Below are 72,089 nucleotides of genomic sequence, written 5' to 3'. Positions count from 1 at the left end.
ATGTAGGGTTATTGTAAGGACTAAGTGAACTAAAATGTATAAAGCACACATTTATTATAAAACATATAAACCTCAATAAAGGTCAACCTTACAGTGCTCTTTGAAGGATGAAGAGAATTGAGATTGGTTGTAGGAACTGCAGGTAAGGAGAAAGCTAAGCCTGCAAAAAGAGAATACATTTTCCTTGGAGTGAACCTGATGATTTGCCTTTCACTGCAATGAAGCAGGAGTGACTTAGGGTGACAGTGGCATGAATAGCTGAAAACAAATTCCCCTCCCCCAAAATATTGCTGCAGTTTATGTCAAAGAGTGTTTTGCCTGTGTTTTCCTCTAGGAGTTTTTAGTATCCAGTCTTCAATCCATTTTGAGTTTATTTCTGTATATGATGTTATTTTTTTGGGGCTCCAAAATCACTGCAGATGGTGACTGCAGCCATGAAATTAAAAGACGCTTACTCCTTGGAAGAAAAGTTATGACTAACCTAGATAGTATATTGAAAAGCAGAGATATTACATTGCTTACAAAGGTCCGTCTAGTCAAGGCTATGGTTTTTCCAGTGGTCATGTATGGATGTGAGAGTTGGACTGTGAAGAAAGCTGAGTGCCAAAGAATTGATGCTTTGGAACTGTGGTGTTGGAGAAGACTCTTGAGAGTCCCTTGGACTGCAAGGAGATCCAACCAGTCCATTCTAAAGGAGATCAGCCCTGGGTGTTCTTTGGAAAGAATGATGCTAAAGCTGAAACTCCAGTATTTTGGCCACCTCATGCGAAGAGTTGACTCATTGGAAAAGACTCTGATGCTGGGAGGGATTGGAGTCAGGAGGAGAAGGGGACAACAGAAGATGAGATGGCTGGATGGCATCACTGACTTGATGGATGTGAGTTTGAGTGAACTCCGGGAGATGGTGATGGACAGGGAGGCCTGGTGTGCTGCAATTCATGGGGTTGCAAAGAGTCAGACACGACTGAGCGACTGAACTAAACTGAACTGAATGATGTTAGATAATGTTCTAATTTCATTGTTTTACATGTAGCTGCTCAGCTTCTATTTTCATTCTTTTATGTAATAGCTGTCTAGTTTTCCCAATGTGACTTATTGAACAGACTGTCTTTTCTCCATTACATATTCTTGCTTTCTTTATTATAGATTAATTGACCATGAGTATGTGGGTTTATTTCTGGTTTTCTATTGTTTTCCATTGATATATGTGTCTGTCTTTGGTGTTTTCATACAAATTTTTAATATATTTTATGTTTAATACACTATTTTTATAATAGGGAAAAATTATAAATCATAACAGGGACAAGAATAGTAGAATAGATCAACATAATGTGGAATAGCAATATATTCCATATGAAGTACTGTATAGCACTTTAAATGAATGAATAAGAGCCATGCATATTAACATAAATATAAAGTTACAAAGAAAGTTATAAAGGATGCATTCAACATGATACCATATATGTAACATTAAAACCATATAAAATATTGCTATATATTAATTTTTTTTAGATTCTGACTCTTCTACTTATGTGTGTGTATGCTAAGTCGCTTCAGTCATGTCTGACCCTGTGACCCTATGAACTGTAGCCCACCAGGTTCCTCTGTCCATGGGATTCTCCAGGCAAAAACACTGGAGTGGGTTGCCATTTTCTTCTCCAGGGGATCTTCCTGACCCAGGGATCAAATCTGTGTCTGTTACATCTCCTGCATTGGCAGGCGTGTTCTTTACCACTAGTCTTGGGCACATTACTAAACTTTTCTGAGTTTCAGTTTCCTCATCAATAAAATGGAAATGACAGTGATACTTATCCTATAGGATGGAGAGATCATATGACTAAACACATAGAAAGTGCTTAGAATAATGTTGGACACATTGTAAGAAATATTTGTATTATTTACTATTATTACTATTGCTGATATATAGAAAAATTTCTACAGAAATAACTCTCACCAACCTATCTCCATTGTGGTGGCCTGCACAAAATATTTCACATCTATAAATAATATTTTATTTCTCAAAAATTTGAACCTACCATGATGAAATCTCAGCGGGGGATACATGGATATTGCAGAGACATATTCTCCCAGCAGTCTATGCTAACACTTGTGACACCCTCCAATGTTGCTAAAGATAGAGGCCAACTCCCAGACTTGCCTGTTTTCTGGGGCTATGCCTTGAGATGACTTTATGTCCCCCTTCTTACTTTCTAGGAAAGTGAGAAGCAATTATTTATGTTTGGCTTAACAGCAAATAAAGAACCAGGGACTATTTTGAGTGACAGATTTCCAGTTTAGTGGAATTAATCTAAACTGGAAAAAAAGTAAGATTCATATGTTAATTATAGGAACAATGGGACATAGATTACCCTATTATTAAAAGAACATTCTCTAAACTCCATCTCTGGGTCTCATTCCTTGGGACAGATGTTGAACTCATGGTGATGTGTAAGACTATTCAGAAGTGGATGTTGTGAGATGGCAAATTGACAGAGAAATGCTATCCTAAATTGGGACTATATCTGAGGAAGTTTATAGTATTCTTGCTATAATGAGAATCCTTTTGGTTAAGAGTATCAGTGCTCCTCTTGGTTGGGCTTGAAACATTGGCTTTTGGAAATCCTTTAAAGAAAAGGTGAACTCATGAGTTGATGGGAGAGATTTGGTCAAATACTAATATTTGAACTGAATCCCTCATCTGCCAAGTTATTAACTGATTCCCCATTCTCCTCAGGGCTGTATAGAACCTGCCTCATTTGTAGAAGAGGATCTTGGGACTAAAGAGATCAAGGCCCTGGGGAATAGGCCAAAAGCTTGGGAAGCGGGAGGTTCACCAGAAACAGACTCCTCACATGTGTGCAGGGCCTGCTCTGAGCCCTGTTTACCCTTCAGTCCTGATCAGTGACCAACACCAGTCACTGATCCAGCCACCATGAAAGGATGACCACGGTCAACAGACATAGGCTTGGTTGGCAGATGGCTCAGCCTCGTGACCATTCCCAAGCCCTTTCCAAGGGGCCCACAGATATCTTGTTGTTGCAATCCTAGGGAAGGACCTGGATCATAGTGGAGAGACAGGTAGTCAGGGCACAACTTAGAGAAGCTTCCTACACAGTCTCCCTACCCATATTAGCATCCCTCTTCTCCAGATGGCATGATTCATTTCTGCTCCTTCCTAGAGTAAAAGTTATTAAAGCAAAAATAAACAAATTAGACTAATTAAATTTAAAAGCTGCTGTGGTTATTTCTAGTTCTAGGCCTTATGAAACTAGAAGCTTCCACTTCTTATCCTGTAGGATTCTGAGTTCTGGAACCCTGCCACTATGCAATTCATAGAGCCTCCCAAGTGGAAGGGACTAGAGATCTCCAGCCTCCTGCCCTCACTGAGCTCCCAGCCAACAACAGGCCAGGCATGTGAGTATGCCAACTTATAAGTGGATCCTCCAGGCCCTAGGAAGCCTCAGTTGATGCCACATGGAACAGATACAAGTCTTCCCCACCAAGCCCTGCCCAAATTGCAGTTTCATGAGTTATGTAAGTGATTGTTGTTTGAAGTCACTGGATTTGTCATAGTTTGTTACACATCTAAGTTTCCTTTCCCTCTAAATGTTTTTCCATGGGTCTATACATTCTTTAATGGCTAATTTTCTGGTTTTAAGAATAGAGCCAATTCTTACTAGTAGTACATACATCATGCCTGATTTCTCCAACAGATTCCTCATTATAGTAAGAGCCTTCTGTGGATCTTTCAAACTAGATAAGTGACTTAACACTGAATAAGACATTTCTTTCTTTTTAAGGTGGATTTAGCATGAGGTTACATGCGTTCCTGGAATTTGTTGAATGAAAACAATACATCTCAGGCTCATTATGCTTTCATTAAATAAGTTGAGTTCTCTCTGAACTAAGTAACATTTTTACTTTATACTTTGTCTAATGCTTAGAAACTTCCAAAGTTCTTTTTTTGTAGTATGTGTCTAGGAAATAGAGAAGACGCAAATATCCACCTCAACTAGAGAGAAATAGGACTTGAATGGAATGGCAGTTGGCGAGTTTAAAAGGGAAGAATGGTTATTCTCCTCTGCTTTTACCTACCTCTTCCAACAAATTCACATAATGCCTTTCCTTTACCTCCATCTCTTGATAAGACGATGAGGAAAAGTATACAAAAGATGAGAGGAGAGGGGAAAGGATATCCCAGAGGGCTTATGTACATTTTTATAGTACTTTAAATTTTCTGAAATGTAGGCTTCCTGTGAAGTAGATAGTGGAACCCTCATTTTGGGGCCTGTGAAAATTAGTGAATTGCATGGTATCATGCACTTCGTGACAGCATATATTGTGGAATCTGAGTATACCTAGGGATTATTTCATTGATCTTAATATCATGCCTTTACAGTGGGGAGGATGACCAAGACCAGCCACCATTAGGGCCCTGAGGAAGATGTCCAAGTATGCAGAGACTGGCCTTCCCAAGTCAACACTCAGCCTGCCTTCTTGGAAGTTCCTTATCTCATACACTGATGTTTCCTCTTCCATCTCCCCCTGAGACCACACTTCCATCTTCTGCCTTAACCCTTCCAGGGTTTAGCAGTGTGGTTTAAAGAGGAGCTCAGAGACCCCCCAACTCTTTCATGGAGAGAGGGGATGGGGTGAGGGAGACAGGACCAGTGCCTGGTCATGAAACACAGTGTATCTTCTTTATGTTCATTTGTTTTGTTGCTTAATGGAAGAGTGGAGAGCTGATTACTCGGAGGTACAGAACTTCCCTTTACCTCTCGTCTGCTCTCAAACCTTCATGATACAAGAAGAACAAAAAGAAAGCTGCTTAACACATGACCATGCCCTTGTCCATACTGCCTTTTCCTTTTATTCACACCAGAAAAGTAGAATTAAATATTTCCTTGTTAAAAAGAAAAAAAAAAATTGGGAACATTGCTCCCTTTTGGAATGTCAGAGCCGAAGTCAGTGTGGAGGCGTGGAGGCCAGCAGTTTCAGATTCTGCTATGCAGTGCCCTCACGCTCTGTGCAAGGGAAGCTACACAGACTTTTCGGCTTAGGTTTTAAAAGCTATGTAGACAGTTTCTGCCACTTCAACCAGTTTCTGCTTCGTCCCTTTGATATATCATGGCTTTGTATGAGATTTTATTGATAACAGGCTATCAGCGCTTTTTAAAAAGCATAAAACACCACCTATCTGCTCCAATCACCTTCTTTTGCAGGGGGCAAAGTTGTTCTGTTTTGCTGACTTTAAAATGTTGACTCTTTAAAAAATTAGTTGCTTTTTCTATAGCTATACAAAGTTCTTAATATTTCTTTGGCAATGGAAGGTAATGGAATTTTATGACTGTATTAAAAAAAAGCTACCTTTGCTCAGAAATTCTCTACCATCCAGCACCCTAATTATTTGACTAAATAAATGGATTGCCCAGGAACCTTGATGCAATGGAAGCAGAGTCAGAACAGAAGCCTCTTAACCAACTTTTTAGTGCCTTGCAGTCCTCCCCTAACTCAAACACTTCATGTTGTGTGATTTATTTGCCAAGAGGAAGTGGGGGCGGGTTGCTAGGATAACAGAAGCTGACTGACCTTGAATTTCACCCTCCCAGTGAGTAAGCCAACTCAGTGGCTTTACCACCTCTGTCATCATTTCTGCTTCACAGCAGGCTCATTGTGAGTAGAAAGCACAGGACTCTCTATTGACTATGCTCCATGCAGAGCCATGTGGGCCACACCGAGACGCCTCAGTCAGCATCCAGCAGCCTGCAGGCCTACAGAAAGTAGACTCACCATGCTGGGAACATCTTCCTTCAAGCCCATCACATCTCCCAAACTTTGAGACAATATATCCCTAAGATGTCAACAAGTGTATTACTTAAAAAATGTGAATGAGTAGAAATATATGCAAAGGCCTTGACTTTGATATCACTTCCAAGTGAGATCTCCCTGCCTTCCCAACCCTAAATGACTCTGAAATGATATAATGCTCTTATCTGTTTTGATCAGGTTGACCCTTTTTATTTACAGTCTTCTGGTTTTTGTTTTGTGGTTGTGCCCTAAAACCACAGAATGGAAAGTTTCTTGAAAACTGGGATCAGATTATATGAATCTGAGGTTTCCAAACTTCAAAATAGGACCTATACATAAAAAATATGCACATAAAGCTTAGACAGTGTATTAGAATCAGGGACTGTCCAGGAAAACGTAGCACTGTAGCAATTGGTAAATATATATAGCAGGATACTGTATGTTTAACAGGCTCCTAAATCCCCAAGGAAGAAAAAAATTAGACCCAGTCTGCACAGACTCCATGACCTAGAGACATAATATGCTGGCCAAGTATATATATATATATATATATATATATATATAATGATGAGTTCATTGATAAGAAGCAGAATAATACGATTTTTCAGTTAATGGAATGATGACATCCTTAACAATGCAATCCAAAAAAAGACACTGTAGAACACTGTGATAAGGACTAGGCATCCTGAGGAATGTGATTCAAGGAGAACGTTCAACCAGATCAGATCAGTCACTCAGTCGTGTCCGACTCTTTGCGACCCCATGAATTTCAGCACACCAGGCCTTCTTGTCCATCACCAACTCCCAGAGTTCACTGAGACTCACGTCCATCGAATCAGTGATGCCATCTAGCCATCTCATCCTCTGTTGTCCCCTTCTCCTCTTGCCCCCAATCCCTCCCAGCATCAGAGTCTTTTCCAATGAGTCAACTCGTCGCATGAGGTGGCCAAAGTACTGGAGTTTCAGCTTTAGCAGCAGTCCTTCCAAAGAAATCCCAGGGCTGATCTCCTTCAAAATGGACTGGTTGGATCTCCTTGCAGTCAAAGGGGCTCTCAAGAGTCTTCTCCAACACCACAGTTCAAAAGCATCAATTCTTTGGCGCTCAGCCTTCTTCACAGTCCAACTCTCACATCCATACATGACCACTGGAAAAACCATAGCCTTGACTAGATGAACCTTTGTTGGCAAAGTAATGTTTCTGCTTTTGAATATGCTATCTAGGTTGGTTATAACTTTTCTTCCAAGGAGTAAGCGTCTTTTAATTTCATGGCTGCAGTCACCATCTGCAGTGATTTTGGAGCCCAGAAGAATAAAATCTGACACTGTTTCCACTGTTTCCCCATCTATTTCCCATGAAGTGATGGGACTGGATGCCATGATCTTCATTTTCTGAATGTTGAGCTTTAAGCCAACTTTTTCTTTCTCCACTTTCACTTTCATCAAGAGGCTTTTTAGTTCCTCTTCACTTTCTGCCATAAGGGTGGTGTCATCTGCATATCTGAGGTTATTGATATTTCTCCAGGCAATCTTGATTCCAGCTTGTGCTTCTTCCAGCCCAGCGTTTCTCATGATGTACTCTGCATATAAGGTAAATAAGCAGGGTGACAATACATAGCCTTGACGTACTCCTTTTCCTATTTGGAACCAGTCTGTTGTTCCATGTCCAGTTCTAACTGTTGCTTCCCGACCTGCATACAAATTTCTCAAGAGGCAGATCAGGTGGTCTGGTATTCCCATCTCTTTCAGAATTTTCCACAGTTTATTGTGATCCACACAGTCAAAGGCTTTGGCATAGTCAATAAAGCAGAAATATATGTTTTTCTGGAACTCTCTTGCTTTCAAACTAAAGCTGAAACACAGTCCCAGACAGAGGGAATAGAGCCAAATGTACAGCCAGAGTGAAGAAGTTGTTTGTTGTCTGGAAAAGGGCTTTGAAATGGAGCAAAGTTTTTGGATAACCATTTAAAATCACCTGGTCAGAATGCTGAGAGCAAGAAAACAGCACTGGCTGTAGTTTTGAGTGATTTGAAGAAGGTTTCTGCTCAAGGCAAGCAGAGGTGGAAATTTGTAGGTTTTAACTCAGGTCTTTGGAGAAGGCAATGGCACCCCACTCCAGTACTCTTGCCTGGAAAATTCCATGGATGGAGGAGCCTGGTAGGCTGCAGTCCATGGGGTCGCTAGGAGTCGGACACGACTGAGTGACTTCACTTTCACTTTTCACTTTCATGCATTGGAGAAGGAAATGGCAACCCACTCCAGTGTTCTTGCCTGGAGACTCCCAGGGATGGGGGAGCCTGGTGGGCTGCCATCTCTGGGGTCGCACAGAGCCGGACATGACTGAAGCGACTTAGCAGCAGCAGCAGCAACTCAGGTCTTGGGTTAGCCAAATTTGTCTGTTTTGTCATTTGACAGTAATGGTGACACTGACCTCAGTTGTTAAGGGGAGAAACTCATAATTCCCCTGGTTCAGAGTAGGTTAAGGAAAATGGCAAGGAAGCACCAGAAGGTTCACATTCCTGGTGGAACAGCAGTGTCTGATGGCATTTTAACCCTCCCCCGCCGCCCCTTTCAACCTAGAACTAGATGGATGGACAGAGAAATTGCAATGGAATATCTAAGAATTCCAAGAGCAATATCTAAGAACAATCTATCTGACTAATGAAAGATCAAGATAAGGCTTCCCGGGAGGCTCAGTGGTGAAGAATTCACCTGCCAATGCAGGAGACACAGGTTCAATCCTTGATCTGGGAGGATCTCACAAGCCTTGAAGTAACTAGCCCTGTCCAAGTGCCACAACTATTGAGCCTGTGCTCTAGAGCCCGGGAGCTGCAATTACTGAGCCACGTGCTGCAACTCCTGAAGTCTTGGCACCCTAGGGCCTGTGCTCCGCACAAGAAAAGCCACTGCAGTAAGCCCATGCACAGCAATTGGAGAGTAGCTCCTGCTCGCAGCAACTAGAGAAAGACCATGCACAGTCCCAAAGACCCAGAACAGCCAAAAATAAATAAATTAAATTAAATTACAAAGGAAAAAATGATCAAGATGTGTTTCATGGAGGCTTGAACCAGAAAATTGGTGAAAAAGTAGTTTGATCTAGACCTACTTCTTGCACTCTTTTTCCTTTCTCCTTAAGAATGTTTTACAAAGGTAGTGTGGTAAGTGCTAATTGAGTAGTACAAGGAGTATTTATTTACTCTAGAAAGTTCAAAGGAGCAGAGGTCACAGTGGGCCAGAGCAACTGGGGAAATAGTGACTAGAACTTGGACTTGTCGGATGGGTGGGATTCAGAGTAAGTGGAAGTAGAGAGAAAGGAGAGGCTTGTTGGGTAGAGGGAGATGCCAAGTACAAAGTAAGCAGAAAGCACAAGGCCACCATGACTTGTTGCTTTAACAGATGAAAAAATTGAGGCTTAGAGACACTAAGGAACTTGACCAAGGATATATAGCTCCTGAATTACTCTATAGGGAACTAAAGTAAAGCTGTGCTGTGCTGTGCTTAGTTGCTCAGTCATGTCCGACTCTGTGACCCCATGGACTATGTAGCCCACCAGGCTCCCCTGTCCATAGGGATTCTCCAGACAAGAATACTGACTGGAGTGGGTTGCCATGCCCTCCTCCAGGGGATCTTCCCAACCCAGGGATCGAACACAGGTCTCTTGCATTGCAGGTGGATTCTTTACCATCTGAGATACCAGGGAAGCCCGTAAAGCTACTTAATACCAAAGTCCACATTCCTTCCTCCAGACTCCAGGTTCACAAAGCTGATAGACATGTAAACAACTGTAACATAACACATGTTTTTGAATTGAATGTCATTTCAATACCTTTCATTTTCATTTAGTTATACTTGTCCTGACATGTCAAAAAAAGAAACAGCATTACTTTAGTAGAGAAATGCTTATTTTGTGAATAACTCAATAACTCATATGGTGCGTTAACTCCCATTAACTCAACACATTAACTCCTATGGTAGAGAGAGTCTTCCAAGAGGAATAATGGTAAAATTATGTGGTCCAAAGAACAAACTGGTGATTTTCTGAGGATGAAGTTATGACAAAATAGAAAGAGAGGGACAGAGATAGAGAATAGAAACTTCCAGATAGGAAAAGGAGTACATCAAGGCTGCATATCGTCACCCTGCTTATTTAACTTATATGCAGTTATCAATGCTGGGCTGGATGAAGCACCAGCTGGAATCAAGATTTCCAGGAGAAATATCAATAACCTCAGATATGCAGATGACACCATCATCCTTCTAGCAGAAAGTGAAAAAGAATTAAAGAGCCTCTTGATGAAAGTGAAAGAGGAGAGTGAAAAAGTTGGCTTGAAGCTCAACATTCAGAAAACGAAGATCATGGCATCTGGTCCCATCACTTCATGGCAAATAGATGGGGAAACAGTGGAAACAGTAGTTGACTTTATTTTTGGGGGCTCCAAAATCACAGTCATGAAATTAAAAGATGCTTACTCCTTGGAAGGAAAGTTATGACCAACCTAGTTAGCATATTCAAAAGCAGAGACATTACTTTGCCAGCAAAGGTCCATCTAGTCAAGGCTATGGTTTTTTCAGTAGTCATGTATGGATGTGAGAGTTGGACTATAAAGAAAGCTGAGTGCCGAAGAATTGATGCTTTTGAACTGTGGTGTTGGGAAAGACTCTTGAGAGCCCCTTGGACTGCAAGGAGATCCAACCAGTCCATTCTAAAGGAGATCAGTCCTGGGTGTTCATTGGAAGGACTGATGCTAAAGCTGAAACTCCAATACTTTGGCCACCTCATGCAAAGAGCTGACTCATTTGAAAAGACCCTGATGCTGGGAAAGATTGAGGGCAGGAGGAGAAGGGGGCAACAGAGGATGAGATGGCTGGATGACATCACCGACTTGATGGGCATGAGTTTGGGTAAACTCTGGGAGTTGGTGATGGACAGGGAGGCCTGGCGTGCAGCAGTCCATGGGGTCACAAAGAGATGGACACAACTGAGAGACTGAACTGAACTGAACTGACTGAAAGAAAGGCGAGGTGGAACTGTTTAGCTCAAGGAATGAAACTGGGTCCTTTTCGTGATGTGGATAAAACTAAACTCTGTCATACAGAGTGAAATCAGTCAGAAAGAGAAAGACAAATATCATATATTAACACATATATGTGAAATCTAGAAAAATGGTACAAACGAACCTATTTGCAGAGCAGGAATAGAAACGCAGATCCAGAGAACAGACGTGTGGACACAGTGAGGTTAAGGGGAGGGTAGGACAAACTGGGAGAGTAGCATTGACATATATGCACTGGAAGTGTTAGTCCCTCGGTCCTGTCAGACTCATCTGTGACCCCATGGACTGTGGCCCTCCAGGATCCTCTGGATTTCCCAGGTAAGAATCCTGGACTAGGTAGCGGTTCCCTTCTCCAGGAGATCTTCCTGACCCAGAGATTGAATCCTGGTCTCCTGCATTTCAGGCAGATTCTTTACCATCTGAGCCAGCATATATACACTGTGCTGTGCTTAGTTGCTCAGTCGTGTCTGACTCATTGCGACTTCATGGATCGTAGCCTGCCAGGCTCCTCTTTCCATAGGGATTCTCCAGGCAAGAATACTGGAGTGGGTTGCCATCCCCTCCTCCAGGGGATCTTCCCAACCAGGGATCAAACCCAGGTCTCCCACACTGCAGGTAGGTTCTTTACCTTCTGCGCCATCAGGGGAGCCCATGTGTAAAATAGATAGTTGATGGGAACCTGCTATAAAGCGCAGGAAACTCAGCAAGGTGTTCTGTGACAATCTAGAGGGGTGGGAGAGGTGCTCAAGAAGGAGGGAATACCTGTAACTGATCAACATTGTTATACAGCAGAAACTAACACAACATTATACAGCAGTTATACTCCAATAATAGAATTTTTTAAATGTTCTGAATTAAGCTGATAATCCTTTTCTGCTCAGAAATACTTCAGGTTTTTAGAAATAAAAGTTTTTGTCAAAAGCAGTTTAACACTGGTGTTTGTGAGGTATGTGTTCCTCTTCAATGTTTCAAATCTAGACAAATAGACTACCCAGAAAGGATTACTATTGACCTTGGTGAGTGCAGGATCTAAGTTACTCTCACCATCTGGTCTTCTATCCTTTGTGGAATAAAGTGGTGAATCAGCAACTCAAGCAAGTAGGCAATGTACAGTAGGAAAGATTAACCTTCTCATTTAAAACTACCATTGCAAAGTCTGTGTGCCCCTGTCTTCGGCTAGCTTGCTAGGCTAAGCCTCTTGACAACTGACTTGGTAGTTGACTGATTAACTGCTTAATGATCCATGAACTAAAGGGAATTATCAATTCAATTCTCTGCCTGTGCCTACTTAGATAAATAAATAAAAGATACTAGGCAGTTGACAAAGACAAAATATCTTTAGGATAGCTGCCATTGCCCAGGGAAAGGAGTACAAGTAGCTGTACTTGTACTGTCCAGTACTGTACAGTCATGTCCAACTCTTTGCAACTCCATAGACTGTAGCCCACCAGGCTCCTCTGTCCATGGGATTCTCCAGGCAAGAATACTGGAGTGGGTTGCCATCCCCTCCTCCAGGGGATCTTCCCAACCCAGGATCTCAGGTCTCCTGCATTGCAGGCAGATTCTTTATTATCTGAGCCATTAGGCAGGCCTGCTATCTCTACTGATAGCTAGTAGAGTAACTGGCTATTTGATTCTTCTGCTACTTTTGAGATAGAGAAGTCCTTGGGCAGTTTCTGGCAGAGCCCTTACCACACTATATTGAAACTGTCTGTGTATAGTTTTGCCATCCTCAATAGGCTGAATCCTTGGAGGCAGTGACTATATTTAATCCTTACTTATATTCCTACTTCCTTGTGTGTGTGCCCATCCAATGTTGAGTGAGTAAAATAGGCAGATGGATGGAGACAAATTACCACACTCCTCATGGATAAACAGCTCAAACCTGGCAGTGGAAAGTTTCACAGTAACCTGGCAGTGGGAGAAAATTAACCCTGCAAAGAATTAATTTTCATGAGGCATCTCAGGAAAACTGACCAAGGAATGTGTTTTGGCAATCAATGGTTAATCTATTGAGAAACTTGTTTTCAAGGAAGGCAAGTCACAAGTGAGGGTGTTTACAGCTTTTTTGCTTTTAATTTTAAATAACAGTGCTGCAGAATGCACTGAGCTCTGGGATGGTAATAACACAGAAAAGGCCTGGGAGGATCCCCTCCAGACATCTGGAGCATCTGCCCTTTGACTAGTTAATTTTTCAGACCATCTGGAGTGCTTTTAAAATACTGTCTCCTGGAACAGTATTCTGAACTTTCTCTTCTCTTTTGTTCTACAAGTGTTCTGTCTCTTTCCCCTCCCTGCTCCCTCCATCCCATTCCTGTGTTCTTACATCTAAAGTTCCTAGACCCAATTATTGCCTTTGTCTTCATTGCCTTGGAGGAGGAATGGGACAGGGTAGAAAGCCAAAGTATCCCGAGAGCTATTTCTTAGCTTTGTTTCTAAAATCCTCAGCTCTGCAAGGGAAACAGATAGTTATGGGTTCATCTAAAATGTATGAGGAACAGGACTGGAGAATAACATTCCCTCTAGTACAAGAAAAAGCTTCTCCAGGCTGGGGAGATGTATGGCAGGGATCCCTCTGGGATCTAATGCCTGATGGTCTATGATACAGCTGATATAATAATAATGGAAATAAAGTACACAATAAATGCACTGTGCTTGAAATCATCCTGAAACCATCCCCTCTCTCTGGGTCTGTGAAAAAATCATCTTCCACCAAACTGGTCCCTGGTGCCAAAAAGATTGGGGTGGGCTTCCCTGGTGGCTTACCAGTAAAGAATCCGCCTCCAAGGCAGAAGATGCTGGTCCAATTCCCGGGTCAGGAAGATCCCCTAGAGAAGGACATGACAACTCATTCCAGTATTCTTGTCTGGAAAATCCCATGGACAGAGGATCCTGGTGGCTACAGTCCATGGGGTCGCAAAGAGTCAGACATGACTTAGTAACTAAACAACTACAGCAACAAGTGGGTAGACCCCAGAGAGAGAGGTCTGATACTCTGCCTTCTGGGAAGAGACCCAGAGAGAAGGCAAGACCCCTGGCAGATTTAGGGGAGTAGAGAGAATCTACACCTTGCAGGAAAAAAAGCAGAGCCAGAGAACAGGACTTAAGAAGTGGTGGATCAAGGCAAGAGAACGCCATAGTTCTTAGGACAATCTGTTGGCAGAAACATGATTCACAACGGGGCCAAGAATATATGAGGAAATTTGCCAGCCTTTACATAAGAGGAAGTGAAAGTTCAACAGACACTTGAATGGACTAAGAACTGAGGGACCAGGCTGAATCATGGAATCGCAGTAGAAACCTGTGGGACAAATGATGTTTTCCTGCAACTTGATGTCTGTCTTTATGTAAGTTTTTCAGGACTGATCTACATGTCTGCTGAAAGAGGGAAGGAACCTTAAACTGACGAGCTTAAGTTGTCTTTGCTACCATATACTTGTGAACTTAAAAGGGAGCTCTAACCTCACCCATACATTTTTTTTTTCTCTAGAATTTCCCTTTGAATAACAGGAATAAGTCAGGTCTTTTTTTCCCTCCAAGAAGTCAAAACATGTTTTTAGCACTATGTAATGAATGACCAGGACACCTAATTTGTCATTCTATAGACATTATGTTTCATAAGCCAAGTATTGCATTGTCTATGGCTCCAGCACAGTGCCATGTCCAGCTCCTAGAACAAAAACCACATCCACATTGGGTGAGATTTTAAATTCCCAGCACAAAATGATTTCTGAGAAAATGTAGTAGGCAGATTTGAGTTCCCAGTCTCTGTAAAACAATGTCACCAGGATTTAAGTTTCACTGTAATCTAATATTAATACCAAGTACCAACTATACTCATAAGAGTACTATTTCAAGTCACACTTAGTACTTCTTGGTAGTCTGCATTAAATCAAGACTATTCTCAACACATAAAGAAGTCATTTCTGAGATGTGCCCCTCCTGGGCCTCTCCCAAAAGTTATTTAGTAATGGAAAAGTATTCATCAACACCACAAAAATAAGATATGTGTGTGTGTGCGCGCGTGTGCACTTAGTCGTGTCTGACTCTTTGTGATCCCACCAGGCTCCTCTGTCCCTGGGATTTCCCAGGCAAGAATACTGGAGTGGGTTGCCATTTTGTCATTTCCTATGCCAGGAGATCTTACTGACCCAGAGATCAAACCCAAGTCTCCTGCACTGGCAGGTAGATTCTTCACCACTTTGCCACCTGGGAAGCCTGTACAAAAATAAGATGGTATTATTCAAAATATAAGATGGTATTATTTTCGTAAAACTTTTTATATAGTTTCTTAGTTATGTCTTCAAAATGATAAGAAATATGTGCAGTTAGATTTCCATTTCCAAATGGTCATTCCTGACTGGTACACATCATTTCTGCTCAAACAACTGACATGCTTCTATAAGTTGTCATTCATAAACATTTTTGATTCCAGGAAAACTTTTTTACTTAATACAAGCTACATTTCACAACAGCATGTCCTATAGTCACAAATTAATCCTTGATGACAAATAATGTCCTTTCACAGTTGACTATGTGTTATTTTTTGGGAAGGTACCAACAAAATTCCTATATTCCCATTATTGCCTTAAATTGTATTTGGTTGTCTCAGGTATACATTAGTTTGCAAATGAATTATGTAACCATCTTCGATTTTTTTTTTTAAAGGTGAAGTTTTACCTTGTTTGGTCGCTAATTCAAATTGACCCTAAAACAAAGTGTATATCACCAAAAATAAAAAAAGTTAACACACAAAGAGTTATGTATAGGAAAGCTGAATTTAGGAAGGCAAATCTTCTCATCCCAATGATATTGTAGGTTATGAGCAACTTGGCGCTCGTGGTAAAGAACCTGCCTGCCCATGAGGAGATGTAAGAGACATGGGTTCAATCCCTGGGTCAGAGAGACTCCCCTGGAGGAGGGAATGGCAAGTCACTCCAGTATTTTTGCCTGGAGAATCCCATGGAGAGAGAACTGTGGTGGGCTACAGTCCATGAGGTTGCCAACAGTTAGACATGACTGAAGCAACTCAGCATGCATGCTGTAAGACTAGAACTTCAGTTTTCTTGGTTCATTATATTACTTACACACATTTTTCTTTTTGTAAAGGCATGCATAAAACAAATGAATCATGCCAGTGTCTCTGTTACCCAGGATGTCTTCTCTAACTTCTATATGAACACTAAGCCTCATGGCTGAAGACATGTTTTAAGTATGGCAAGCAATTAATTAAAATACTAAAATGGGCCTAGTATTTCCAGATAGTTCAGGATTTTTAACATAAACCAGACATGGAGATTACTATTTAAATGAAATATAGTTGACTTACAATATTACATTAGCTTCAGGTAGACAACATAGTGATTCAATATTTTTATAGATTACACACCATAGAAAGTAGTTATAAAATATTGACTATATTCTCCATGACTTTATAATCCTGTGACATTTATTTTGTAACTGGTAGTTTGTATCTCTTAACTCCCTTCACCTATTTTTATCTCCTCCCCTACTTCTCTCCTCTCTGGCAAATCATCTAGGAATTCCACTCCTGGCTATTTAATCAGAAAAAAATGAAAACACTAATTCAAAAAGATACATGCACCCCAATGTTCACAGTAGCATTATTTACAAGAGACGTAGAGGATTCTAACATTAACTTGCCAGTCTTTCAATGACAATTAATTTTTAAAAATTGCTTTCACATATTGCAGGCAACAGTTTGTGGGCAATTAAATCTGCCTCTGGCTCTTGAGTCAACAGTTTACAATTTTCAAGTGGCTGGAGATCTTTGATTTAAGAGAAGAGTGCTTTTATTTTTTAAGATTCCAATGTAAGTTTTTGTTTTTCTCTCTGACTTCTTCCACTTAGCATAATGCTCTTCAGGTTCCATCCTTGTTGCCACAAATGGCAGGATTTCCTTCTTTTTATGGCTGAAGAGTATTCAATTGTGTGTATATGTGTGTGTAGAAATATATTTATCTGTTTTCTTTATCCCTTTATCTGTTGATGGATACTTGCGTCCATGTCTTAACTGTTGTGCACAATGCTGCAATGAATCGGGGGTACAGAAATCTTTTCTAAATAGTGATTTCATTTTCTTTGGAAATATACCCTAGAAGTAGAATTGTTGAATTGTATGGTAGTTTTATTTTTAATTTTTTGAGGGGTTTCCACACTATTAAACATAGTAGCTGTACCAATTTACATTCTCACCAACAATGCACAAGTGTCTCTTTTTCCTCCACATCCTTACTAACATTTGTTATTTCTTGTCTTTCCTGATAACAGCCATTCTAACAGGTATGCAGTGACACCTCATTGGGCTTTTGATTTGTATTTCTCTGATTATTAGTAGTGTTGCCCATCTTTTCATGTGTCCTCTTTTAGAAAAATGTTTATTTGGTTCCTTTGTTCATTTTTTAATCAGATTGTTTAATCTTTCAATTGAGTTGAGTTCTTTATATATTTTATGTATTAATTCCTTATCAGATACATGATTTTCAAATATTTTCCCAGTCCCATAGGGTGCCTTTTAATTTTGCAGATAGTTTCCTTTGCTGTCCAGAGGCTTTTTTAATATAGTTCCACTTGTTTGTTTTTGTTGCATTTGCTTTTGGTGTTAAATCTAAATAATCATTGCCAAGACTGCTATCAAGGAGTTTGTGTGTGAGTTCACCTGCTGTGTCTGACTTTTTGTGACTCCATGAACTGTAGCATGCTAGACTTCCCTGTTCTTCACTATCTCTTAGAGTTTGCTCAAACTCATGTCCATTGAGTCAGTAATGCTATCTAACCATCTCATCCTCTGCCACCCCCTTCTCCTTTTGCCTTCAACCTTTCCCAGCATCACGGTCTTTCCCAATAAGTTGGCTCTTCACATCATGTGGGCAAAGTACTGAAGAGTCAGCTTCAGCATCAGTCCTTCCAATGAATATTAAGGGATGATTTACTTTAGGATTGACAGGCTTGATCTCCTTGTAGTCCAAGGGGCTCTGAAGAGTCTTCTCTGGCATTACAATTTGAAAGCATCAGTTCTTTGGTGCTCAGCCTTTTTTATGGTCCAAGTCTCACATCTGTACATGACTGCTGGAGAAACCACAGCTTTCTATGCTTTTTTTTTATATGGACGTTTGTTGGCAAAGTGATATCTTTGCTTTTTAATTTGCTGTCTAGGTTTGTCATAGCTTTCCTTCCAAGCCACATGCATCTTGTAATTTCAAGGCCACAGTCACTGTCCACAGTGATTTTGGAGCTCAAGAAAATAAAATTTTTCACTGTTTACACTTTTTCCCCTTTTAAAAAGCAGAGATATTACTTTGCCAACAAAGGTCCGTCTAGTCAAGGCTATGGTTTTTCCAGTGGTCATGTATGGATGTGAGAGTTGGACTGTGAAGAAAGCTGAGCACCGAAGAATTGATGCTTTTGAAGTGTGGTGTTGGAGAAGACTTTTGAGAGTCCCTTGGACTGCAAGGAGATCCAACCAGGCCATTCTAAAGGAGATCAGTCCTCAGTGTTCATTGAAAGGACTGATGCTAAAGCTGAAACTCCAATACTTTGGCCACCTCATGGGAAGAGTTGACTCATTGGAAAAGACCCTGATGCTGGGAGGGATTTTGGGGCAGGAGGAGAAGGGGACGGCAGAGGATGAGATGGGTGGATGGCATCACCGACTCGATAGACATGAGTTTGAGTGAACTCTGGGAGTTGGTGATAGACAGGGAGGCCTGGCATGCTGTGATTCATGGGGTCACAAAGAGTCGGACACGACTGTGTGACTGAACTGAACTGAACTGATGGGATTGAATGCCATGATCTTAAGTTTTTGAATGTTACGTTTTAAGCTAGCTTTTTCACTCTCCTCTTTCACCCTCATCAAGAGGCTCTTTAGTTCCTCTTCATTTTCTGGCATTAGAGTGGCGTCTGCATATCTGAGGTTGTTGATATTCTCCCAGCAATCTTGATTGCAGCTTATGATTCATCCAGCCTGACATTTTGCATGATGTACTCTGCATATAAGCTAAATAAACAGGGTGACAGTATATAGCCTTGCCATACTCCTTTCCCAATTTTGAACCAGTCCAGTGTTCCATGTCCGGTTCTAATTGTTGCTTCTTGACCCACATATATATAGGTTTCTCAGGAGACAGATAGTCTGGTATTCCTCTCTTTAAGAATTTTCCAGTTTGTTGTTCTCCACACAGTCCAAGGCTTTAGCATAGTCAATGAAGCAGAAGTAGATGTTTTACTGGAATTCCTTTGCTTTCTGTATGATCCACCAAATGTTGGCAATTTGATCTCTGGTTTCTCTGCCTTTTCTAAATCCAGCTTGTACATCTGGAGGTTCTTGGTTCACATATTGCTGAATGCAGGTTGAAGGGCTTTGAGCATAACCTTACTAGCATGCAAAACAAGCACAATTGTCTGGTAGTTTGGACATTCTTTGGGACTGCCCTTCTTTGGCACTGGAATGAAAGCTAACCTTTTACAGTTCTGTGGCCACTGCTGAGTTTTTCAAATTTGCTGACGTATAGAATGCAGCACTTTAATAACATCATCTTTTAGGATTTGAAATAGCTCAGCTGGAATTCTATCACCTCCCCTAGCTTTGTTTGTAGTAATGCTTCCTAAGGCCCACTTGACTTCACACTCCAGGCTGTCTGGCTCTAGGTGAGTGACCACACCACAGGGGTTGCCCGGGTCATTAAGAACTTGTTTGTATAGTTGTTCTGTGTTTTCTTGCCATCTCTTCTTTCTTTATGCATTTATGAAGGAGCTTACTCCATTGTATTTTCTTCTAAGAGTGTTGTGCTTTCAGGTCTTACACTCAAGTCTTTATCTCATTTTTAGTTGCTTTAAAAAAAAAAATAAATGTAAGATAGAGAGAAGTGCTTTTCTTTCAGCTTTATTCTCCAGCTATTCAATTCACTACAAGGGTATCCTAGACATTTCAAAGGATACCAGGTTGCCAGAGGCGTTGCTTCCAAAAAATTTCGCAATAGTCCTTTTCCCCTCTCTGCTTCCTATTAGCAATAAGCACAACTCAGCTCACTGTGGTGAAGTGAGTGTGATGCCATGCCAAGTTCTTGTTTCATTGAGGCCCCTGGGTCACACCAAAGGTCACGTGATGGACTTTGGATAACTGGAAATGCTTCTTTTTGCAAGGACAGATGTGTCAGCTTTATGAACCCAGTCATAGAGAGGGCTGGGAGGTACTGCTCTTAGCAGGCCTTAGTTGGGGATGAGGCTGAGGCCATACTGTAGCTACTCATATGCCTTCCTGAAAAATATACTACCCTCTTCCTTTTTTGATTTTTCAGCAGTTTTCCATCACTGTCTTGAAAAACTTCCTAGCATGACATGTAAGTCCCACTTCCCAACCCAAATTGGCTGTTGATTTACCTTTGATGTGTCCTCTCCTATCTTTTCATCCTTCACTCTATGTACTAGTCAAAGGTGCAGCTTTCTGAACTATCACTGTTCCATGGCTTTGTACACAGTTTCTTCTGCTTTGAAAGCCTTTCTTTTTTGCCATATGTACACTGATAGGCTGACTACAACTTGTCGTTCAAAACTTTGTTCTATTAGCTCCTATTGATAAATTTACTTTCATCAGTTAGGTGTTACTGTATTTGCTTCTCTCAAAGACCTTGAAACTGTTCACTTTTTTGTTTTATTTTATTTTCACCCCCACAGACTGCGACTATCTTCTCCATATCTCTTTATCTGGTCAGATATACTGTGAGCTGCTGGAGGGTAAGAATGCTATCTTTTCTCTCTTTTCCAGTTTTAGCACAGTGATTCTAGATTAATTGTAGATCTTCCTAAATGTTGGTAAATGCTAAGAGTCTCCACAATTTTTCAACAAATCATTTAATAAATATTTGAGTATTAAATGCAAAACTCCCTCTTGGATATGATACAAAGGTAAATAAGACTCCTATTTTTCATCCTAGGGGATTAAAATCTTATAGCAATGTGCAGGCAGACAGACTTTCACAGGACTTGAGGCTATGTTGACCTCTACAGAGTAGGCCTCCACAGTATTTTAAATATGAATTTATTCTAACATTTTAAATGGGGTTATTTATATAGAAAACCTAAAATTTCACTTCTTCTTTCAAAAACTGGAAAAAAAAATAGAGTCACTGTGTTGTTTCTCTCACGGCAATGTTGAACTAAAGGCGAGAGATAGTCTCCACTTTGCTGGGCAGTTGAATACATAGCTGATTATTCCAAGTATCTGTTGCTAGTTATCATCTGACTCTAGGCCAATTTCATCCCTTAGTCATCTCCCAGTCTCTGTGAACCAAGCTTCTATGAAAACAATATGTGGCTCATCTGAGTGAGAAAATGAATAATCCTAAGTAAAAGGAGTGGATTTGTAAAGTTGAATATTATGTGGAAAAATTGGTATTGGCAGAGGTGGGAGGTGATGAAGAAAAGCTTTTTGTGTATATAACTAATTTCTGCTGTTGTTTTGTGGTAATCCACCTAAATTATAACTTTGGGATTTCTTAAATATGCATAACCACAAATATCTAGCAAATCAAGATTTCAACTGCAGCTGAAAGCTAAGGTTTTCTCTGGCTGACAGTGTAGACACCCATTTATATTCAGAGCATCATTTTAATTCCTTAAATAAAAGCAAAGGAACTGACCTGCATTTTTTTATGTTCTTAAGATAGGGTGAGAAGAGAAAGACATTTCTTACTGCAGTGGATGCTGCTGCCAGCCTGCCACATCCCCTGCACTGAGTGGGCACATCCATCCCCCAGTAGCACTGAGCATCACCACTAAGGGTACCCAGATGCTCTTTCTCCAGAGAACCGCCCTCTGAGAGAAGCCATCCCTCCCCCAAGACAGTCCGCCACCAGTAACTGACAGGGACTATATAGTTCTGGCTCCCTTGCCTCAAAGTGCAACTAAACCATGGTATAATTCATGCTCCAGAACTCCTTGTGGGACATAGACTGAAGTTAATTCCAAGTGAGATCAGATCCTTACTTTCTTTCCCTGTTCTATGCAGGAGATGAGGGATTGATCCCTGAGTTGGGAAATCTCCTGGAGGAGGGCATGGAAATCCACTCCACTATTCTTACCTGAATAGAGGAGCCTGGTGGGCTACAGTCCATAGGGTCGCAAAGAGTCAGACACGACTGAAGCGACTGAGCACGCATGCATCCCACTTCTCTTCTCCTGAGAGCACATCTTCAATAAATTGCCTTCATAAAAACCTGTCTCAGAGTCTGCTTTTGGGAACCTGAGTGAAGACACTTATCAACTCAGGAGATCCATCTGGTTCCTAGTACAAGGACTGGGTGGGTTCAAATACTCTGCAAATGTCTGAAAAAAGCAAGACTCTTTGTCCAGCCTGACACCTCTGCATCTGGGCCCTGATCAAGGACTCCCCCTAACTTGCATCCCCATTAGAAATTCATCCTGCTCTGGAGGCACCAGACATTCACCAGATCAAGGTACAGTAACCAATCATGTCAAAGATGTATAGGGCTGCCTCAGCCATCCCCGCCCGCCAGCAAATATAGATTTCTCTATAGATTCCATGCAGAAACAACCTACGAAAAAGCCCAATTCTCAATTCTGGGTCATATAAAGAAAACAGAGCAAGAGAGAGGAAAAGATTATCAAGAAATAAGGTCAAAATAATCAGAAGTTCTTGTAAACATTAAGAAAAACTGATTCTATAAATTTCCACTTTATCTGAAACACTGGCAATCCCATATGTAGCTCTAAGACTCTAATTGTTGACACTTATTTTTCTTGCTTAATAACAGCTAAATTTAAGATTAATATGCAGAATGGTAAGTATGTTTTTCTGCTTGAGACTCCAAAGTTATGGATTCCAACGGTGCTGCAATATACTAAGGTGGTCTCAGATATTAGAAATGGAGGCAAGCTGCCAACTGTTATGTTTTCAAAGGTTCCATTTTTAGACAAGATGAAATTGATTTTGCATGTGAAGATTCAGGGCAGTGCAAAATGAAACCGACAATAATAGACAATAATGATACCCTCAAACTGAAGAATTTCCATCTTGAGAAATGATGGAAAAAACTTGAGAACTAATCTTTAAAAAAAAATCACCACCAAACTGTAAAATGAAGAATGTTGTAGTTATGAGAGAGCAACCAACAGTAGTAAGGAAGGGGAAAATAGTGTTTTAAGAGACAGGGAGGATTATATCAATTTCTAGTTTAAAGTACTTGCTGTTTACTGAATTAGGCCTTTTTTATGAATTATCTAAACCTAAATGGAGAAGCCTTGGAACTTTATTTTACCCTTCTTATTTTATTGAATGAAATATTCTTTAAATTCTATAGTGCTTAACAATTTTCAAAAGTTTCACACATATGATTTCATTTAATAACCCTTTTCCCTCCTGTTCCCATACTGTCCCTTCCCCTTCCCTCCCCCCACTGGTAACTTCTAGTTTATTCTCTATACCTGTGAGTCTGCTTCTTTTTAAATTATTATTATTCATTTAGTTTGTTAATTTTTTAGATTCCACATATAAGTAATGTCATACAGTATTTGTCTTCCCCTGTCTGACATATTTCACTTAGCATAATGCCTTCTGAGTCCATCCATGTTGTTGCAAATGGCAAAATTTCATTTTTATGGCTGAATAATATTCTATTGAATATATACATACATACACACACACACATATATATATACACACACACACATACCATGTCTTCTTTACCCATTTATCTGTTGATGGGCACTTTATTTGCTTCCATATCTTAGCAATTATAGGACTTCCCTGTAGCTCATATGGTAAAGAATCTGCCTGCAATGCAGGAGACCCTGGTTCAATCCCTGGGTCAGGAAGATCCCCTGGAGAAGGAAATGACATGCCACTCCAGTATTCTTGCCTGGAGAATCCCCAAGGACAGAGGAGCCTGGCAGGCTATAGTCCATGGGGTCGCAAAGTGTTGGACACAACTAAGCAACTAACACACACCTCTTAGCAAATATAAATACAGCTGCTGTGATCATTGGGGTGGATGTACATATTCGAACTGGTGTTTTTATTTCTTCAGGCTATATATCCAAGAGTAGAATTGCTGGATTATATGGTAGTTCTATTTTTCAATTTTTTGAGGAAGCTCTATACTGTATTTTACTTTAATTGACTCAGAAATCTGAATTTTGATTGGGTCCCATGAGAATTCTATACAAACGACTTGGAGATCATCTTTTGCAGCTTGTCTGAAGGAGTGTATATCTGGGGGCACATGACGGTAGAGTAAGGAACTGTCCTAGAGTTTTACATAAATTCTCTAGGTTGCACCTAACAGCAGTCCAGTTTATGGGAATCATTAAGCCTAGTCTATGGATTAGAAAACTGAGGCCCGGAACTTTAAGTCACTGATTGTTTTGACCATATCATAGGCAAAGTCTGAGTCTAACAAGTTATAGGATGGACCAACACTGGAAATACTGGCCTAATTTTCCCATATTCTATCTCTACCCATTGGAGTAAAGGGAAAGGGATTCTGTTGGGAGCACTTTGGCAGTACAGTCAGAGATCCCTTTGATTTAGGTCTAGAACTTTGTTTATAAATAGAAGGCAATACATCAGAGAAAAAGAAAAGAAAATTGAGTTCAGATCTCAGGTCTTCACATTACTAGCTGTGGAAACTTACCTAAGTTACCTTAATATAGTTAAGCTCAGTCCCAAGGGACATATAATACGCAATTCATCAGTTCAGTTTAGTCACTGAGTCATGTCCAACTCTTTGCAACCCCATGGACTGTAGCATGCCAGACTTCCCTGTCCATCACCAACTCCCAGAGCTTGCTCAAACTCATGTCCATGGAGTCAGTGATGCCATCTAAACATCTCATCCTCTGTTGTCCCCTTCTTCTGCCTTCAATCTTTCCCAGCATCAGGGTCTTTTCAAATGAGTTAGTTCTTCACATCAGGTGGCCAAAGTATTGGAGTTTCAGCATCAGTCCTTCCAATGAATATTTAGGACTGATTTCCTTTAGGATTGACTGGTTTGATCTCCTTGCTGTCCAAGGGACCCTCAGAGTCTTGTCCAACACCACAGTTCAAAAGCATCAATTCTTCAGTGCTCAGCTTTCTTTATGGTCCAATTCTCGCATCCATACATGACTACTAGAAAAACCATAGCTTTAACTAGATGGACCTTTGTTGGCAAAGTAATGTCTCTGCTTTTTAATATGCTTTCTAGATTGGCCATAGCTTTTCTTCCAAGGAGAAAGCGTCTTTTAATTTCATGGCTGCAGTCACCATCTGTAGTGATTTTGGAGCCCAAGAAAATAAAGTCTGTCACAGTTTCCATCATGTCCCCATCTATTTGCCATGAAGTGATGGGACTGGATGCCATGATCTTAGTTTTTTGAATTGAATTTTAAGCCAGCTTTTTACTCTCCTCTTTCACTTTCATCAAGAGGATCTTTAGTTCCTCTTTGCTTTCTGCCATAAGGGAGGTGTCATCTGTGTATCTGAGGTTATTGATATTTCTCCCAGCAATCTTGATTCCAGCCTGTGTTTCATCCGACCTGAATGGGGTGGTATTATTACTTACTTCATAGGGTGGTATTTAAGATTAAAATAATGCATGTAATCTTAGACCAGTGTCTAGCAAATAGCAAATTTTCATTAATGGTAGGGAAAAAGTAAACACGTTGACCTTTCTGGCATTTCACTTCCTTCAGGTCTCTAGTGATGTTGAAAGTGTTAGTCACTCAGTTGTGTCCAACTCTTTGAGACCCCATGGACTGTATCTGGCCATCTTCCTCTGTCCATGGGATTCTCCAGGTAAGAATACTAGAGTAGGTTGCCATTCCCTTCTCCAGAGAATCTTCCAGACCCAGGAATCGAACCTTCCCACATTGCAGACAGATTCTTTACAATCTGAGCCATGAGGACACCCCCTAGTGATGTTGACATACCACAAATATGATCTTCTTTTTTGGTTACCAAAAAATTTAAATTTAAATTCCTGTTTTCTACCAAAGTAGGAGTTCTTCATTGCTTTATTTATATTTATTGAGATGGCTGGATGGCATCATAGACTCAATGGACATGAGTTTGAGCAAACTCCAGGAGATAGTGACGGACAAGGAAGCCTGGTGTGCTGCAGTCTATCAGGTTGCAAAGAGTTGGATATGACTTAGCAACTGAACAACAAGTATTTCCCTGGTGGCTCAGATGGTAAAGCATCTGCCTTCAATGCTGGAGACCTGGGTTCAGTCCCTGGGTGGGGAAGATCTCCTGGAGAAGGCAGTGGCAACCCCCTCCAGTATTCTTGCTTGGAAAATCCCACGGATGGAGGAGCCTGGTAGGCTACAGTCCATGGGGTTGCAAAGAGTTGGACACAACTGACTTCACTTTCACTTTAGACCCCTTGGCCATCCTGATGTCCCTCCTAAAACTTAGGAGGGACATCATATTTTATGATTAAGGGACCTCATATTTTATTTTATCATATTATGATATAATATGATAAAATATTAAACATATTTTTAAATGTGTTCATTTTAAGTAAGAATATCTGGGGAAGAAAATGTGCATTCTTTCCCTCAGAGTTCTCAGTCTTATTTGAGAAGAGATTAAAGCACAAAGTGAGAAAATACCTCCTTGCAAGCCTGCAACATGGAGTGTGTGTGTATGTACATGTGTGAGTGTCAGTGTGCACACACAGAGGGTGCAGCTACAATAGAATTTGGTTTCTAAGGACTGAAAAGAGAAAATAACGAGAACAGTTAAAATGGAGCTATGTTATTTGGTGATATTTCTTCCATTATTAAGATGCTAGTTTATGTTCCAAGAACCTAGCTGGATAAAGTATGAACAGTGATTCATGTTGAAAATTCTCCAGGAGAAATAGGCTCCAGCTGTATGGGGGCAGGGCCTTTTCTTCAGGAAGATTTCCTCTGGTGATAGGAAGAAAAAAAAAAAAATGTTGACATTTCCCTCTAGTGGCAGAAAGGAAATAAAACTCACTGAGAAGGTAAGATTAGAGGTCTTCAGTGAAGTGCAGTGACATCCTTCCTTCCTTCTTTTTGAGTACAATAATTGGTTGTTAATTATAAGCTATGCATTGCCCAGACAAGGAATCTTCTGCATCAGAGAATTTGTAACTAAACTGGGAAAGTAAAAGTCACTCAGTTGTGTCCAACTCTGTGTGACCCTGTGGACTATACAGTCCATGGAATTCTCCAGACCAGAATACTGGAGTGGATAGCCTTTCCCTTCTCCAGGGGATCTTTCCAACCTAGGGATTGAACCCAGACCTCCAGCATTGCAGGCGGATTCTTTACCAGCTGAGACACAAGGGAAGCCCAAGAATACTGGAATGGGTAGCCTATCCCTTCTCCAGTGGATCTTCTTGACCCAGGAATCGAACCAGGGCCTCCTGCATTGCAGGAGGATTCTTTACCAACTGAGCTGTCAAGGAAGCCCCATGAACTGATCAGAGAAAAAGAGAAACCTGACTACTGAATGGTTCCAAGACAATTTTGTGAAGTAGGTGAAAAAATAAGGGATGATGTTCCTTTTTACAATGACTGAGCTTTCACTAGGTATCCATCTAAGGATAACAGAATCTACTTCCCCTTAAGTTTTACTGCCAAGAATATTCTGGTCCTTTCTTGCTTTTACCTTCCTCTCCTTCCAAGGCCTTAATGCCTCATGGTTCTCTTTTCACCTTAGTACTCCTGTCCTTCTTCAGTGATCCACAACACCTTGTACTATCACTGACTTCATTGAATTATTTTAAAATTGCCCTATAGTCAAAGCTATAATTTTTCTAGTAGTCAAAGAAGGCTGAGCACTGAGGAATTGATGGTTTTGAACTGTGGTGTTGGAAAAGACTCTTGAGAATCCCTTGGACTGCAAGGAGATCAAACTAGTCAATCTTAAAGGAAATCAACTCTGAATATTCATTGAAAAGACTGATGCTGAAGCTGAAGCTCCAATACTTTGGCCACCTGATGTGAAGAGCCAGAGCATTGGAAAAGACCCTGATGCTGGGAAAGATTGAAGGTAGGAGGAAAAGGGGACTGCAGAGGATGAGATGACTCAATGGATATGAATTTGAGCAAACTCCAGGAGATAGTGAAGGACAGAGAAAGCTAGCTTGCTGCAGTCCGTGGGGTTGCAAAGAGTCAGACTCAACTAAGTGACTGAACAACAACAACTCCTGTCCTTCGTCAGTGATCCACAACACCTTGTACTATCATTGAGTTCACTAAATTATTTTAAAATTGTATGTTTTTTGTCTATTTCTCCCCACTCCCACTAAATTTTTAACTCCTCACAGGCATGATCTAAATTTTATTCATCTTTGAATCACAAGTATCTCAGGGTCCAGAACTCAATAAACATTTGTTGAAATAAAGCATGTACATGTCAACAAACCATTAAATGAATAAGTTTAAAAATAATTTGATAATTTAACAAGCCTACTATTTAAACATATTAACTACATTTGATTTTATCAGTAAAATTGTGGGGAAAATACTTGAATTCAAAAGGAAAGCTTGAATAAAAGAACTGTAGAAAATAAGTGTGAGATTGTTCCTTCTGTAGTTTTCTAGAATTTAGCCTATTTAAAACTATGTTTGAAAATTATGTTTGAAAAATATGTTTGAGGGTGATCACATGGTTGGAAGGACTCAGGGACAGCTCTGTACACATTAAATAGCATCATGCAAAGATTGCTGTTGAATTGCAGTTCTTTCATTGTGGGGAGAATAGAAGGAAACCTAAGGCTTAAGAAATCTTACTCTCAGAATGAGAATGACATTCAGAACCTGAAACTAGCAACTGCTCCCCTTTCAAAACTTCATTTCCTCTAACTTCTTTTTCCTACTGAGAAAAAACTGATTATTTCTGATAGTCAGAAAGATAGGGATTTTATGACCCAAAGAATAGCAAAAATGAAAAATGATTAAATCATATGTGTAAATGAGAAGAAGAAATGTCATTCATGGTTATATCTGTCAGGAAAAAGCAGTAAAAAAGGCTTCCCTACAAGAAGTAAATGTAGAAGAGACATATATTTTCACATTCTAGATGAAGACACATGACTCAAATATAGGGCATATTTATATTTTAAATGCAAACACTCCTATATCAAGATCATTGTATGTGAGAGATACCAATATAGCCACAAAAATAAGCTGAGAACTTTTACTTTTAAGAAGGATGTAGTAGATCAAGGCAAGACAAAGGCCTCATGGTGAAAATTAGGAAATGTTGGATACATTACAAAAAAATCATTTTCAAAGCATCAGAGAGATATGGTAGCAAAGAGAAAAAGCAAAGAATTATTAAAATTTCAGCTCCTTTTTTGCATTAATTGACAGTTCAGTTCAGTTCAGTCACTCAGTCGTGTCCGACTCTTTGTGACCCCATGAATTGCAGCACGCCAGGCCTCCCTGTCCATCACCAACTTCTCCTCCTGCCCCCAATCCCTCCCAGCATCAAAGTCTTTTCCAATGAGTCCACCTCTTCACATGAGGTGGACAAACTACTGGAGTTTCAGCTTTAGCATCATTCCTTCCAAAGAAATCCAGGGCTGATCTCCTTCAGAATGGACTGGTTGGATCTCCTTGCAGTCCAAGGGACTCTCAAGAGTCTTCTCCAACACTACAGTTCAAAAGCATCAATTCTTCGGCGCTCAGCCTTCTTCACAGTCCAACTCTCACATCCATACATGACCACAGGAAAAACCATAGCCTTGACTAGACGAACCTTTGTTGGCAAAGTAATGTCTCTGCTTTTGAATATGCTACCTAGGTTGGTCATAACTTTCCTTGCAAGGAGTAAGCGTTTTTTAATTTCATGGCTGCAGTCACCATCTGCAGTGATTTTGGAGCCCCAAAAAATAAAGTCTGCCACTGTTTCCACTGTTTCCCCATCTATTTCCCATGAAGTGATGGGACCGGATGCCATGATCTTTGTTTTCTGAATGTTGAGCTTTAAGCCAACTTTTTCACTTGAAGAAAGTAGGGAAAACCACTAGACCATTCAGGTATGACCTAAATCAAATCCCTTATGATTATACAGTGGAAGTGAGAAATAGATTTAAGGGCCTAGATCTGATAGATAAAGTGCCTGATGAACTATGGACTGAGGTTCATGACATTGTACAGGAGACAGGGATCAAGACCATCCCCATGGAAAAGAAATGCAAAAAAAAAAAAAAAGGCATTAATTGACAAGCTAACCCTAAAAATTATACAGAAATGCAAAGGACCCACGTATAAATCAATACATTTGTAGTAGATAGATTTTCAGCAAAAAGAATGAATGTGATCTTTAACTCACATTATACATCGAAAATTAACTTAAAGCAGATCATATACTCACATGTCAAAGTGAAAACAAAACTCCTAGACCAAAAATTGAATTAAATCTTCATGACTTTGGGTTAGAAAGTAGATTCTTAGATATGACATCAAGATCACAAGTGACAAAGGAAGAGAGGAAGAAAAAAGGGACTACATCAAAAGTGAAAAAAAAAAAAAAGAAACACTTTGTGCTGCAAATAATACCACCAAGAAATTGAGAGTACAAGTCACAGAATGAGAGAACATATTTGCAGATACTACAAGATACCTGCACCCAGAATATATAAAGAAGACTTACAACTCAACAATAAAAAGAACTCAATTTAAAAACAGACAAAGAATTTAAGTGGACATTTCTCTAAAGATATATAAACAAGTTCAACATCATCTGTCATTAATGAAATGCCATCAAAACCACACTTGGCTGCCACTTCCACATATACTAGGATGGTTATAATCTAAAACACGCAGTAGCGACCAGGGTTGGCAAGGATGTGGAGAAACTAGAGCTCTCAGACATTGCTAGTGGGATGTGAAAGGGTACAGCCACTTTGGAAAATAGTCTGAGTTCCTCAAAAATGAAACATACAGTAACCATATACTCTTGCAATTACACTTCTAATGTATGCCCAAGAGAAAGGAAAACATACAAAATGTGTACACAAATATTCATGGCAGCATTACACATAATGGCCAAAAAATGGTAGCAAAATGTTCATTAAATGATGTGTGAATAAATAAAATGTGGTATATCCTTCAATGGATTATTACTTAGCCATAAAAGGAATGAAATACTGATACATGCTGCAATACAGACGATCCTTGAAAACATCCCAAGCTAAGCCAAAGAAACCAGTTACAAAAGTTACGAAAGGCTACAGGTTGTACAATTCTATGTGTATGACATTTCCACACTAGGCAAATCCACAGGGAGAGAAAGTATATTAGTGGTTTCCTGGGAATGTAGGGGAGAGAGAATGGGAGTTTCTTTAGAGGGTGATGAAAATATTTTGGAATTATAGCACTGATACTTGCACAACTTGATGAAAATACTAAAAACTATCTGTACACTTTAAAACTGATTTTTATGGCATATGAATCTCATTTGAAAAGTCAATAGCAGTCTAAATCATCTCATTTTTCCAGGATAGATCAATAAATCTGATGTATTTCTGAGGCATGTTGGACAGAGAAATCTGTGTGATCTGAATCTTAATGACACAGTACTCTGTGGGGCTCAGAAAGCTGCATCTCTGAATGTGGCATTGACTCTGTCTTTTTTGCAACTAACTGTGCTCTTCTCTCCCCCACTGCTAACCTCTGGGGACTGCAGGACCCAGCAGAAGGGCACGAAGCAGTCTTTCCCAGTCCCGGTTCCCCATGGGGGAGGCCTGGCAATTTTCTCTACTCAAGGGGAAAGTTTCTTGTGTCAAACTCATCCATTAAGAGTGACTCAATCAAGGATGATCCTAAGGCCCATCTTTCTTTCTGTATTTGGGTGAACAGGGCAAGAGCCTTCTGATAGAGGGCTAAGAGACCTCCCATCTATGGAGTCATTTGCAATAAAAATGGGTAAAATCAGTCAAAAAGATGAATTTCTCATTTGCATCCCACAGAGGCAAACAGGAAATCCTTCTGATGGCTATCTAGCTAACATGTTTTAGCTTAGTGATGACTCACCCTCCATTCTCTGGTGTATTTCTAGCAAGCACCCTAACCACAGCCTAAGTCCATGAGGGCTTCCAGGTCTTGATGATTCCCTGTTATCCCCTTCCTTCCATCTCTCAGGTTGCCTGAAATCTGACAAGGATAGACTAATAAGATATAAATGCTACAAATGGTTTGCTAGCAAAAGTGGTGACACAGGGGGAAAAAACCCAAATGCTTTCTATTACAATAAGTTAAGAATACACCCGAAAACAGGGCCTCAAAGGCAACTGAAAAAAAAATTTTTTAATGACCTATGTTAAGACCAGAAAATAATTACTTTTATATTTTTTTATTTAATTTATTTTAATTGGAGGCTAATTACAATATTGTATTGGTTTTGCCATACATGAGCATGAATCCACCATGGGAATACATGTGTTCCCCATCCTGAACCCCCCTCCCACCTCCCTCCCCGTACCATCCCTCTGGGTCATCCCAGTGCACCAGCCCCAAGCATCCTGTATCCTGCATCGAACCTGGACTGGCGATTCTTTTCACATATGATATTATACATGTTTCAGTGCCATTCTCCCAAGTCATCCCACCCTCTCCCTCTCCCACAGAGTCCAAAAGACTGTTCTATACATCTGTGTCTCTTTTGCTGTCTCCGTATACAGGGTTATTGTTACCATCTTTCTAAATTCCATATATATGCGTTAGTATACTGTATTTGTGTTTTTATTTCTGGCTTACTTCACTCTGAATAATAGGCTCCAGTTTCATCCACATCATTAGGACTGATTCAAATGTATTCTTTTTAATGGCTGAGTAATATTCCATTGTGTATATGTACCACAGCTTTCTTATCCATTCATCTGCTGATGGACATCTAGGTTGCTTCCATGTCCTGGCTATTATAAACAGTGCTGTGATGAACATTGGGGTACATGTGTCTCTTTCAATTCTGGTTTCCTCAGTGTGTATGCCCAGCAGTGGGATTGCTGGGTCATAAGGCAGTTCTATTTCCAGTTTTTTAAGGAATCTCCACACTGTTCTCCATAGTGGCTGTACTAGTTTGCATTCCCACCAACAGTGTAAGAGGGTTTTACACCTCCAGCATTTATTGCTTGTTGACTTTTGGATCGCAGCCATTCTGACTGGCATGAAATGGTACCTCATTGTGGGTTTGATTTGTATTTCTCTGATAATGAGTAATGTTAGCATCTTGTCGTGTGTTTGTTAGCCATCTGTATGTCTTCGTTGGAGAAATGTCTCTATACAGATCAATGGAACAAAATAGAAAGCCCAGAGATAAATCCACGCACCTATGGACACCTTATCTTTGACAAAGGAGGCAAGAATATACAATGGAGAAAAGACAATCTCTTTAACAAGTGGTGCTGGGAAAACTGGTCAACCACTTGTAAAAGAATGAAACTAGAACACTTTCTAACACCATACACAAAAATAAACTCAAAATGGATTAAAGATCTAAGCATAAGACCAGAAACTATAAAACTCCTAGAGAACATAGGCAAAACACTCTCCGGCAAAAATCACAGCAGGATCCTCTATGACCCACCTCCCAGAATAGTGGAAATAAAAGCAAAAATAAACAAATGGGACCTAATTAAAATTAAAAGCTTCTGCACAACAAAGGAAACTATAAGCAAGGTGAAAAGACAGCCTTCAGAATGGGAGAAAATAATAGCAAATGAAGCAACTGACAAACAACTAATTTCAAAAATATATAAGCAACTCCTGCAGCTCAATTCCAGAAAAATAAATGACCCAATCAAAAAATGGGCCAAAGAACTAAGTAATTACTTTTGAAAGAATTCTAAGCTCCTATCATTAAAAAAAAATTATTAATTGGAGTGTACTTGCTTTACAATGTTGTGATGGTTTTTTCCATAGAACAATGTGATAGCTCAATGGGTAAAGAAAAGAATCTTCCTGCAATGCAGGAGACACAGAAGAGATGGTTTCAATCCCTGGGACAGGAAGACCCCCTGGAGGAGGAAATGGCAACCTACTCCAGTATCCTTGCCTGAAAAATTCCATGGACAGGGTCACAAAGAGTTAGACACGACTGAGTGACTAAACAGAAATCAGCCATAAGTATAAAAGCAGAGACATCACTTTGCCAACAAAGGTCTGTATAGTCAAAGCTATGGTTTTTCCAGTAGTCATGTATGGATGTGAGAGTTGGACCATAAACAAGGCTGAGTGCCTAAGAACTGATGCTTTCACACTGTGGTGCTAGAGAAGACCCATCAAAGTCCCTTGGACAACAAGGAGATCAAACCAGTCAATCCGAAAGGAAACCAGTCCTGAATATTCATTGGAAGGACTGATGCTAAAGTTGAAGTTCCCAAACTTTGGCCACCTGATGTGAAGAGCTGACTCACTGGAAAAGACCCTGATGCTGGGAAAGATTGAGGGTGAGAGAAGAGGGTGACAGAGGATGAGATGATTAGATAGCATCACCAACTCAATGGAGATGAGTTTTCACAAACTCTAGGAAATAGTGAAGGACAGGGAAGCCTGGCATGCTGCAGTCTATAGGGTGGCAGAGTTGGACACAACTTAATGACTAAACAGCAACAACAATACATATATATATCCCTTCTCTCTTGAGCCTCCCTCCCCCCTTTCCCATCCAACCCCTCTAGGTCATCACAGAGCACCGGGCTCGGCTCCCTGTGTTATACAGCATAAACTGCTATCATTTTTTATAAAATGATAATTTAAACAGTTAATTGTATAGAGGTTTTTTTTTTTTTAAATGACCCCTCCTCCAATATCTAAAAATATCTTACTTTCTAGAGCCACTAACTGAGAGCCACTTCTGATCCAGCTGGTCCAGTTGCACCTGAATTCCTCTTTCTGGCTGTTTTTTCCTATTCTTAGGCTGACAGTGATGAATAATAATAGTAGGACTAAGCCAACCTTGTTCCGCATTGGGAAATGAAGAATTGGACCAGAGTAAAGACAGCCAGTGATTGCAAACAGAAAGAGGCAGAAGCTGGAACACGGCTGTACAATGACCTGGAAAGCACTTTAATATTCTGATGCTCAGGTTACATCCTCAACCTGTTAAATCAGAATTTCTGTGCATGGAATCCAAGCATCAGTGTTTTCCAAAAGCAAACTAGATGTCCTCAAAGGAATGGATAAAAAGAGATGTGGTACTTATGGCTGCTAGAGGAAAGGGTGTGGGGAAGGGATAGTTAGGGAGTTTGGGATGGATAGATACACACTGCTATATAAAACTGATAGGCAACAAAGACCTACTATATAGCACAGGGAACACTGCTCAATGTTACATGGCAGCCTAGATGGGAGGGGAATTTGGGGAAGAATAGATAATGTATACATAAGGCTGAGTCTCTTAGCTTTTTACCTGAAACTATCGCTGCAACTATCATAACATTGTTAATTGGCTATACCTCAGTACAAAATAAAAAGGCTTTAAAAAAAACTGTTCCAATGAATACTGGGCTAGAGGAAAGAGACAGATGATCCTAACATTTCTAACTCAAGTTCAGTTCAGTTCAGTCACTCAGTCATGTCCAACTCTTTGCGACCCCATGAATCGCAGCACGCCAGGCCGCCCTGTCCATCACCAACTCCCGGAGTTCACCCAGACTCACGTCCATCGAGTCAGTGATGCCATCCAGCCATCTCATCCTCTGTCGTCTCCTTCTCCTCCTGCCCCCAATCCGTCCCAGCATCAGAGTCTTTTCCAGTGAGTCAACTGGGTATTGTTTTTGCTTTGGCTCCATCCCTTCATTCTTTCTGGAGTTATTTCTCCACTGATCTCCAGTAGCATATTGGGCGCCTACTGACCTGGGGAGTTCCTCTTTCAGTATCCTATCATTTTGCCTTTTCATACTGTTCACGGGCAGTTTGATTCCATGTAATTATTCGAGAACCCTAAGCTCTCAGCTCCGCTACCATCTTCAAGCAAAGAGTAAAACCGTTCTTCCAGCTGTATTCCATTCTCTCAGCTGTAATTCCTCCTTTTGACATTTTCCCCAATTAAGATACCTTTGAGGTTCAAGTTAATTTGGTTTTATCTTATATGTATCTATTGCACAGGTGTTGTAAACAGGGGTTTTCTCTAATCACTGTCATTCTCTATCTCATTCCTCACCTACACTCTACGCCTAAAGGCTAGAGATTCTCAAAGCATGATTTCTAGACCTCGAGCATCAGTATTACCTGGAAATGCACAGAAATGTTGGTTCCTGGGACCCACCTGCCGAACCAGAAATTCTAGGGGTGGAGTCCAGTAGTCTGTGTTTTAACAAACCTGCAGGTGATGCTGACACATGCTAGAACTTGAAAACCATTGCTCTGGCAAGAAGCACTGGATTAAGTGCTTCACTGCTGTGAAGCTCAAAGCCAACCAGTCAGCATAGAGCCTTTAGAAGAGGTACAGAGAACCTGGAGGCAATGTTATGACAGGACACAGAAGCTGCCTTGAGGCTAAATAATTAGAGCAACATAAGCATTGTTAGCATCAGGGGGCTAAAGGGACCATGACCCTTAAGTGTCTTTCTGCTTTGCTTTCCACCAACCTCTTCTATCTCCTCTGTATCCATGGATTTTCCTTCAGTTAAACAGCTATCTGTTGGAGATATACGTGTTCCAATTTTGAACATATGTCCTCTCAAAGGCAGCAGCTCTCTGCCTTAAGTCTTCCAAAATATGAATGTACATAGCGCTTGTAATTTCATTAGCCGGGAGCCAAATAAAAAGGCACAATTCATGGAAAGAACAAGGAGCTTGGCTTCAGTCCCAGACACTTAACTCATCAATAAATATTTATTTATTCTATGAGGACAATATTATGATAGTTCTTGTTAACAACTGGCCTAACATTCACTTGGGGAGCTTATTTTTATTTTTACATGTTTGCATGGTGGCCTAATATACCTTGTTCTGGCTCTCACCTTCTTCCCATCTACTTGCTACACAGAAGCCAAAAGATTCTTTCAAAAAGAATATCTCATTGTATTACATAATTCCTTCCTTAAAACTCTCTTAATAACTTTAAATGTGCTTGAAATAAACCCTAAATTTATTTCAAAAGCCTGCAAGTCTTCAGGCTCCCCTGTACCTTCTTGCTTCTTCTGCCACTATCTTCCCTTTCAAGGCACTATCCTCTGGTCACCGTGGTCTTGCTTTTCCTCAACAAGTCAGTCTCCTTCTCACCACAGTGTCTTTGCACTTGCTGCTCACTTGCCTAGAAAGGTCCTCTCCGTATTTTCACATGGTTTTTGTGGCTCAGATGGTAAAGAATCCACGTGCAATGCAGGAGACCCAGGTTTGATCCCTGGGTTGGGAAGATCCCCTGGAGATGAGAACGACTACCCACTCCAGTATTCTTGCCTGGAGAATCCTATGGACAGAGGAGCTTTGTGGGCTACAGTCCATGGGGTCACAAAGAGTTGGATATGACTGAGTGACTTTCACTTTCTCTGTTTATTTAGGTCTCAAGTCAAACATGGAGAAGGCAATGGCACCCCACTCCAGTAATCTTGCCTGGAAAATCCCATGGATGGAGGAGCCTGGTAGGCTCCAGTCCATGGGGTCGCTAAGAGTCAGACATGACTGAGTGACTTCACTTTCACTTTTCACTTTCATCCATTGGAGAAGGAAATGGCAACCCACTCCAGTGTTCTTGCCTTGAGAATCCCAGGGATGGGGGAGCCTGGTGGGCTGCCGTCTATGGGGTCGCACAGAGTTGGAAATGACTGAAGTGACTTAGCAGCAGCAGCAGCAAGTCAAACATTAACTTTTGCAGGAAACATGAGCACATACTCAGTTAGCAATCCTTACACTGCTGCTGTTATACTCTTTATGTAGCATTTAAAACTAGCTAAGCACATGTATCAATGTATATATCTATCCATTCACTTTTCTGCATGTTGTTTCTTAAGGACTTCGTTTTTCTTCTGTTACCTCTCATCTAGAATCTAAGTTCCCAAAAAACAGGGGAATTTTTTGTCTTGTTCATTCCTGTATTTCTAGATGTAATAGGATAATAAACATTTTATGAATATATAAAAGTGAATAAATGCATATGCCATAAAATATTTTGAAGAATAATAGTATATAAAGTTTTCCTTAAAAAAACTAATCATTTATAAGGTGCTAGTAAACCTGAATCATTAGCTAGTATCATGTTATAAAATCTGAATTAGTTAGGGGTGTTACAGAAACCAGTACTTGAGAAACCAAGCACCACAGTCTGAGAGTTAGAGAACTCTAACTTTTTTTTACGCTGGCGGGCCCAAAGGAGTTAACACTCCAAACTCTGAGTCCTGAACAAAGGGATTACAGAGTTTTTATAGACAGGCTGTAGTGGGCAGCACTAGCTGTTAATAGGCTGGGTTTCTCACGCATGGGAATAGCAGTCAAGATGGAGAGGGGGATGCCTGGCCTGGACAGGCATGATTAAGCAGGTTTGCAGGGGCTGGGCAATTGCGAAGAGCGGGACAAGGTGAGTGAGATAAACTCCATTTCCTAGTATTACAAGTCCCCACTTTCTGAGACTACCTGACCTACGTGATCTAGACTTTGCAAGGGGCAAGCTGAGTTACAGAGGCAGAAGGAGAAGGAAGTTATGTAAAATTTTAACTTTTTCTCTTCAGGGGAAGTCTAGACATATTTTTAATATAGAATATTGGTGTGCAAAGGGGTATTAAAAGTTTATTATCCTTTCACAGAGCAGGAATGTTTCCAACCATCAAATAGAAAAAAAATCTTTTTGAAGAAAAGTATCAACCACTTCCTTTTGCTCACTGTGAAGTCTTTGGACCCTGGAATGTAGTATGACAGGTGATTCAAATTTAGATAATATCTCCCCCACCTTCCATAGAAGGCTAATTTGCAAACCATATTCATATTCTCTAATAAGTAAGTGTAACCCAATAAGCAAGAAGATTTACTTGGCTCATGCAGTGGGCTTATCTTTAAGGTAAAAGAGAAAAACACAGTGAGTTTCCAAGTGCAATTTTCATTAAAAAAATCTGTGTCAGAAATAAATGGTTTGAAGGCAGAGGTTCCAGGTTTCGAGAGCCAGTGCTATGTAAGTCACCCAGTGCAGGGACCCCTGCAATATTCTGTAATATCCATGACAGCTTATCCTTGATCATCTCCAGCCTATTACTTCACTAGACAACCCAATCCACAATTGAAAAGTTTGAATTATAAGATAATTCTTTCCAAACATGTCTTTAAATCCGCCTCTAAATCTTTCCTATCTGCCTGCTATATAGGTCAACACAAATGAGTCTGTCCCCTTTCCCACATGACATTCCTTCAAACATGAAACCATATGCATTCTTCCTTTTTCTCTTTCCAGATCAAGTTTTCTCATTAGTCATTAGCTGTTTCTTCTGTGCATTGTTTCCAAGACCCTATCATTATCGTTCTATTCCTTTATATATGCTCCAATTGATCAATGTGCGTGCTTGTGTGATCAGCTGTGTCCAACTCTTTGTGACCCTATGGACTATAGCCTACCAGGTTCCTCTATTCATGGAATTTTCCAGGCAAGAATACTGGAGTGGGTTGCCATTTCCTCCTCCAGGGGATCTTCCAGACCCAGGGATCAAACCTGTGTCTCCTGCATTGGCAGGCAGATTCTTTACCACTGTACCACCTGGGATGCCCCCAATTGATCAATATCCCTCTTAAAATGTAAATTCCAGAGGGAAACCGAACATTTAACAAATGGCTTGACTGTTTCATGGTATACAATGCTGTCGTTCTCCTTGTTTTGGTCCTGTGCCCAGAATAAGACAGTTAGGGTTTTGACAGCTTTGTCACAGTTGACTCATATTTAGAACATATGGATTAAGACTCACTTTAGTGTTGTCCTAAATCCTCTGCCAAGTTTTACAGAAGGGTACACAATGACCAGGGATAATTAGGTTAACTTGGGGTTTTCTAGACTTTCAAGGATTTCAGTTTAGTTACCACTAAAGGCAAGAATTCCTTCTTACTTGATGTACTTTCTAGGTGGGTTTAACATTTAATCATCTATTCTGGTTCTTTGACTTTGATGGCTCTTTATCAGAAAATCTTGTTATAATATTCTGGCCCTCAAAAAGAGGTTTCCAGGAACAAAGAGCAGGGAACCTGAAGGCAGCTTGTCAAACCTCTCGTTTCTTTCCAGGTACAAACTCAAATGCTAACCCACAAGTCTCCCTGGTCAGTTGCTAATTTGTCTGCTTATCTTTTTTTCCATCCAAACAATAGCCACACTTTAATAAAGGGTTAAATACAGTGCAGCAACAGCAGAACTGTGATTCCAGATGGCCGAAACATTTCCTGCCAAGACCTTGGGAATTGTTTCTTCTCTCGTTCTCACAAATGCTGACTTTCTGACCTCCAAGGCATGCCCTAAGGTTTGTGTTTTTCAGTATTCACCCCAAAGTATGAGGTGATCTAATCTAACTAGGTCCTTCCTGGCTTGTTTTAAACTTGCTACTGGCAAGTAGAATGGAACAGTGTGAAATTAAGACAGAAACATTCCTGATTTAGGAATTTACCGTGATTATCACACTTTATGATCTAAGGCATTTATAATCCTGATTTTTTTTTTTTTTTTGGACGTCTTGAGTATGCTACTGTCTATGCACAGGGGCTGCAATCACTAAGCAAGTGTCCAGTGAATGAAGTAACTAGCATTACAGGCTTTCCTGTAGGTTTCCCATATGCAGCTAGATGCACAAGATATTCAACATCTGTCACTGACCAAATGGACCATTACTCTCTTAGCTTAACAAATTCCCGGTGGGGCTAGGCAGAGAACCATTATGACAAAGTCATTATCTCTTTTTTCTCTCTGAAGTCTGCTTTCCCTGGTTCTGAACCCCCGTCTTCCCTTCCCAAGACTCAATACCTTCAGTCATCCATTTAGTTGTCCACAGCCCTTACTGAAAGACTGCACTCAGACTTGCATTTTGTAGCATTACCTATAGTTCCCTCCAAAAAACAAACACCCAAATCCAGGTCTGTCCTCTGCCCCTTATTCTCAAAGCCCCAAAGTATGTCTAGAAAATTAACCCAAGAAATCTAGTGTGTAAAGATAGGAATAATATTGAGAGTTTTTTAGCCTAGTGGTTAAGCTTAGTAGCTTTCAGAGACAAACTGCCTGGTTTGGAGGCCAGCTCTACCAACTAATGGTGAAACCAGGGGCAAGTTATTTAACTTTTCTGTGCCTTAATTTTTCTCATTTGTACACCAGGGCTAATAGCATCTACTTCATAGGGTTGTAAGTAGTATTTAGTTTATGCAAAAATTTTAAATATCTGGCACATAATACATACTCAGTAAACACTATCCATTACTTCTTCCAGTCAGTTTCAGTTCCATACTTGAGAGGTTTTTGTTCAGAGGGGTAACAGTAACCACTGCTTTGGGGGAATTTTAGAATCCAGAAAAACATACTGGTACCCTTCAAACTGGGGCTTCCCAGGTGGTGCCAGTGGTAGAGAACCCGCCTGCCAACACAGGAGGTGCAAGAGATGCAAGTTCCATCCCCTGGAGGAGGGCTTGGCAACCCACTCCAGTATTCTTGCCTGGAGAATCCCATGGACAGAGGAGTCTGGCGGGCCACAGTCCATAGGGTCACAAAGAGTTGGACATGACTGAAGCAACTTATGCACACACACTTCAAATGACGTTAATTAGGTACTCAGCTATCTTTAGGAATAAAGACAACCCATATGACCCAAAATACCATGATTTTCCTGTATACAAGCATGGGCACTGAAGTAGTGGGATTCAAAGTGTGGCCTAGATTCTGATGGTGTCTGAAAACTTTCTGAGCATATGCAGATGTACATGGTTTCAAAGCACTAATTTATTCTCAGCTTCCATAAAATGCTTATGAAAAAAGCATAGTTTTTTTTCTTTCCCATCTACCTCTTCATAATAACTTTGTCCACTTTGCAAAAGAAAGAACCACCCATTATCCATCCAAAAGTTTCTTTGGCTCATTGCTCCAGAGTATAAAAGACTACTGGGTGACAAACAAAGAGACATTTGAAAATAGTGATGCTGGTATTGAGAAAGCAAATGACTCTGTTTATGACGGATCTGTTGCAAGTTGGATGGTTTTCAGCTTTTTGAGTTTTTCAAAATTGGAGGAAGACTTAACCAATCTGTCAGCTGATAGATCACTAAATACTTTATTTTAGTATATATGCTGCTGAAGAGAGCATAATAAACTGTTTATTTAATGTCCTGATATAAACATTGGCATTTAACACAAAAGGAGGATTATTAATTGAATGACATTTCTACATAACCACGTGAACAAGATTTCCCAGTGCTTATACATTTACAAACAAAAAAATAAGAGTAAATTGATGAACTTTGTCTCATTCTAGTACTGAGAAATCTGTCTATGAACAGAATATCTGAAACAATTGGATAAAAAACTCCCATTTACTTTTTTTTTAAGTGCATGCTAAGTCTCTTCAGTCATGTCTGACTATTTGCAACTCTATGGACTATAGCCTGCCAGGTTTCCCTGTCCATGAAATCCTCCAGGTAAGAATACTAAAGTGGGTTGCCATTTCCTTCTCAGGGGATCTTCCCAGGCCAGGGATCAAACACACATCTCTTATGTCTCTTGCATTGGCAGATGGGTTCTTTACCACTAAAGTCACCTGGGAAGCCCTTTTAAAAAGTAAAAATGTTCAAAATTTTGTCCAATTACATTGCATCCCACATGTTGTATATTCATGTTTCAACCATTCTGTACTAATAAACTGTATGGTAAGTATAGGAAAGTTTTTAAATAGTGAAATTTCCATTTATATACATCTATTTGCTACAAAAACAAATGATTGGGTAATCAATGAGAGACCTTCAAAGCTAAAATAGGTTATATGAGGATAAAACAGTGAGAAAGGAAGTATTAATTCAAAGATAATTACAAAACTTTCATGTATTATAGAACATGATCATCTATTTCAATGTGGGTGACAGTATCAAACCACTATGGTATTTAGATTTCACTGAATATACTTGGAAGAATGAATTCACAGTTTAATTATAAGTAATGCTTCCTAGGTTGCACAGCGGTAAAAAATCCAGGAGGATTCTGACAGTGCAGGAGCCACAAGAGACACAGGTTTGATCTCAGGGTTGGAAAGATCCCCTGGAGAAGGAAATGGCAACCTGATCCAGCATTCTTGCCTGAGAAATTCCATGGACAGAGGAGCCTGGCAGGCTATAGTCCATGGTGTCACAAAGAGTAGGACATGGCAGAGTAACTGAGCACTTCACGCCAATATTTATAGGGCACTGGAAATTTCATACTCAGCAATTATTTAAATTTAAATGAAGAATTTTATCTGGTAATTTAAGAGTGTGAGAGGTAACTACATGGCTCTAGATCATTTTACAAAGGTCTTTTAGAGATTATGTAAGCAAAGTCTTTGAAAACATCACACTTAAGCATCCTATCTTTTAGTACATTAGGACCAGCATTTGTCATGCTGAGGCCTAACTAGTGGTCAGAATTTAGGGTTGCCAGATCTCCTAGGAAAAAACTCCATCTGTTATCTGTGTGTGTGTATGTGTGTGTACCTCGTAAAGAATGCTAAATAACAAACATCTTCTTGATGTCTTTGTATCTGCCCTGCTTACTGGAGGCTGATATCATTGCCCTAAGATTAGTCTTAGGTACAGTTCAACACTGCAAATCTGGAACAAAGACTTGGGTTCAAGTCCATTCTTCTTAAATTCTTGGGGTTTCCACTGACCCTTGAGTTAAATCACAGTTCTTCTGCTTATTGACTGCTTCTTTGAAATGAGTTACTTAACCTCACTAAATCCAGCTGCTTTGTGTGTAAAGCTGATGTTATAGTGCTTAGCCCATGGGATCATAGTGAGGATTAAATAAGATCATAGAGGCACAGCATTGAATACTGCCTGGAAAAGAGTAAGCACTATTATTAATGTTATTTTTATAATTTTACCACCTAAAATTTTCAAAGCCACTTTACTTTTTCATTTTTATTTATACTTCTAATCAATTCCATATGGAGTTTATCATTTGTATAACACCTTCTATCTCCCTAATAAAGGGTAATAGCATGAATGGATAGGCAGATAGCATATACCTGTCTATCAGATTCAAGTTATGGGATTCAAGATCAGTAGCCATAGGACAAATTTTATGGCCCAATCTATATAATCATAGTAGACACAGCTAAAATCTTTCAGATGATCTGATTTTCTTCATTGGAAACAATCACCCTAAGATCATAGAAATGTCTAGTTGGTACTTCAGGAAAATTAACTGCTTTGAGCAAGTTTTGTAAGTTTTATTTCACCATGTTTGCATAAGCCTGGCTGTTGTATCTTTCCTGGAGTAATGAGTTAAAAAGACAACACTGTTAAACTAATGTTGATAGAAAAGAAGAATTTGAATAGAATTTTTCAAATCGTATTCGTCTGGATGCAGGCTCTAGAAAGAGTCTTCAGATATCTTCACTAAGTGCTCAGGTGTCATGGTGATGGGTTTATTATCCTGCATATAGTTTTGCTTAGTTTTTAAAAATCGTAATAATATAGTACACACAATGGATTTTAGGTAGTGTCATTCATTAATCCAGTTTAGAGAAAAGGTCACAAACGATTCTTTTGCAGGCAAAAAATTCACTTCTAATGCTAGTCTCACAAAGGATGTAGTCAAAACACTTCCCACTGGAAATTATTCATCCCTTTCAATGGTGCATTCTTCCCTTATTCATCTAGACATCCACATTAGAAACAGGTAAGTCATCCTTGACTATTCCTTCCTCCATCCAACTGTTCCTTAGGACCTAATGATTCAGACTTCTAAACATGTTACCTGGAGAAGGAAATAGCAATGCATTCCAGTATTCTTGCCTGGAGAATCCCAAGGACAGAGGAGCCTGGCAGGCTATAGTCTATGGGGTCTCAAAGAGTCAGACACGACTGAATCACTATCACTCAAACATTTTAAGTTTAGGTCCTCATCTCTCTCACTTGACTTCCTAAATAGTCTTCGTACAAATGAAAACTACCTAATATGTAAACTTTAATGCTTAAAAAAGTCAAGATCTCCTTTTGCATATTCAGGATAAAGTCTAAACCCTTTAGTATTATGTTTAATATCTTCCAGGACTGGCACCTGTCTGTTTTCCTAGTCCCTTCCTCATCTCTCCCGCCTCACGTCAATACTCCATCTACACTGACCTGCTTACGTTCTCCAAATTTAAACACCCTCCCCTCAATGCACCTTCCCAGCTTCTTCAGGTACAGAAAATCAATCCCAATCTGTCCAACCACTACACCACATTTGTATATTATTAAATTCTATGCAATTATTTGTTTCTTTCTTATTGTCTTCTCTCCTAGATTCAGAGCCATCTGCAAATACATACCATGTGCTAAAACCTTTGACTTTAACCTCAGTGCCAAGTATAATGGGAGACTTAATAGATAGCTGAAGAATTAATGAATAAACAAATGTATCTTTTCTATACCTAAATTCTGTCACAAAATATTAAGGTATTTTTCTTTAGTTTCTAGTAAAAGACCTTTGGGAAAATCCAGTACACTTCAGTTATGCCAAGACCAAAATTAATTTTGGTTGTGGCAGTAGTAGATCAAAATTTTAGGGGAACAGTAGGCCTCTGAGTATAGGATAAGGTAGTGGCTGCAAAAATAAACATGACAAAATCTCAAGGAGGAAATGAAACTTGGGCCATCAGAGTAAGGTCTATTTAAATAATTAACCCCATTTCCACTGAGGATTTTCTCCTACAATTCTTCTTGGCTAAAATCTTTAGGTTTTGATGTCTTGGTCTCAATATGAAGATCATTCCCTCTTAAGATAGCAGAGCATCAATCAATCTAACACAGTGTGAATTAATAAAAAAAATGATCCAGGACACAGGTGGAATGGTTGGTCTTAAAAAGGGGGACAGAAAATGCATTCTTCTTAATACGTAGGGAGGCAAGACTCTATGGGTATAAAAGGCACAGGGAGGAGAGAGATTTGGTTGGGAAGAGATGAGGAGCTTTTTATCTGATTACTCTTTATTTCTGCAGTGAAATATCAGGCACAGTAAACAGTCAAGAGGGAGCAAGAATAGAGCTGTTATAGATTTGAAGAGAGAGGAAAAGGTAAGAACTAAAGACCCAAGAAAGCAGGAGCAGACTTGCTGGTAAGTGTAGTGTGCTCGTGTCATTTAATACTCTTGAATTTCAAACATATCAGTCTGCCTAGTTATATAGTCTTTCCAACCATATTCACCACCGCAGGTGCAAACAAAAATGGGTGGAGAATTGGATTTAACCTGGTAAACATAACCAGAACCTAAAGGGGCAAGGGATTAAAAGTATATCCCAGAGGTAATTATGAGAATAAACCAATGAACTAATTTGGGTAAGGAGGGAAGACCGGCTATGGAGGAGATAATAGGCAGTGAGAAGTGGAGAGGGTGAATGGGAGAAGGATCTCTGGGGAGTAGAGGAGGGCTAGTAAGAGGAATTGAATTGGATTGAATTGAATTGATTGATTGAATTGAATTCCTCTAGTAAGAGGAATTGAACTGGAGATGTAAGAGTGGTGATCAGACAGTTTGACTAAGATTCAGTGCTTGCAAAATATTGGGTTGGGAAAACTCAAATGAACTTTTTGGCCATCCCAATACATGGTCTAGGGTATAAGTGTAGGAAGTGTCAAAAAAAAAAAAAAAATTCAACTGAGTGGACTTTAAAGATCTTATTGGCTTTACTCAATGATTCATGAGTCAGATAGCATCCAATCTAGAAGGTAGAAAGGAGCTCCAAGGAGCTGAATAAAATGAAAGACTTTTGTAGTCAGAAGTGAGCAAGATCAAGAGAGTCATACCAGTGAAGAGTGGATTGGTTGTAGTGTGGTCACTTTCCCTTATGGGATAGGCAAGGGTCTGTCAGGCACAGGTGCTCACTAGTGCTGATCAAGAGATTCTTAATTTACTGGTTTAAGAGTCCATTTCTGAAACAGTCAAAACTGCAAATATGTTCCATCTCAGCTTGGTAACATGGGGCTTATCGTAAGTGACTCCGTCTGGGCTTCCTGTCCTGTTTTAGACAGGAGTAAATGACTGAGATGAGGTGTGGTGGAGGTTAGGAGCACAGAAAATGAGATCAAGGTACTGAAAGACCAAGTAGAAGATGGACTATTCCAGTGGATAATGAGGCATCAGAATTTTTGACAGGAGTGGGAGTGGGGAAAAACAGAAATTGAAATCTTACTGAAAAAAGGGAGAGACCTACAGCTTAGGAGATAGATGAGGATGTGCATAGACTCTAATGGTAGGTGTTTTCAGAAAACTGTTTAAAAAGAATGGTTAACAATATTTGGAAGTACTAAGAATCAAATATTCACCTCCAGCACTATGGCACAAAGGTTGGAAGAAAAAAAAATTGCCTTCACTTTCAAGGGATGTGGAAGAATTGAAATCTCTAAAGGAGACCTAGATTTTGATTACGACAAGCTAATGAAGGAGTCAGACTTTATTTTTGGGGGGCTCCAAAATCACTGCGGATGGTGACTGCAGCCATGAAATTAAAATACGCTTGCTCCTTGAAAGAAAAGTTATGACCAACCTAGATAGCATATTCAAAAGCAGAGACATTACTTTGCCAACAAAGGTCCATCTAGTCAAGGCTATGGTTTTTTCAGTGGGCATGTATGGATGTGAAAGTTGGACTGTGAAGAAGGCTGAGCGCCGAAGAATTGATGCTTTTGAACTGTGGTGTTGGAGAAGACTCTTGAGAGTCCCTTGGACTGCAAGGAGATCCAACCAGTCCATTCTGAAGGAGATCAGCCCTAGGATTTCTTTGGAAGGAATGATGCTAAAGCTGAAACTCCAGTACTTTGGCCACCTCATGCGAAGAGTTGACTCATTGGAAAAGACTCTGATGCTGAGAGGGATTGGGGGCAGGAGGAGAAGGGGACAACAAAGGATGAGATGGCTGGATGGCATCATTGACTCGATGGACATGAGACTGAGTGAACTCCGGGAGTTGGTGATGGACAGGGAGGCCTGGCGTGCTGGGATTCATGGGGTCACAAAGAGTCGGACATGACTGAGTGACTGAACTGAACTGAACTGAATGAAGGAGTAATGGAAAAAGAGGTTGTGTATATAGGAGTCTTTGTTGAGGCTTGACTGTGAGAACATAGTCCAAAAGAAGGGTTTGGGGAATCTGACTGAGAGGTTTGGAGAAGGAGTTCAAGCAGGGAATATGGAGCAACGTGAGGAGATGTGGAATAACATGAAGGCAAGCCCTAAAGACTCTTTGGTGAAGAAGAACACTCAGTTCTGACCACAGTGCCTTTCTGCATTTAGTCCTCAGGCCATGTGTAGTGGCGAGGTGAAGAGAAGTATTGAGCACGGAGCTAGGAAGACTGGGGGTGTGGGAGGGGTCCTCTCAACAGAGTGGTGTAGAGCTCTTTGCGCTGCCCTTCTCTCCTGCCATGGGATAACTGCAGAGGTTTAAAAGGAACTCTTCAGGCTTGCTTTCTCTCAACTAGATGCTAGCCAGTAATTGGTTCTATTCATTTACCAATTACTCCCGGGTGCCTACAACCTACAGGGCACAGTTTTAGATTCTAGGTAAACAAACACTGCCTCTGTCCTCCTGGACTTTACAGTTTAGTGGAAGACAGACATTTAAAGTAAACAAATCTACAAACACTGAATGCCAGAGAGGGTGTGGAGAGAAGGGAACCCTCCTACATTGTTTATGGGAATATAAATTGATACAGCCACTATGGAGAACAGTATGGAGGTTCCTTAAAAAAAAAAAAAAAAAACAACTGAAAATAGAGCTACCATATGACCCAGCAATCCCACTCTGGGGCAAATATCTTGAGAAAACCGTAATTCAAAAAGAGATGTGTATCCCAATATTCATTGTAGCACTTTATAATAACCAGGATATAGAAGTAACCTAAATGTCCATTAATGGAGGAGTGGATAAAGGAGATATGGTACATATATATAATGGAATATTACTCAGCCATAAAAAGAACAAAGTAATGTCATATGCAGCCACATGGATGAACCTAGAGTCATACTGAGTAAAGTAAGTCAGATAGAGAAAGACAAATATATGCCATCACTTATAGGTGGAATCTTAAAAGATGGTACAAATGAGCCTGTATACAGAAGAAAAACAGAGTTATAGATGTACAAATCAAACTTATGGTTACCAAGGGAGAGGGGAGGGGGCGGGATTGGGATTGACATATACACATCACTATATATAAAATAGATACCTAATAAGGACCTGCTGTGTAGCACAGCGAACTCTACTCAGTCCTCTGTAATTAGTTATATGGGAATAGAACCTAAAAGAGAGTGGATATATGTATATGTATAACCCACTCCAGTACTCTTGCCTGGCAAATCCCATGGACAGAGGAGCCTGGTAGGCTGCAGTCCATGGTGTCGCTATGAGTCAGACACGACTGAGCGACTTCAATTTCACTTTTCACTTTCATGCATTGGAGAAGGAAATGGCAACCCATTCCAGTGTTCTTGCCTGGAGAATCCCAGGGATGGGGGAGCCTGGTGGGCTGCTGTCTATGGGGTCGCACAGAGTCGGACACGACTGAAGTGACTTAGCATTAGCATAGCTGGTTCACTTTGCTGTACAGCAGAAACTAACATATTATGAATCAACCATACCCCAATAAAATTAATTTAAAAATAAATAAAGTAAACCCCAGATGGCCAATTATTTGTTCCAATGACTATAAGCCAAAGAACAAGATGCAACAAGATCATAGAATACTTTATAGCATTTGATTTTTCTGTATTCTTTTGAGTTTACCGTGTTGTCTTGTCCTAAAAAAGAACTCGGAAGTAAAACTAGAGATGTATGGTTTGATTATTTTCTGAGTTAACTAAGGAGACTGTGAAGTAATGGGACTGATCCCCAGTGAGACTAAGATTACTTGTTATCTCATAATCTCTCTACATGTCACTTTTTGGCTTATATGTTATCCTTCTCATGAATTCACTTTAAAACTGTAATTTACTAAGCACTGTCACTTAAATATGAGAAAATGTTAAATGGAAATTACTTTGGAAGAGAGATATCAGGCATGAAAGGTACGAATAAATAGGAAAGACCCAAGAACTATTTCATTTTTCTGGGTGGAGGCGGTGCTTTCTGCCGGAATATGCCTTGAGCCTACTTAGTCACAACATAAAATGTAAATCAAATATTTAGAATCACATGCCCAACTTCAGTTCTGTATTTCTCCTCTAAACTGCTTTGGGTCCCAATGACTCACTGGCAGAACATGATTAAAAGAATGTTTTACTCATCAAAGAAGAATGCAGCTCTGTGGGAAGAGCATGGCTGATGGGAGAACACTTGCTAATGAGAAAATACCAGATTCTTTACACAGTTTGGGAGTTCTCAGGCAACACAGGAATGGAAGGAATTTTGCCTATCGATCTCCATCACAGGAGTGTCTTTGACAGGAGATAGGACACTTTGTAATATTTAATTAAGGTTAGGAGTGTCAAGATGAGTTTAGGATAAGCTTTAAAAATTTCCCAACCTACCTACTGACTGGAAAATAGGACAACTTTTAGTATCAAGGGTGAGAAACTAAATGCATTGTTAATGCTGCTTTTCTAGATCAGCTTGGGAACTTTACTGGCAGTATTTCCTGGGAGTCTCCATGTATGGAGGAAACAAGTGAATAAATAATAAATGCAATGAACACCACCTCATCACAAAACTGGAGACCTCTCAAGTAACCATTTGGAGAAAAGGCTAAGAAACCACCCAAAAAAGTGAAAGGGGAAGGCAAATTCTGTTCACTCAGAATTCTTCAAGCTTCTCTTTAGGTCAATGCATTCATCTACTTATCCATCCATTTAGTTATTTATTTAGCAATTATTAACTGAGCAGTTACAAAGTATCTAAGGTTCACAGGTAAATAAGACAATGTCCATGTCTTCAAGGAGCTAATTTGTAATGTAATAACAAGCCACCAGACAACTACTTGGATAATTTCCAAGTTATGTGGTGCCGTGCTGAATCACCTCAGTCATGTTCGACTCTTTGTGACCCTGTGGATGGTAGCCCGCCAGGCTCTTCTGTCCATGGGATTCTCCAGGCAAGAATACTGGAGTGGGTTGTTGTGCCCACTTCCAGGGGATCTTCCCGACCCAGGATCAAACCCGCATCTCTTAGGTCTCCTACACTGGCAGGCAGGTTCTTTACCACTAGCCCCACCTGGGAAGCCCCTGCTATGTAGTAGCTGTTATGATTAACACAGATACTATGGAAATACATGATGGGGTAGGCAACCTTACCCAGTGTGGGCATTGTTTTAAGGAGGTAAGATCTATGCTGAGATGTGAAAATAAGAGGTAGGCAAAAGAGAAGGGAGAAGGAAGAAAATTCATAGAATGGGGGATGTGTAACTTATTCTGGGTAAAACCTATACCAATTGACCTTGTGACTCAGCTCAGGTCCTCCAGGGTTCTGCAGTCCCTCAACAAGGGACTTCTTGAGGCTCTGATATCCACTCAGACCCAAAGCATTGAAGCTGAGAGAGCTAGAGGAATGTGGGGTGATGCAAAGGTTTTCAAAGATAACATAAGATAAATCTGAGACTTCCTAGATCTTTATTACACAGTAAGAGTGGGACAGGGGAGGCATTTACAAAGTCATTCTGAACAAGCAAGTATGAATTCAAAATGAACTATGAGTTGGCTAATTAACTGGTGACCTGGATCAAGGTGTGAGGCTGGAAGTCCTGGCTGAGAGTTCCAGGCACTCCCTTTTCCTGGATTTCAGAGAATGGTGATTTGTTTTGTTCTGTTTGTTAGAAAAGAAAAAAGATAAAACAGAAAACATGGCGTATGATCAACAAACATTGAAGAGCTAATCTGTTAGAGACTTATATTTGCTTGCTCTCTCTTCTATGTCATATAAGTGAAAACAATGAATGAGAGTCAAGGAGTGGTTGATTTCAAATGAGTGCATGGAAAAGCTTGTAATAATTACAATTGCTTGAAAAAGAGATTGCTTGCTTCATTAGGTAATGGACATCACCCTGCCCCGCCCCTTGCTCACCACCATCACTAGAGGCATGGAAGCAGAGCTGGGCTAGATACACAGGCAGGTTTCCTACATTGGCCAGGGTAGGGGGTGTTGGTTTAGTACAGATTCTGAACTCAGAGTAGCACTCAACAATATGGATCTACTAAATTAGGATCTAGGGTAGGAGAAGGCAATGGCACCCCGCTCCAGTACTCTTGCCTGGAAAATCCCAGGGATGGAAGAGCCTGGCTGCAGTCCATGGGGTCGCTAAGAGTCGGACACAACTGAGTGATTTCAATTTCACATTTCACTTTCATGCATTGGAGAAGGAAATGGCAACCCACTCCAGTGTTCTTGCCTGGAGAATCCCAGGGACAGGGGAGCCTGGTGGGCTGCCGTCTATGGGGTCGCACAGAGTCAGACACAACTGAAGCGACTTAGCAGCAGCAGCAGCAGCAGGGTAGGAGAGGGGAGTCTGTAAACTTGGATTCTTCACAGGCAGCCCAAGTGATCTGAAATGTAGCTCTCTAGGCACCAGAAGTCAACCTGGCATAGGTGACCACTGGTCTAAATGAGCCTGTTCTCTGTCCATGTAGAGAATGTTTGTCATTTCTTGCCCTCTCCCACAAAACCTTTCTTCTCCTATGTGCTTAGGGCCAATGGCAGACATTCATTACTTTATCAGCCTGGAGTAGAATTCTGGTTGGGAAACACTTGAGTTTTAAGGCCTTTATTCTGCTAAATTTTTACAATTTAAGATCATTTTATTAGCTCTAGCATTGAGGTAGAAAAAAATGCAGACTTGGACTGAATACACTTAGATTGGTTGGGGAGTATTTCCCTGCTCTTGACAATGTTGAACTCTGAAATAGACCATGAGATATTACATCCTCAGTGTTTGGGCAAACAGGATACATGTGGGGAAGGGTTTAGGAAGGCCATTGTGAAATACAGGAATGTTTAAAAAAAAAAAAAAAAAAAACCAACCTGGAAGTTCTTTTAATTCCTATGATTCTATTTTTAACTGACTAATTTTCAAAAAGAAATATTTAGAGTCAAGCCTGATTCTCGCTTCCTTGATGGAGTTACAGAAACCAATGCTTCCAATAAATGGAATAACTTTATTTTGGGAGGCTCCAAAATCACTGCAGATGGTGATTGCAGTCATGAAATTAAAAGACGCTTACTCCTTGCAAGGAAAGTTATGACCAACCTACACAGCATATTAAAAAGCAGAGACATTACTTTGTCAACAAAGATCAAGGCTATGGTTTATCCAGTAGTCATGGCTATGGTTTATAGTCAAGGCTATGATTTCCCCAGTAGTCATGTATGGATGTGAGAGTTGGACTATAAAGAAAGCTGAGCACCAAAGAATTGATGCTTTTGAACTGTGGTGTTGGAGAAGACTCTTGAGAGTCCCTTGGACTGCAAGGAGATCCAACCAGTCTATCCTAAAGGAGATAAGTCCTGGGTGTTCATTGGAAGGACTGATGTTGAAGCTGAAATTCCAATACTTTGGCCACCTGATGCAAAGAGCTGATTGCAAAGAGCTGATTCATTTGAAAAGACTCTGATGCTGGGAAAGATTGAGGGCAGGAGGAGAAGGGGATGACAGAGGATGAGATGGTTGGATAGCATCACGACTTAGTGGACACGAGTTGGGGTAAACTCTGGGAGTTGGTGATGGACAGGGAGGCCTGGTGTGCTGCGCTTCATGGGGTCGCAAAGTGTTGGACACGACTGAGCGACTAAACTATACTGAACTGAAAGGGAATAAACATAATGTCTGGGAGAACAGTCAAGTTTGCTCTCAGAGGTCCCCAGCTTCACTTCTTAATAGCTCAGTTTTCATTTTGCAGTAATAAACCACTTCTTATCACAGATTTGACTGAGAACCCCACTGTGACATAATGGAACACCTTTCCTATGATGAAGTCACTCTCATGGGGAAGGGGTGGGTGAAGTACTTGCTTAGGAAGCCTTGTTCCTCAGTAACCAAACTCCAGTGAGAAAGGAAATTGCTTCTCTAAAGTGGATAAAGAGGCAATCTCCACTATTCAACTAAATGTACCTCCTCCAGCCTAACTCCTCACTAAGCCATTTTTTCCCCAGCTTATTTATCCTTTCTCCTCTGCAGTACACAAAACATCATCTGAAGAAGGGTTGGGAGAAAAATACTCTTTCCTTCTGGTCTTGTTTGGATATAATGGGATCCAAAAAACCCATTGGCTCTCTCTGTAACTTCTTTTATCCTCAATTATGAATTCCTGATAGGAAAATAAATCAATTAATTAAGTTCCCAAGAGTTCAAATGATGCATAAAACTATCTCTTTTGTTTAAAATTCAGAGAACTTCACAAAAATTTTTCAAATAGGTTCTGCATCAAAGCTACAGCAACCATTTATTTATTTACATAAAAGTAGCATTGATTTGTAAGAAATACATTAATGGTTTGGGAAAGATCAAAGTATCAATAGAATGCCATATTCTAAATCTATATCTTTGTCCCAGTGAGTAGCCTATAGAAGGAATGCTTTTATGTGATCAGGGTAATTTCTATACAAAAAGTCCCTCAAAATGTTGCCTATGAAAACTTTCTAGTGCTCCCAGGAAGGAAGGAGCATGAGTAGGTGCTTGTTTGAAATTATTCCTCCCTCTGATGGCTCACAGTATTTCTTTCTCTTTGATAACTCCTACCTAAGAGGTAGAAATGCGGCTGTGACAGCAATAATGTAGTTTTAAGGTGATGAAAGACTTTATTTGCTAGAATTGTGGCAGGAACTATCCCTCTTGAAAAACTGTCTTTTGCAAGGATGGTGGGAAGTTTCACCTTTCCTGAAACAGGCTTTTCAGAAGGGGGAAGGAAGAGGCTGCTGGGTCAGACTAGCAAGGAGGAACCAAGTAGAAAATAGTACTGCTCTCAAGACACTGTAGAGAAGGGAATTTGGAGAGAAGGACTGATTCTTACTAACCACCATAAATGAAACTCGGGAGCTAAGAAGACATGACCCAAAAATATTGTTGGGAGTTTACTGTATTATGTCCTACAGAGAAGTTCTCTACTGCCTTCTGTGTGCACGTGTGCTATGAAGGAAAGTTTTATGGCTCAAAATAGCCTGGAGTTAAAACTCCCCTCCAGGTCCTCCCCACCATTCTATGCAAAACAAAGAACTCTCTCACCCGAAAGAAAAAAAAAAAAATGGACATTAAGGCTGAGCCCAGCTCCCAGCTGGTTCAGCCTCTGGCTCATCTCCAAAATTCCTTGCCCCAGCCATTTAAGAGATAACTACTCCGAACAACCTTGGAGAAGAGGCCCCCTTAAGACAGTAGCTTTCCACATATAAGACTATACATATTTACTTTTTTCTTGGGTTAGGCAGCAGCTCACTAATCTGACTTCTGCCCCTTCTCGCCTCATTAAAAGTGATCTGTAAAGTGCCAGTCTCGTTCTTTTTCTGAACCTTGCCTTCTCTAACTCCCTTACCCTACAGGCTAAGTCACTTTAGTTGTGTCCAACTCTTTGCGACCCTATGGACCATAGCCTACCAGGCTTCCCCATCCACAGGATTCTCCAGGCAAGAATACTGGAGTGGATTGCCATTTGATTTTCAAGGTTTTAGAAACTGGATAATGAATTCTTAGTGAGATCTGTAAGTGACTTGGTTTAAGGTCAGACCAGCTGATCTGTTTAATACTTATTGAATAATCATTCAAATCAATTTTGTTATTGATGTTAGATCCAGGAAGGCAAACAAACATTTGAAACACTAATGCTCAACTGTTGGGTCTTACTTATAGGGGAGGCAAATCTGGGCCAGAGGTCCTGTGGAATTCTTTCTAATAGGATATTTTAAACTGACAAGCTTTTAAAACAGCACATCTTTAACTGTGACTTTTGATTTTTAGTCTTATTGCTGCTTTAAGAATGTATCTATATCCATCCATCCATACACACAAACAAAGTTATTTTTGCTCATTTTGACAAAGGAAATAAGAAGAGAGAAAAATATTTGACTCTTTGGCTAACATCCCAGACACAGTTTTTTAAAAAGCCAAAACAGAATTAAATTAGTGGCAATCAGCCACATAATTTACCTCTTTATGATTTAACCTAAAATATAATGGAAGAGAGACAAGATGTTTTAAACAAAAAGATCTATGAATATATCCATTGTATTTATATTCAAAAAGAAAAAAATAATTAAATCAACTTTATGGTAATAAAATTCAAAATAAAAATTAATGAATTAGTTTCTTCTGTGAAAAACAGTTTCACAGCTCAAATCAAGACCCCCTGTCATGATAAGGTACTAAAAGTGTTCCCATTATAATCAGAAACTGAATAAAGATAACCATTTTCAACATCATTACTGGGATCACAATCTCAAGTAATTAGGCAAGAGAAAAAAAAAAAAACATAACAGATAAAATTACAATTTTTTATATACACATATATATATACATACCTAGAAAACATTGGGACTGATTAAAAAATATTATACTAAGAGAAATCGACATAGTGACTGATTAAATAATTCACAACAATCAGTAGTTTCTCAATACAGAGGTAAATGACAAACTATAGTGGGGAAAAGATACCATCTACGATAAAAACAAGAGAGACAAATACCTAGAAACAAACTCAACAAAAAATATGCAGGTCCTATCTAAACAAAGCTTGCAATTCTATAAGGGAACATAGAAGTCTTGAATCAATAGGAAATTATTTTCTAGAAGTAATATTCAAATGATACCAATTCTCCTTAAACTAAGGTAGAAATTCAAAGCAACCCCAATAAACATCCCAGGAAGACTATCTTTAACATGGTAAACTGATTCTAAAATTTATATGATAACAAACAAATTTATATGATAACAAAAAAGTGATACACACCAAGAATTTTTTTTCTACACCAAGAATTCCCATCCACAAAAATAATGAGAGATTAAAAGAAATATTACTAGGGATTAAAATGGTCATCAGTATAATCCTAACACACAGAAGAATGTCAATTATATAGTAGGCCCTCTATAAATATATTGGATACGGGCATAACAGAATGAATTTCAGCCAGAATGATGAAAACTACTGGTTCTGGTAGAGTTAGGAAGATCTATGGACTGGCACAGAGAATCTAGAACCATACCAAATCCTCAAGGGAAATCAGTACAACAGAAAAAGATGGTACTTGAGTCAGCGGAGAAAGATGGATTATGCAATAAATGACGTTGAGATAAACAGCCAGCCATTTAGAGAAAAGAAAATCAAGCAAAACTAGATTGCTACCTCACCCCTTATATCAAAATTCATTCCATTTGCAGAAGAAAATACAAAAGTTGATTTTATAATAGGGCAGGCCTTTTTAAGCAAAATCCAATCCAGAAACCAAAAGAAAAAGACTAAAAAGTATACATTAAAATTAAGGTTTTAAAAAAATTAAATAATACCAAACACACAAACTAATCAACGTGAAGTGAATAGAGTGGCATTATAAGCTTAGGAGAGAAGCTGGATTTTTTTATACACACATGTATATGTATATATAAAAAACTAAGGTAGAGGCAGCGAGAAAAGCAAGAAGAATAGCATAAACAATACCAAGAAAATAAATTGAGTGTAAGATATAAGGGCAAGAGTGAGGAGAAACAAAGGGTGTGCCTCAGGAAATGAGTATAAAGCATGAGTCATTAATTAATTCATTTTTGTTTTGGTTGAGAAACTCAGAACTGTATCTGGCCCTTCATAGCATAACAGTTTGGCAAACCCCATCTTTGGATGAAGTTGACTACCATGCAGCTGAAGAGGCACACACCCAGGCAAGAAGGGCCAACATGTGGCCTCCATTAGGTAAACGATTTAGTTAGACTTCAGGCCAAAGTTGCAGAAACCGCAAGAGGTTATCTTTGTGAGCATTCTCAGTGGCTGCAGTCTTTTCCAAGCATAACTCAGAAGCCAGACTAATGATGAGCTGAGATGACAAGTAGACACAGAAGGACTCAGCCCCAGCTACCCACAACCCTCCTGCAGGCTGAGTGGCATGCTTCTCATTGTTTTCCAACCCTTATCATCTGGTCACGGCACAAAAACCTTTACACAGATGTAGGTGGAATATTCTGGAGTCGTTCTAGACCACCACCAGCAGTTCTGGAATAAACATTCTCTCCCATGCTGAATGAGAATTTAGTCACCCAGGGAATATGAAAAGAGTGAGAAAAATATTCTGTCCTTTGCCCTCTAAAGTTGTTTTTTTTTTTTTTTTTTCAATTAAGGATTTGAGTAAAACAAGAACCAAGATTGATGAGAGGGAGCTTCCATGGAAGTTCAGGATGGGAGACACTGCCATTAAAGTTTTGGCATAAAATATGTAAACCTGCTTGCAGCTCTGGCAAATGCACTCAGTTGTGGGTGTTTGAATCTCTTTAGGCACCTGGGACAGTGGACATGGTTAGTAATTTCTTAAACTTCAAAGGGCCAGCAGAGCACAGGCTCATTTTAATCTCATATTTGTACTTTACTTGACTATGTGGCATTTGGATCTATTCTGTGTGAAAATAATCAAGTCTGGACTCCTGAGTCTTGGCCCTTCCAACACCACCACTGGATCAAGACAGAACAAATTCATTTTCATGAGGTACAACTCCTGGCTTAAATGAACAGTTTTGCTAATCCTCCATGAGTTACAGTTAAGACCTTTGTAGTCAGTGAAAACTCTTTTTTTTTTTTTTTTTGTAGTACCATTGGTAATAAAACCCAGTGAATTCACATTCCAGTTGAGGTGATAAACCAAGAGTAGCATTCCCCTCTCCTCTGTTCTGTTTCATACTCCTCACCACTGTCCAGGTACCACTACCATATCCCAACTGAATATATATTTTGTAACACGGATTCATGATAAAAGACCCAGTCCTGTAGTAACCCCACCAGGTGAAAGCCACAACAGAAACTCTAAATCCTGGAGATCCACTCACCACAGCAGAGACATTTTGCTAAGTATCTACAGTGACTACAGCAAATATTAAAAAAAAAAAAAAAAAACAATAAAAACCTTAATAATATAAGATGCTTTGTTAAATTCTGTGAGAACATTTTTATCCTTCAAGAATGAAAGTACAGTTTAAAAATCTGAAAGCTTATCAAGTTCAAGCAATTTACCTAGTTCCTTGTCCTTCCATCACAAAGTATGGCCAAACTTCTAAGTTTCTCCACAGTGAAAGGAGAGAGGAAAACTGGAAGCTGTTCCTCAGCAAGCTTTCAGGCCCATATCTGAGAAGCAGATGTGTGATGAATAATACACAGGGCTTTAAAAGTGATTATTAGGCCTTGCAGGTAGAAAAGGAAATGACAGTTTCTGAATGCTGGTGAGAAATAAATGAACCTCAGCACCAGCAGACAGTAAGTCACCCTAAGGCAGAAAGCAAAGTCAGCATTTACTTTACTCTTTTCTCATGGGTTGGCACTGGTGGTGTGGAACTCTGAGAAGATTTGCAACAACTTAGGAGCTGACATAGAAGGAACTCAACACAGGTAGTAGGCATCATGTTCGTGTATCTCACTTGAGCAGTATAGCTATGAGATGCTAAGTTGTTTCTGGCTAAGGTCAGTTTTGATTTCAATCCCAAAGAAGGGCAGTGCCAAAGAATGTTCAAATTACCATGCAATTGCACTCATTTCACATGCTAGCAAGACAATGCTCAAAATCCTTCAAGCTAGACTTTAGTAGTACGTGAACTGAAAATTTCAGGATGTACACAGTGGATTTAGAAAAGGCAGAGGAACCAGAGACCAAATTGCCAACATCCACTGGATCATAGAACAAGCAAGAGAATTCCAGAAAAACATTTACTTCTGCTTCATTGTCTATGCTAAAACCTTTGACTGTGTGAAGAGCAGCAAACTGGAAAATTCTTTGAGAGATGGGAATACCAGATCACCTTATCTGCCTCCTGAGAAACCTGTATGTAGGTAAAGAAGCAACAGAACCAGACATGGAACAACAGACTGGTTCAAAATTGGGAAAGGAGTTTGTCAAGACTATATTGGCACCCTGCTTATTTAACTTCTGTGAAGAGTACATCATGCGAAATACCAGGCTGGATGGGAATCAAGTATGCCAGGCGCTTCTTGATGAAGGTAAAAGCGAAGAGTAGAAAAGTTGGCTTAAAACTCAACATGCAGAAAACTTAAGATCATGGCATAATATCCCATCACTTCATGGCAAATAGAAGGGGAAAAAGTAGAAGCAGTGACAGATTTTGTTTTCTTGGGCTCCAAAATCACCACAGACAATGACTGCAGGCATGAAGTTAAAAGACGCTTGCTTCTTGGAAGAAAAGCTATGATAAATGTGGACAGTATATTAAAAAACAAAGACATCACTTTGCTGACAAAGGTCCATATAGTCAAAGATATGATTTTTCTAGTAGTCATGTACAGATGTGAGAGTTGGACCATAAAGAAGGCTGAATACTGAAGAAGGTGCTTTCAAACTGTGGTGCTGGAGAAGACTCTTGAGAGTCCCTTGGACAGCAAGGAGATCAAACCAGTCAGTCTTAAAGAAAATCAACCCTGAACATTTATTGGAAAGACTGATGCTGAAGCTGAAGCTCCAATAATTGGCCACCTGATGTGAAGAGCCACTCTGATGCTGGGAAAGACTGAAAGCAGGAGAAGGGGGTGACAGGGGATGACATGGTTGGAAGGTGTCACTGACTCAATGGACATGAATTTGAATAAACTCTTCGTGTCTGACTCTTCGTGACCCCATGGACCACAGCACACCAGGCCTCCCTGTCCATCACCAACTCTCAGAGTTTACTCAAACTCATGTCCATTGAGTCAGTGATGCCATCCAACCATCTCATTCTCTGTTGTCCCCTTCTCCTCCTGCCTTCAATCTTTCCCAGCATCAGGGTCTTTTCAAATGAGTCAGGTGGACAAGGTATTAGAGTTTCAGCTTGAACATCAGTCCTTCCAGTGAACACTCATGACTAATCTCCTTTAGAATGGACTGATTGGATCTCTTGCAGTCCAAGGGACTCTCAAGAGTCTTCTCCAACACCACAGTTCAAAAGCATCAATTCTTTGGCACTCAGCTTTCTTTATACTTCGATTCTCACATCCATACATGACTACTGGAAAAAACATAGCTTTGACTAGACGGAACTTTGTAGGCAAAGTAATGTCTCTGCTTTTTACTATGCTGTGTAGGTTGCTCATAACTTTCCTGCCAAGGAGTAAGCGTCTTTTAATTTCATGGCTGTAGTCACCATCTGCAGTGATTTTGGAGCCCCGAAAAATAAAGTCAGCCACTGTTTCCTCTGTTTCCCCATCTATTTGCCATGAAGTGATGGGACTAGATGCCATAATCTTAGTTTTCTGAATGTTGAATTTCAAGCCAACTTTTTCTTTTTTTTTTTTTCCTCTAATTTTATTTTTAAAACTTTACATAATTGTATTAGTTTTGCCAAATATCAAAATGAGTCCGCCACAGGTATACATGTGTTCCCCATCCCGAACCCTCCTCCCTCCTCCCTCCCCATACCATCCCTCTGGGCCGTCCCAGTGCACCAGCCCCAAGCATCCAGCATCATGCATCGAACCTGGACTGGCAACTCGTTTCTTACATGATATTTTACATGTTTCATTGCCATTCTCCCAAATCTTCCCACCCTCTCTCTCTCCCACAGAGTCCATAAGACTGTTCTATACATCAGTGTCTCTTTTGCTGTCTCGTACACCGGGTTATTGTTACCATCTTTCTAAATTCCATATATATGCGTTAGTATACTGTATTTATGTTTTTCCTTCTGGCTTACTTCACTCTGTATAATAGGCTCCAGTTTCATCCACCTCATTAGAACTGATTCAAATGTATTCTTTTTAATGGCTGAGTAATACTCCATTGTGTATATGTACCACAGCTTTCTTAACCATTCATCTGCTGATGGACATCTAGGTTGCTTCCATGTCTTGGCTATTATAAACAGTGCTGCGATGAACATTGGGGTACACGTGTCTCTTTCCCTTCTGGTTTTCTCAGTGTGTATGCCCAGCAGTGGGGTTGCTGGATCATAAGGCAGTTCTATTTCCAGTTTTTTAAGGAATCTCCACACTGTCCTCCATAGTGGCTGTACTAGTTTGTATTCCCACCAACAGTGTAAGAGGGTTCCCTTTTCTCCACACCCTCTCCAGCATTTATTATTTGTAGACTTTTGGATCGCAGCCATTCTGACTGGTGTGAAATGGTACCTCATAGTGGTTTTGATTTGCATTTCTCTGATAATGAGTGATGTTGAGCATCTTTTCATGTGTTTGTTAGCCATCTGTATGTCTTTTTTGGAGAAATGTCTATTTAGTTCTTTGGCCCATTTTTTGATTGGGTCGTTTATTTTTCTGGAGTTGAGCTGTAGGAGTTGCTTGTATATTTTTGAGATTAGTTGTTTGTCGGTTGCTTCACTTGCTATTATTTTCTCCCATTCTGAAGGCTGTCTTTTCACCTTGCTAATAGTTTCCTTTGATGTGCAGAAGCTTTTAAGGTTAATTAGGTCCCATTTGTTTATTTTTGCTTTTATTTCCAATATTCTGGGAGGTGGGTCATAGAGGATCCTGCTGTGATGTATGTCGGAGAGTGTTTTGCCTATGTTCTCCTCTAGGAGTTTTATAGTTTCTGGTCTTACGTTTAGATCTTTAATCCATTTTGAGTTTATTTTTGTGTATGGTGTTAGAAAGTGGTCCAGTTTCATTCTTTTACAAGTGGTTGACCAGATTTCCCAGCACCACTTGTTAAAGAGATTGTCTTTAATCCATTGTATATTCTTGCCTCCTTTGTCGAAGATAAGGTGTCCATATGTGCGTGGATTTATCTCTGGGCTTTCTATTTTATTCCATTGATCAATATTTCTGTCTTTGTGCCAGTACCATACTGTCTTGATAACTGTGGCTTTGTAGTAGAGCCTGAAGTCAGGTAGGTTGATTCCTCCAGTTCCATTCTTCTTTCTCAAGATCGCTTTGGCTATTCGAGGTTTTTTGTATTTCCATACAAATTGTGAAATTATTTGTTCTAGCTCTGTGAAGAATACTGTTGGTAGCTTGATAGGGATTGCGTTGAATCTATAAATTGCTTTGGGTAGTATACTCATTTTCACTATATTGATTCTTCCAATCCATGAACATGGTATATTTCTCCATCTATTAGTGTCCTCTTTGATTTCTTTCACCAGTGTTTTATAGTTTTCTATATACAGGTCTTTAGTTTCTTTAGGTAGATATATTCCTAAGTATTTTATTCTTTCCGTTGCAATGGTGAATGGAATTGTTTCCTTAATTTCTCTTTCTGTTTTCTCATTATTAGTGTATAGGAATGCAAGGGATTTCTGTGTGTTGATTTTATATCCTGCAATTTTACTGTAGTCATTGATTATTTCTAGTAATTTTCTGGTGGACTCTTTAGGGTTTTCTATGTAGAGGATCATGTCATCTGCAAATAGTGAGAGTTTTACTTCTTCTTTTCCAATTTGGATTCCTTTATTTCTTTTTCTGCTCTGATTGCTGTGGCCAAAACTTCCAAAACTATGTTGAATAGTAATGGTGAAAGTGGGCACCCTTGTCTTGTTCCTGACTTTAGAGGAAATGCTTTCAATTTTTCACCATTGAGGATAATTCAAGCCAACTTTTTCATACTCCTTTTTCAGTTTTATCAAGAGGCTGTTTAGTTCTTCACTTTCTGCCATAAGGGTGGTGTTATCTGCATATCTGAGGTTATTGATATTTCTCCCAGCAATCTTGATTCCAGCTTGTGCTTCATCCAGCCCAGCATTTCTCATGATATACTCTGCATATACATTAAATAAGCAGGGTGACAATATACAGACATACTCCTTTTCCTATTTGGAACCAGTCTGTTGTTCCATGTCCAGTTCTAACCTTTGCTTCCTGACCTGCATACAGATTTCTCAACAGGCAGGTCAGGTGGTCTGGTATTCCCAACTCTTTCAGAATTTTCCAGTTTATTGTGATCCACATAGTCAAAGGCTTTGGCATAGTCAATACAGCAAAAATAGATGTTTTTCTGGAACTCTCTTGCTTTTTTGATGATCCAGAAGATGTTGGCAATTTGATCTCTGGTTCCTCTGCCTTTCTTAAAACCAGCTTGAACATCTGGAAGTTCACGGTTCACGTACTGTCGAAGCCTGGCTTGGAGAATTTTGAGCGTTACTTTACTAGCGTGTGAGACAAGTGCAATTGTGTGGTAGTTTGAGGATTCTTTGGCATTTCCTTTCTTTGGAATTGGAATGAAAACTGACCTTTTCCAGTCCTGTGATCAATGGCTGCTGAGTTTTCCAAATTTGCTGGCATATTGAGTACAGCACTTTCACAGCATCATCTTTTAGGATTTGAAATAGCTCAACTGGAATTCCATCACCTCCACTAGCTTTGTTCATACTGATGCTTCCTAAGGCCAACTGGACTTCACATTACAGAATGTCTGGCTCTAGGTGAGTGATCACACCATTGGGATTATCTGGGTCATGAAGATCTTTTTTGCATAGTTCTTCTGTGTATTATTGCCACCTCTTCTTAATATCATCTGCTTATGTTACGTCCATACCATTTCTGACCTTTATTGAGCCCATCTTTGCATGAAATGTTCCCTTGGTATCTCTAATTTTCTTGAAGAGATCTCTAGTCTTTCCAATTCTGTTGTTTTCCTCTATTTCTTTGCATTGATCGCTGAGGAAGGCTTTTTATCTCTCCTTGCTATTCTTTGGAACTCTACATTCAGATGCTTACATCTTTCCTTTTCTCCTTTGCTTTTGGCTTCTTTTCTTTTCACAGCTATTTGTAAGACCTCCTCAGATAGCCATTTTACTTCTTTGCATTTCTTTTTCTTGGGGATGGTCTTGATCCCTGTCTCCTGTACTATGTCACGAACCTCCGTCCATAGTTCATCAGGCACTCTGTCTATCAGATCTTGTCGCTTAAATCTATTTCTCACTCCCACTGTATAATTGTAAGGGATTTGATTTAGGTCATACTTGAATGGTCTAGTGGTTTTCCCTACTTTCTTCAATTTAAGTCTGAATTTGGCAATCACGAGTTCATGATCTGAGCCACAGTCAGCTCGCAGTCTTGTTTTTGCTAACTGTATAGAGCTTCTCCATCTTTGGCTGCAAAGGATATAATCAATCTATTTCGGTCTTGGCGATCTGGTGATGTTCATGTGTAGAGTCTTTTCTTGTGTTGTTGGAAGAGGGTGTTGGCTATGACCAGTGTGTTCTCTTGGCAAGCTCTTGTTAGCCTTTGCCCTGCTTCATTCTGTATTCCAAGGCCAAATTTGCCTGTTACTCCAGGTGTTTCTTGACTTCCTTTTTGCATTCCAGTCTCCTATAATAAAAAGGACATCTTTTTTGGGTGTTAGTTCTAAAAGGTACTGTAGGTCTTCATAGAAGCATTGAACTTCAGCTTCTTCAGCATTATTGGTTGGGGCATAGACTTGGATTACCGTGATATTGAATGGTTTGCCTTCGAAACGAACAGAGATCATTCTGTCCCTTTTGAGACTGCATCCTGGTACTGCATTTTGGACTTTTTTGTTGACTATAATGGCTACTCCATTTCTTCTAACGGATTCTTGCCCACAGTAGTAGATATAATGGTCATCTGAGTTAAATTCACCCATTCCAGTCCATTTCAGTTCACTGATTCCTAAAATGTCGACGTTTTCTCTTGTCATCTCCTGTTTGGCCACTTCCAATTTGCCTTGATTCATGGACCTAACATAACCTTGGACGTGGGGTATCTCCTCGTGGCTGCTGCTACTGACCTTGGACGTAGGGTATCTTCTCTCTGCCGCTCACCACTCCAGTGCTGCACAGCCGCCTGGTAATGTTCAGGGAAGGATAAGTAGATTTGCATGTCTTTTTTGAACAGATGGTTGTTTTTGTTTAGTTGCTAAGTTGTATCTGACTCTTTGCAACCCTATGGACTGAAGCCCACCAGGCTCCTCTGTCCATGGGATTTCCCAGAGAAGAATACTGGAGTGAGTTACCATTTCCTTCTCTAGGGAACCTTCCCAACCCAGGGATCAAACCTGGATTTCCTGCATTGGCAGGCGGATTCTCTACCACTGAACCACCAGGGAAGCCCTGAACAGATGGATCCAAAATTACAGAATACACAATTGAGCACAGAAATAGTTCACATTGATAGGGATGATGCTTCTGGTTGAGTCTCCATAACAGATACTGTTGGCGCTCTTCCCAGATTCCTTTCAGTCTTTTCTTGTGTTTCTATGCAGCCTTACCAGCTTTGTGTTCTCTTTCTTCTAGAGCCCATATATGAGATTCCCCTCAGTCCTCTAGCTACTAGAGCTGTTTTTCCTGTAAGGATAGAAAGCCAAAGTCCTGGGGAAGCAACCACTGTTAGCCCATGACTGCCCAGTGCAGGAGCAATGAAAGAACAACTCTCTTACATAACTCAGACCCCAGAGTTTCCCTTGGGATAAGACTAAGCTACTCTCTAGGGTACTTTGCCTAAAATTTTACCCTTGCTTGACTCCTTCCCCTCTCTCTATCCTATTTTCCCCAATCCCTTACTTAGAATGAAAAATCTAACCTAAGATAGCTTCTAATATGAGTAGATAAGAATCACCAGAAAAGGAGAAGTGCAGATAGTCATGCAACAGAGGCCAGTGTTAAAAATTATGTTGATACTTTGCTGTCCACCTGAAACTAACACAATATTGTTAATCAGCTATATTTCAATTTTAAAAGAAGGCATCTACATTTTAAAAACAATATGTTGCTGGGAGTTCAACATATGCAAAACTATATTGGAGTTTAAGAGATTAAAATAATATATAAGCTATACTAAATTTGGCAGCGAGTAGGTCACTGAAACACCTGAAGTGTGGTTTTCATGGATTAGAACAAATTGATGCTGGAGTATAGAGAGATCTGGAGAAAATTAGCCATTAGAAATGCATAATTTACAATCAGGAAAGCACACATTAATTTTGAGGGAAAGTATTTCATCCCTATATTTGTTCTTACATTTTAGTCACAAATATGCATTGAGCATCTGCAATATATACAAAGTACTCTACTAGGCAGTTGGAACTGGGTGGAATTAGCAAATCAGATAGAACTTTAGAGTTTATTGGGGAAGACATTAAAACTAATCACTTATACAAAAGAAATGGCCAAGTACTACTTGTGGTAAGGGCCTCAAGTAATGTTTGCAAAGATCTACAAGAGCATATAACAAGAATCAGGACTTAGGCTGAGGGGTCATGAGTTAGCAACCTCAAGGTAGCAATATATAAGCTGAATCTTAAGTGTCAAAAAATTAATTGGGTGATGGAGGTGAAAGGTAGCATCATTCTACATCAAGGGGATAGCATAGGTAAAGCCCTCCAGGCAACAGAATAACTTTCTCCAATTTGAGAAAGATACCTAGTTTCTTCCAAACATCAGGAAAATTTCCAAAAGGACTCAACTTTTGGTGTTCTTTAAGAATTCCAAATTCTTTGATTTAAAGCATCCCTAAAGGAATATAGCTAATATTATATAATAACTATAAATGGAGTATAACCTTTAAAATTTGTGATTCACTATACTATATACCTGTAATTAATACAATATTGTACAATATTGTTACACCAGCCAAACCTCAATTTTAAAAATTAATTTTTCAAAAGTCCATAAAATACAAAATAATAAACAATAAAGTTTTCATCCTGGGTGATTGACATTTTAGGTTTGTGCAGTTCAGCATCTAGATAAATAACCATGAAAACACCATTTAATTTCAACTCAAAGTATTTTTGCTTTTTAGAAACACTGTGAGTACCAATTCCATTCAAGGAAGCAGAAATCCACCTCCCTTTGTTCCACTTTCCTGAGCAAAGTATCTCAGGAATGTTCTAAAATACTAGGTTGGCCGTTCAGCTTTCAAACCCTGTGGACTCAAATAATATCACTTTGAGTGTGGAGCACAGTAAGGATGTGAAAAAATGAAAACCTGCTTCCAGTTCATGAAGATTTTCAGAAAGAGAAGGAATAAATGTTCTTTATGGTAACAAAAAGGATATAGAGCCAGTCGTTCATTTAGATAGACTAAAATTGGAGTGGCATTTAAGAAGAACCCAATCCAGACTAACAATGTTAAATGAAGACATGTTATCGGATGGGTAAAAAGTCCTTAAGGGCAAGAATGGAATTCCCATGGGTATAAGAGTTATGACTTGACTAGTCTAAAAATTAATGGTGAATTTCCCTTCAGATTTTTCTCCATCAAAAGACTCATTGGTTGTGACTAAATTTCTTAATCCCTATTTCAGTTTTAATAAATAAATTTTCCCTAGCTGGAGATTAAATTATTCAAACTTGAAGGATTGGGAAGGAAAAGTAATGATCCTCAAGAATTCTTCTGAAAACCACAAAAAAGCATTTCAAAAATGAACTCAGAGAAACAATATTTATGTTTAACAATGGCCACAAAAGAATGCATTTCTTTTTAATTAGAGGGTTATATACTTTGGCCAATCTTTAACTTTCACTTCTTAAGAATATATGAAAAGATTTTTATAAGTTTAATTAAGTCTTAAAGGTTCACTAAAATAATTATATCAGCCCATAAAAATATTATCTCATTATATATTTTCTGGTTCAAGCTATTTTCTAGGGCTAGCATAATGTCACAGTTCAGCCAAAGTAGTCACCCTCCTTCCAAGAGGTAACCTATGACAAACATATGTATTAAATACGTTTGTACAACATATTACTTTCATAAAAGAACAATTTTCAATTCCATTTCAAATATTACTGCCCTTATCAGCCTTTTTTAGTTTGTGTTAATTTCTAAAACTCATATACTATCATACCACTGTCAGAATACTTGAGTGAAATATCTTTAGACAATTTTGTCTTCAGTGAATCACATGAAATTGAAATTGTCTCATATAATTGAGTCATTTTCTAAAGTGGCTGCCATCTCAAATACAATTGACAAAAAACCAATTCAGCTCCATTATCTAATTTAAAAAAAAGCTTAAACAGCAGAAAATGATTTGCTATTTGCACTGGGTTCAGTCTTCTGAAAAATTAGATGAATCATACAAAATATGAAATTACGAAAATCTTTGTCTCACAAACTATATTGCCACAGAATGAAAACATTGCCACATTTGGTTTTTAAAAAATTCTACAGCTGCTTTATGTATCTTGACACAATCAAAGACACAATGACTAACATTGTCACTGGAAGACACAAATTAATAAGTATTAGTCACTGGATCTTAAAACTGGCTAGTGTACATTCTGAAACCCATTTGAAACAAGAGAGGTTTATTTAATTTTACCACAGGAATTGTATTTAAACCTTTTGTAAGGTCAATGCTGCACCACAATTTCATCATGACATTTAATAGAAGAGAAACTAAATAACCTGATTTTGAGCTCAACACACTGGTGGTAGTGCATGGAATGTCCAGAAATTACTTCTTTCCTAATGTCAAACATATATTTTAGAGAAGACATCATTTGTTTGCTTTATAGTCCTACACGGCCAGTTCAAAATTTCAAAGCACTGTGAAAATACTTACTTGTATTTAAAAATTCATTTCAAATGACTTCTACATTCATGAATCTGAGGTGTGTGTGTGTTGGGGGGAGGGGGGTGGGTATGTGCACACTCAATTGTGTCAGACTTTTTGCGACTCCATGGACTGTAGCCTGGCAGGCTCCTCTGTCCATGGGATTTTTCAGACAAGAATACTGGACTGGGTTGCCATTTCCTCCTTCAGGGGATCTTCCCGACCCAGGTATTGAACCTGAGTCTCCTGCCTGTGCCTCTTGCACTGGCAGGCAGATTCTTTATCACTAGAGCCACCTGGGAAGCTGTACATACCTTATAACACACACACACACACAATAAACAGATATAACTGAGTTGATAGTTCCAGATCTAGATATGAAATCTCATTCAAAATAAAATCCTTTCATTATTTTCTTTTCCCTAAGTTTATTGTGATCTAAGTTGATGCAATTGTGTAGAATGCTGTTACATGAGAATAGATAATTCAGAGTAAAAAAAAATGAACACTGAATTTTATTCAGATTCCATACTTAATTCATGTATTATTAAGTATTCAGGGTTTTTTTTTTTTACATCAGAAGTAGACTTTTAGAAAAATTCAGCACCACCAGAGCTTTGCTTTATCTATGAAAACTATGTTAAAGTAAAAAAACTAGAATCCCAACTGTCAACTTTCAGTCATTAACACAAATGAATCTACATATAATTAGCCTCTGCTTAAAATCTCAAGTCCTTTGATTTATGTATTGCACCCTCTTCTCAATACTGTGGTTCAATCAGAACTTCTAACAAATAGGAAAACTAAGTTTCATCTTTTTGATTCATATACCTTACTTTCTAAGGCTTTCTTGAGCAAGGATACAAATTTAAAAGTCTCCAAACCATGGAGAAGAGAACAAATATTTTAAAGACTTTCTAACAGAAACAATTCAAAAGAGTTAGCTCTTGATTGTCTAGTTTGTGGTGGGCAGGGTTCCCTTGCTTTTCCCCCACTCCTATAATAAATGACTGGGAAAATTCTGATGGAAGAGAGTACTGATAAATAGTCACAAAAAGAAGTAAATATGACTTCAGAGTTTCATTGATTCATATTAAAGCATCCTCATTTTATATCTTATAGACCCTGAAAGAAAGTGAAAGTGAATTCACTCAGTCATGTCCAGCTCTTTGTGACCCCATGGACTGCAGACTACCAGGTTCCTCCGTCCATGGGATTTTCCAGGCAAGAGTACTGGAGTGGGTTGCCATTTCCTTCTCCAGGAGATCTTCCCAACCCAGGGATTGAACCCGGATCTCCCACACTGTAGGCAGACGCTTTACCATCTGAGCCACCAGGGAAGTCCATCTTATAGACACTAAAGCATCCTTAATGAACCCTACACTAATTTCAGAGATTCTGATATGCAAGTGTCATGTGCACACTAATAGCTCATTTAATTAGTAGAAGGGAATAACTTTTTATGTAGTTATAAACTCCTTGAAGAATCCAGTAACTGAGTGTTATTTGGGTCAGATAGTATAAAAAAAAACTTGAGAGAAGGAAGGAGTAAGAGAGTTCTAGAGTGAAGAAAGCCAGGACTCATCAAGGCTACCCTACAGGTAAGTTAAAGAGTCAGGGGTGCCTTGATGAAGAGGGTCCAAAGGGGAAGTAGAAAGTCACATCTGATTAAAAAAAAAAAAGAAAAAATGCTTCGAAGACAAAATGGAGATGATCTGACCTATTGACTTAATGGAATGAGGAAAGAAGAGGAGTGAGGGTGATTCCAGGGTTTTCAACTTAGATAATGGAGGTAATGAGGAGACTAGAAACAGAGAAAGAGTGTAAGATGAGAAACAGGACTTTTAAGGTTTCTTTGGAGTGTAAGAATGGAGGAGAGTTTAGAAGAGTTCCAGTGAGACTAGAGGTATATCTGCAGGAGTAAGACAATGGACAGAGATTTCCAGTATGCCATTAGAGGTGAGCTGTAGCTCAAAAGAAGGCGAGACAGGCTTTAAGGCAGTAGTCCCCAACCTTTTTGGCACCAATGACTAGTTTTGTGGAAGACAATTTTTCCATGGGCTGAAGCAAGGTAGGAGATGGTTTCAGGATGATTCAAGTGCATTACATTTATTGTACACTTTATTTCTATTATTATTACCTTAGTTCTACCTACGATCATAAAGATCCTGGAGGCTGGGGACTGCTGCTCTAAGGCATATAGGGGAGAGCTGAAAAGAGAATGTTTGGAAACACTCCATGAAAGAGTGAAGAGCAAGAAGAGAACAAAGTTGGAATTCTGATAAACAACAATCGAGAGGTGGAAAGAGAAGGTTGAGAGAGTGGATCAAGGAGACAGGAAGAGAATAAAAGGAAACAGAATCTATCTTAAAGCTGAAGGAGAACAGACTTTCAAGAAAGAAGAAGTGGTCAATATTGTTAAATACCATAACCAGATTCAAAGAATGAGGAAAGCAAAAAAAAAGGGCATTGGATTTGGGAAATAGGATTTTT

The sequence above is a fragment of the Bos indicus genome, chromosome 16 (genome assembly GCF_029378745.1).
Source record: "Bos indicus isolate NIAB-ARS_2022 breed Sahiwal x Tharparkar chromosome 16, NIAB-ARS_B.indTharparkar_mat_pri_1.0, whole genome shotgun sequence".
Lineage (NCBI taxonomy): Eukaryota > Metazoa > Chordata > Mammalia > Artiodactyla > Bovidae > Bos > Bos indicus.
This window is presented reverse-complemented; position numbering follows the sequence as displayed.